Consider the following 72,089-nt stretch of genomic DNA (forward strand, 5'->3'; position numbering starts at 1 on the left):
GTGATACAGATTACATGTGTGATATATATTGCCTGTCAATTTAAAAATTATACCATTCCATAAATTTGAGGGCATTTAAAAAAAATGTAAATAGTCTATGGTAAACATATCTAGATCTAAACATGATGTGCATATGTGTATGGTTTTTTTTTTTTTACTTTACAGCAAAGAAATAGTTTACTTTAAAAATATACACTTACCTAAACTTGATTCAGCCTTAAACTTACAGATGTAGCCAGGTGACAGGTCATTTATGATCTTGTCAAAAATCCACACTGTAATTGCATTAAAATGAAAAAAAAAAAAAGATTTGCAGTTCAGTAACAGACAGATGTCTGCACTCCAGTTACACTGGTAAAAAAAAACAAAAAAAAAACGAAAACATGGGCATATAATATTCTGAGAGTCCGGATTACTGAGAGAACCTTCAGCTTTATTTACACCCACTGCTGCCCGACTCATTTCTGCTGCTAAAAGAGTGCTGTAAACACAGAGCTTTAATCCAAAGACTGATCAGTGCACGGAGTAATTTGGCCACCTGTATCATCTGCCAGAGCCCTCGTATAAACTCCCATCAGACCTTGTTTAAGCCCATGCTTCATTTTTAGCCCCATGCAAAAGTAAAGCAGTGGGTTCACACAGCTGTTAAAGAAGGCAATGCTCTGTGCTACAGTAAACCAGATTTTCAGCAGTGCATTATCACCATTGATCATTCTCACAAGTTGGAGGCAGTGATAAGGTGCCCAGCACAGGAAGAAAGCAATGACCAAACATGCTAGTATACGCAGAGACCGGGACTTTGCCACCAAACGGGTACGTCTGATGCCCACACCAGCCAGGATGTAACAGATGAGAATGACCATGAAGGGAAATATGAAGCCACACAAGAAACGGATGGAATAGAGAGCAGCTTTGGTGCTGTTGTGAGCCTCTTCCATCTTTTTTGGGTTCATAGAACATTTAGTCAGGTTGTTGTCGTCTATGTAAGTTTGTCGATGGATGAAGTAGGGAATGCTGAAGAGGATCGCTGCAATCCAGACACAGACTGCTATCACCCTCGCTGTCCACAGGGTGCGTCGACGCTTTGTGAGGACAGGCTGCCAGATGCAGAGCACTCGATCCAGACTGATCACAGCCAGCAGGAACACAGAGCAGAACATGTTGGTGTATTTGAAGAAGCCATAGAACTTGCAGAAGAAGAGGCCAAAAGGCCAGTGGTCTGACAGGAACAGCCGAGTGAGGGCGAAGATTCGTGTGAAGCAGAAGATCAGGTCTGCTATCGCCAAATTCACCAGCCACACATTGGTGATCGTCAGCTGTTGACGTAGAAGAAAATAAAAGATGGAAAAAAGAAGAGAGTAAAAAACTAGAAAATAGTAAGTAACCTGACTGGGATCATGTTATCTATGGAGATTTCTTTATGTCAAAAGCTGTGCATTAAAAAAACATATAACCACAAGCAGATAACATCACTTCAAAGGTTTAGGTATTATTATCACATATGAAGTTAAATTTCTTGTGTGTCAGTTCAAAAACCTGCATGTATAGAACTCAACCACAAGGAAGCCATTGCACACCGGAGTGTCTGCTTTGCGAAAGCTACAGATTAATGCTCTCAGGTAATGCTAGTTTTATAAGATAGGACAGCCAGACTAAGCCTGGAGGCTTCCTGTGAAGCAAATGAGGATTCAGAGTCACCTGATCAAACGCTAACTGTATGCTTATATAAGCAATCTTGAAAATCGAGATTTTTCAAGGTCTTATTCAAGATCTTGTATTCAAGAAGAAGGATTTTAAAGTAGGTTCTGGATTTAACAGCGAGCCAATGAAGAGGAGTCTGTATGGGACAAATGTGCTCTCTCTTTCTAGTCCCTGTGGTTGCAAATGTCATCCTAAGTTAGTCAACCTGTTACTTTTTACTGTAAAAGGATGTATTTTGGTCCATTCTTAACCCCAAACAAGTATTTTTTATACCTAAACCTGAAAGATAAGGTTAGCCGCAGATCAGGAGGTGGTTTGATCCCTGGCTGCTCCAGTCTGCATGCCAAATCTCTTTAGCCAAGATATTAACCCCAAGTTGTTGTTTTCACTGAGCTTTTGTTAAAAAGACAAATGGCAAGCTCAGAAGGCATTTGAAACATATTATACTTTTGTTTTTTTTATATCCACCTTAAGTTTGAAGCCAGCCACCCAGATCACCATGGAGTTCCCTGTGATGCCGAGCACAATGGTGAGCATTAAGAGGACGATGGTGACATTGTGCACTATGGAATTGATGCCCACAGTAGTTGCCTGGTCATCCTCAGGTTTGAGAGTGTCGGTGAGCAGCGAGGCATTAGGAAACATTGTGTGCTGAGAAAGAAAGAACAGAAAAAGTGCAAAATGTTACTCAGCATGAATCTCCTGAGTAAACAGTGTAGAAAATCATTTAATGGCCTCACTACCTCAATCAAAAATACTGAAATTCCTTACCGTGTTCCCAAACTGTTTCGTTAAAGAGAAGGGGAATACAATTTGAGCTGGTAGTTAACATTAAAACATCCATGTACAACATTAAAAAGGTTTTGCTTTTCTGGATGTGGAGTGAAGCTGTGGAACAGACTGGGGGAAGAAATATTCAAGCATATTTCAGTTTTAAAAAGTGGTTCAAAAATAATGATTTGCAAAGTACAAGGAAAAGGGCTTTGACTGGATGTTCTCATCAACTACACACCAAGTTTGTGTACACGTGTACGCATGTGCATATGTATACATATGTAAATATTAAATATGTGTAGAGCTCATGGTGGGTTACTGCGGTTATAAAACCAAATACATGTAACACAAGAAGAAAAAGTGCTGATTAGCAGTCAGTAAATAGGGGAAAGGGGGTGGGAGCTTATGCTAAAGCCTATGATTCTTCCCACTTCTTTGTGTGTCACAGTCCTGGGTCTTTGACCTGCTGATTTTGTATCCGGACTCTTTGGATTGTGGTTTATTCAGAGATTTAGTTTGCATTCCTGGTTTTAGGTCTTATTTTTGTGTTTCTGCTTTGTGTACCCCCAATCGCAGTGTCAAGCCCGTGTTTCTTAGTCTTTGTCTCCATGGTTATTGTACTTTGTCTGTTGTTTTGACAGCCTTTCATCCTGTGTTCAGCGTGTTTAGTTTTGCTTTGCCTGCTCTTAGTCCGTATTTGTTCCAGCTGCGTTCCCTCCTGTTTCCCATCCTTTTGTTATCCTGTGTGTATTTAAGTCCTCTGCTCATCCTGTCATCCCTTATTTGTTGTGTGTGGGGTTTTTTTGTACACCTTGTTTCCTCAACACAGCCGTGCATGACATTTTGAATATTTAACGGCATTTATTATCATTTTGTTTTTGCTATATTATTTTAACATGTTTAAATAAAGAAACATAATTATGTATATAATATAAGGTTTTGTCTGTGAAGGTTCTCAGTCATCCAGGTCATCGCAGTCTAAGGAGCTTGGAAAAAAAGCGTCTAGACTTCTTTAAGTTTCTTGAAGACGTTTCACCTCTCATCCGAGAAGCTTCTTCAGTTCTAGGGTCAAATGGTGGAGAGTCCCAGATTTAAGCTCTGTGGGAGTAACCCACCTAGAGGGACAAAGGACCCCCTAATCATCCTCTACCTATATCACATGAGCCAAGGTGTGAAAAAGGGTGGTGGGAGTCAAAGAGGAGGTACTGGTCCGTATGTGTGGGCTTACGGTAAACTTCAATGGTGAAGCTTCCATTGTCTTCAATGCGCACGCCGCAATCCAGGAAAAGCAAACAGTTATCCTTTGTGTCTTCTCTGGTGAACTTGATGGTTTTTATCCACAGCGTTGATGTGAGCAGTGAAGGATTCCACTTCTTGTCTTTTGATTTTGACCCAAGTGTCGTCTACATATCTGTACCAGTGGCTGGGTACTCTCCCTTTAAGGAGCCAAGAGCTTTTCTTTCCACTTCCTCCATGTAAAGGTTGGCTACAATAGGTGACACCAAGTGAAGAGAGAGACTACATCAAAGGTTTCATCTGAATCCAGGGTAAGTTTCTGGACCTTGTCGGTGAAGTCGGTGGAGTTCTTGATGTGATGTGGGGTGTTCCTCACAAGTGGTGCAAGGATGGTAGCAAGGTGTTTCGAAATGTTGTAAGTGGCTGAGTTTATGCTGCTAACAATGGGTATGACTGTCCTCAGGTTTGTGTTCTTCTCTCTACGACACCAACTGTCTGCCATCTATAATCCAGTTTTGAGATCCCTTCCCAGACGCCGTAAGGCCATCTGACCTCAGGAAATCACATATGGGGTGGGGCTAGGTTTCACAATGAGCTCACCCAAAACCTTGGCTGATTGTGACCTACACCCATTTTCACACCTTGACTCATGTGATATAGGTAGAGCATCATTAGGGGTCCTTTGTCCCTCTCGGTGGGTTACTCCCACAGAGCTTAAATCTGGGACTCTCCACATTTGACCCTTAGAACTGAAGAAGCTTCTCGGATGACAGGTGAAACATGTTCAAGCAACTTAAAGAAGTCCAGATGCTTTTCTTTTCCAAGCTCCTTACACAATATAAGGTTTTATGTATCAAGATTTCATCAGAATAATCCAGCCATCAGTGGGTCCTAAAAGTAGCTCAATACAACCGGAGATGAACTACAAAACATATTGCATGTATGATGCAGCTGAATGAGTGTGTGGAGGGGGGAAAAATAGAAAGAGGGTAAGTAGCACTTCATAGGAAAAGAGCTGTTAAGTGTGTTTTCTATTGGGAAACAAAGCTGCTGCAGTTAAAGGCAAAACAAACAACGAACGATTTGACCATACAGTTTACAAGATGAGAAAACATGTGGTTTTCTGTCCCTACCAACCACTCAAATTAAAGTTTACATCCATATCTGATCAGGTGTCACTATTATAGATTAAACTGAAGACTCTAAAGAAATGGGACAAAAATTTGTTTCACCATATCAGTGTCTGTGAATGTATTATATGTTTTTTAATAAACCTGTTATGTTCAGTAACTTTAGCAAGCAGAATTATGGTTTTAATGCAAATTAGCAAAAAAGATGTGATAATAAAGAAAGAAGAGAAAAGATTTTGGCTGGAATAACACATTCCAAAAAATCTTTTGGCAACTTAAAGACAGAAAAAAAAACCCCCCACAAAAGAAACACACAACTTTGAGAGTGCCTCTCTGTTCACATAGAAGTCTGACTGCTGACTAAACTAGAGTGCATCAAACCTCTAACGGCCTCTCCTGTGGCTTATATTAGTGACTGAGCTAATGTTTCTTCCCAGAAAATCTTCTGAGTCCTAATGCATGATCAGACATATGTTATTTTTCCAGTTTTTTTTTAAAGTGTGTTCTGTTAATCTATAGTTTAAATTTTCACATCTTTTTCTTTTTTAATTGTAAAATTCTCTTCTGTTGTGTGTACGCTGTCTAGACTCCATTGAAGACATTTCTGAATACATTTCTCTAGAAACAAGCTCTAAATTATTTTTTTCCGTTGTTTTATATTATTTTATTGATATTTCTGATTTTATTGTGAAGCACTTTGTGATTTTTATATATAAAAAAGTGATATATAAATAAATTGTACTTACTTATGTGTTGTTAATAAAATGTGTGCCAGACTTCAGTCAAAGAGTAAAAACACAATGTCTCCCCTGGTCAGGTTAGGCTCCTGGTTGAGCACCATTTGATGACATAACATAGAGTGAAAAAATATTTTAAGCAGGAGAAATAGGCAGAAAAAAACATACTGTTAATAAACACTACAGTAACTGTAACAAATGTTTGTCTTAATGGAGGAATATAAATTGAGAAATTTGACCAAGATAAAGTTTTTTTTACCTGAAATGCTGAACTGATGTTAGAGCCAAGGGGAGTTGCTTCAGTCTCAGTGGTCAAAGGCAGAATTGAAGATGCATCCGCTCATGTTCATCTGTGCCGTGGTTACGTCAAGTTCGGCTATTATCTACTGTCTGTCACATTCGAGTACTCTATACACATGCACATCACTTCCTCTATTTCTTCCAATCATGTGTTTGGCTTTATCTTCCTTTAAAGACATGAACACATAAAAGACCTTTCTTTCTGCATGCATACTGGTTTTGTTTTCTTTTATTTTTTCCTGAACACAACTACATTCACATAACCTCCTTGGTTATCAAACACACAGCTGTTCAAGCATAGATACTGCCAGAGGTTGCAGAATTAAGATCCAAATGCATAAATAAATTATTAAAACATAAGCCCCTTTTTCACACAAACAAAAGAAAACAGAATCCAGAACATAGAAAAGCACACTAGAAGGGGAAAACAGGATGCAGGACAACAGCAAAAACAGGGTGTAAATCCTCACACTGATGCGAAGTGGTGACGAGTGTGTCCCATCACCCTCTGATGAGACACATTACCTTATTATTACTGTATTTATTTATTTTTCTTCCAGTGATGTGTTTGCAACATTATTGAGTTTTGATTTTCCTTTTAGCCTCATGATTTTCCAAGAACTGAATTTCACATTTCTCTGTTTCAGTTCCTATCTATTTATTTGTATGGTGTATTTGTATGGTGACTTTCAGTTTTTTTGGCTTAGCTGCCTCGGTTGTACTACTGTTGGGGTGGTTATAGCTCTGGAGTAAATAGGTCATCGACCAATCAAGTGCTAGTAAGCCTAGTTAGTATTCTTATTTGTTTTGCTGTTGTCCTTCCATGTTGCCCTCTCAACTGTTGTTTTCTTTTTCTTTTTACTTTTTTTTTTTTTAAAGATGTAATAACTGACACCATTTGTGGTTTTAGAATTTGGGAAATGATTTTTGGTATCAAAAACTGCTGCGCACATCTGATCAGTTGTTTGTCATTTACATGTCTTTATCATTGCTGTTTCAGAGAAATGGCTCTTTTTTTTTTTTTTATCAAGGAACCATCTTTTCAATGCTCTGCAGTTAAGGGGGAAAACAGAAAGTAGGCTGCTCATCTCAAAAACCGTCTGCAGAAATTCTTCAGAAAAGCAAACAGCTTTTAATGCAACACCACCAGTTAAAACATTTTTCAAATTGTATTTTTAAGTGTGTGGAACTGGAGCCAGATTCTTATTTTGTTAACTAGTAAATATGTGCCAAAGCATTTCATCCATTTTGAGAAAAAAGTAAATTAACCGTACAGAATCCAAAATTTAATTTCCTCACATATAAAGTTTTACATAACCAGGCCCCATCTTATCTTATAGATCTCAAAGCATCATAGTATCTAACATTTCATTTCTTTCGGACAGCAGGCTTACTAGTGTTTGTTCGAGATAAGTGATTCATTAAATATGCTGCAACAAGCATTGGCTTCTGGGGGACATCCCATGACGCAGTGAGTATTTCTTCAGTAATAATTCATTATTAAGTGTGCCTCCTCTTGTCTGTCCTTTGTCCTATATCCTTCTGCTTGCTATTTCCTTATTCCTAATGGTTGATGGCAGACTGCCCATCCATGACCCTTCTTCTGCAGGAGGTTTATCCCTGTTAAAAACAAGTTTTTATTTTTTGCCTTCCCTCCATCACCAAGGGCTTGTTGAAAGGAGGTAGTGTAAGGTAAAGTCAAGTGCTTTGATGCAGCTGGTGTTGTGAATTGCCACTGTGTAATTAAATTGAAATAAATCGATTTAAACAAGTGGGACACATCTGGGTGTTTTAGCAGCAAGTGTAATAATATGCCACAGGATGTGTTAGCACACCACCGCGGCTCTTTGAATGGTAGTTCACCACAAACGGTTTCAGATCTGTCCTGCTCAGAAAGCCACAAATTGCTGTCAGAGCTACATTATTCCGACCCCTCATGTGTCACAGCATTGTTTTGAAATTTGCAAAACCTAAAAAAGTTGTTTGAATGCCAGTCAAGTTTCCAGTATAGTTTCCAGCCACCTCCCTACGTAAACCCTGCAACCTTGTGTCACCACTGGCACCAGTCTGAGATATTCAGATCAATGTTTGTTTGCTGTTTCCTGATCTAAGGTTTTGAAAATAAAATGGTTAAACGTTTTATTACTATTATTTTTTAACAGAAGTTGTAGGATATGCCTGTTGATTCTCAGAGATGAAAATTACATAATTATTTTTATAATAATTAACTGTTTCCAGGAGTAACATGAAAGCCTTGGTTGAAGACATGCTAATGGAGGAGTTATGTCATAAATTAGAAAGTGATCTTACCACTGGAAGCAAATACTGGAAAAGGTCCCAGCGATTGAGCACAAAGACTGTCTCACTGCTGTTTAGAGAAGCAAAGCTTTTGCGGTCAAGAAATGAACATGGCTCTGTAATGAATGCACAGCCCACATCAGCCTGAGCCGAAACCACATTATTGTGGCTCCAACCAAATGACCTGCAGCTTTCACTCATGTAGTCATGTATCATAGGTGCTGAACACTTTGAAGGAAGTGAGTAGAGCGCCATAGATTAGTGCCACCAATTCAGTATGCAAGTGTGAAATAAGATCAAAAGGCTATTTTGCTAAAATCTAGAGTTAAATTGATGCCCAGAAAGTGTTCTTCCAGAATGATTTTAGTTTTCAAGTTTAGTTTGACCTTTTGTTTACAAGATGCCATCAGTCTAACATTTTATTCTTTTTTCTTTCTTTTAGTCTTTTTTTGTTTTGTTTTCTTTTTTTTCTATACTTAACATATATTAACATAATTTTTGGAGCATGCCAGTCAAGTTCACAACATAAACCAGATATAATTACATGTAAATACAGTTTGGTCCATAAATATCTGGACAGAGACTTTTTAATAATTTTGGTTCTGTACGTTACTACAATGAATTGTAAATGTTTCAGGGGCTCTAAAGTATTTGGACTAATTAAATAACTGAAACTATGTACAATACTTGGTTAAAAACCCTTTTCCAGCAATGAAAGGCTAAAGTCTTAAACTCATGGACATCACCAGACGCTGGGTTTCCTCCTTTTTAATGCCCTGCTAGGCCTTCATATCAGCAGGTTTCAGTTGCTGTTTGTTTGTGGGCCTTGCTGTCTGAAGTTTAGTCTTCAACAAGTGAAATCTATGATCAGTTGGGTTAAGATCAGGTGACTGACTTGGCCATTCAAGAGTATTCCACTTCTTTGTTTTAATAAACTCCTGGGTTGCTTTGATTGGATATTTTGGGTCATTGTCCATCTGTATTATGAAATGCAGCCCAATCGATTTGACTGCATTTAGCATTAGCTGCATTAGCTCAATTAGAACAGACAATATGTCTCTGAACATCGCAGAATTCATTTGGGTGCTTCTGTCCTGTGTCACAATAAACACTAGTGTCCCAGTGCCAATGGCAGCCATGCACAGCCAACCCTTCACACTGCCTCCATCGTGTTTTACAGATGATGTGGTATGCTTTGGATCATGAGCTCTTCCACTCCTCATCCATTTGAAAGGCACCCTCTTTCAGGTGCAGTGGATAAATGCCAATGGCATTGTTAAAACACAGCTAGATCTAGCAGTGATGTGTGACACCACTGATTTTCATTCCAGTCTAATATCAAGTAAAATTCAGGCTGATATCGACGATACTGATCTGAAACAAATACTTTCTACAAAACCTTAGTGTGTTTGCAAAATCCAAAGCAAAAGTAGGTTACTTCAAATGATACATTCATAATGAATACTAGACATCAGACTACTTGTTCTTATTGTTTCATTATGAAGAATTATCATACAAGAATGCAGTCAGTCAAAACAAATGTGACTGATAATAATAATAAAGCTGGGAAACATTTTCTATTTACATATTATTATCTATCTATTTTATATATAAAATATTCTTAAGTTGTATTTTTATTTTTGAAAGCCTAACCTTCACTGCAGATATACTGTATAATTTAATGAAAGCTATTCTATATAATCCACTTTAAATGCTCTACAACATTACCTGACTAAATATTGACCAACTGAATTGATGTGAGGCGGTAGTGCCTGCAGCACCAAAGGACTCTACGAGTGACACTTCTTTCCTCAGCAGCACCTATCCCTCTCAGTTTATCCCTCTCTTCAGTTTGCCTCGTTATCTCATCATCATGTTCTGTGTTATGATTTACTTTTGTTTGTGTTTGACAAGGTTTGTGGTCTTGCCACATGTGTCATAAACTGTGTCTTGGCCGTCTGTGATCAGCCATTATTGTCAGTGAGTGAGTGAGTGAGCACACATGAACCGTGATGACTCTTCACTGTCATATTTTGCATATTACTATGACAGGTGGAAGAAGAAGTGGTTTCCACCACTCATTTAAATGATCCCAATTATATACTTTCCACTGTGTTCCTGTTAATAATAAACTACAAATGTAATCATGGTGTACCATGATTGTGCAAATGGTGCCACAACGCAATAAAATAAATTGGTTCAATTCAGTTTATTTCTGTTGTGCCGAATCACATCTGTCGCCTTGCTACTGTGCATGGCATTTGGAGTGAGTATGACTGTCACAGTATTTTGAGTCATGGATTGCATCATGGATTGTTTTCTTGTTCTCTTGTTGTGGTTGTGATGATTATTATTTGAGTTTCATGTTTCTGTTAACCATGTTTAGGAATTGTGGTTTCATATATAGTTCAGTTCCATGTGTCATTTTCTGTCGTTCTGTGTTGAGTCCGTGTCTCTGAGTTGTGATTCATGTTTCCTGTTTTATTGTGAAAGTCTTTTTCTTATGTTAGTGTGTGCAGCTTTGTTCCCCATGTCTCGTTAGCCCTGATCTCTCCCAGCTGTGTCTCCCTCCTGTTGCAGATTCCCCCGTTACTACCCTGTGTATATAAGCCCTGTGTTTTCCCTAGTGATGGGCAGATGAAGCCCCATGAAGCACTGAAGCTTTTCATCCAATTGGTTCAACCCAACGCGAAGCTTCATGAAGCTTCATTTGCTCTAGCAGGACACCTACTGGACGTAAAAATAATAGCTGGCATGAATTTGAAGAGTGTGGCATTTTGCACACAGCCTGTAAATGTCAACAACAAAAGGAGTGTGTAAAACATGTATATTGTAGTGATGGCAGTATACTGTGTATATTTATAGTGGCAGTATGGGAAATGATTATTTGGAAATGCTTGAAATGGAAATGATCATTTACTGTGAGGTGAGGTGTGGTTGGGGTGTGGACAGTAGTTGTGCTTTTGTAACGTTGAGGTATGGACAGCTACACACTGAGGCTTTGAGCCTCAGTCCTGCCTGTTCACATTTTATTCTGTAAAAACTAAATTTTCACTGCTTTTACGTCCTTTTTAGTGGGGAGAACATAGCTAGGATTTAATGATTTAACAAATCTTTTGAATCCTTTGTCCTCCACAATGCTAAATGGCTGGGAGTCCTCAATCACCATGCTGACCAGGTCTTCATCTATTTGAGATTGTTCTCCTGAGGAAAGACAATAAAGATAAAGCACAAATATAAATATCACACACGTAACTTATAACAGTTGTATAATATTGTTATATCATTTAGTAACATTACTGCATCCTATATTATCATTGCATTTGATGGCTCACCTGGTCTTGCTCCACAATCGGTGTCCCCCTTATTCTCATGCAAAGCTCTGTAGTGCCTAAGCATGGATGAGGTGTTGTTGTTGTTATATCCCAGCTCCCTGGCACATAGCAAACACTTCACCTTGTACAAAAGTCAAGACAGCTCAACATAAATTGTATTGCACCATCAGTATCATGAAAATACATCTTCTGTAGAAATTTACATACCTTGTTGGGAGGAATAAAATCAAAATGTTCCCACACAGGGGAGGACATCCTCCTCTTCTTAGCTGGCTCCATTCTCTCCTGACTTTCTCTCCTCACTCTCATAAACCTCCAAACGGTCTCCAAACTCACTAACTGCAACTCTCCATCAAACACCCACATTTTTGAATGAAGTCTGAGGGCTTTATATCGCTGTCATATCTCGCGGCAAAGTTCGAACCACTTCATGAACCAGTCACGTGGTACAGCCGGGCAGTGAGGCTTCGGACGTCATCATTTTCAGGTCCTCCCATAAATGAAGCAAGCCTCGATACGCGCTTCGCGGAAACGCCCCCTCCATTACTCGACACACGCTCCGAAGCCTCGATACAGAACGTCCCATCACTAGTTTTCCCATGCTTGGTGTTGCGTCGTACCATCAGATCATGCATGTGTGTTTTTGTGGCAGTTTTCCATGTTCAGTACCATTGCTCAGTTTCTTCTTTTGTTTTATGCCAGCAATAAAGCTGAGGTTTGATTTACAGTTCAGTGTCTGAGTCCTGCGCTTGGATCCTAGTGATGGGCAGATGAAGCTTCATGAAACATTGAAGCTTTTCATCCAATTGGTTCACCCCAGCGCAAAGCGTCTTGAAGCTTCATTTGCTCTAGTAGGACATCTACAGGACGTAAAAATATTAGTTGGCAAGAATTTGAAGTGTGGCCTCTTGCACACTGCCTGTAAATGTCAACAACAAAAGGAGTGTGTAAAACATGTATATTGTAGTGATGGCAGTATACTGTGTATATTTATGCTGGCAGTATGGAAAATGATTATTTGGAAATGCTTAAAATGGAAATGATCATTTACTGTGAGGTGAGGTGTGGTTGGGGTGTGGACAGTGGTTGTGCTTTTGTAACGTTGAGGTATGGACAGCTACACAGTCCTGCCTGTTCACATTTTATTCTGTAAAAACTAAATTTCCACTGCTTTTATGACCTTTTTAGTGGGGAGAACATAGCTAGGATTTAATGATTTAACAAATCTTTTAAATCCTTTGTCCTCCACAATGCTAAATGGCTGGGAGTCCTCGATCACCATGCTAACCAGGTCTTCATCTATTTGAGATTGTTCTCCTGAGGAAAGACAATAAAGACAAAGCACAAATATAAATATCACACACGTAACCTATTACAGTTGTATAATATTGTTATATCATTTAGTAACATTACTGCATGCTGTATTATCATGGCATTTGATGGCTCACCTGGTCTTGCTCCACAATCGGTGTTCCCCTTATTCTCATGCAAAGCTCTGTAGTGCCTAAGCATGGATGAGGTGTTGTTGTTATATCCCAGCTCCCTGGCACATAGCAAACACTTCACCTTGTACAAAAGTAAAGGCACTTAACATAAATTGTATTGCACCATCAGTATTATGAAAATACATCTTCTGTAGAAATTTACATACCTTGTTGGGAGGAATAAGATCAAAACACAGGGGAGGACATCCTCCTCTTCTTAGCTGGCTCCATTCTCTCCTGACTTTCTCTCCTCACTCTCATAAACCTCCAAACTGTCTCCAAACTCACTAACTGCAACTCTCCATCAAACACCCACATTTTGAATGAAGTCTGAGGGCTTTATATCGCTGTCATATCTCGCGGCAAAGTTCGAACCACTTCATGAACCAGTCACGTGGTACAGCCGGGCAGCGAGGCTTCGGACGTCATCATTTTCAGGTCCTCCCATAAATGAAGCAAGCCTCGATACGCGCATGGCGGAAACGCCCCCTCCATTACTCGACACAAGCTTCGAAGCCTCGATACAGAACGTCACATCACTATTGGATCCTCCTCGCCGCCTGCTCGCACACAGAGCCCTGACAATGACACTGATTTGATTTTTAACTTACTTTAAATGTTATTTTTAGCTTTAAAATTGGATCTGGATATTTCCTGTATTTATAACACTTCATGACTCGAACATAATAGAAAAATAATATTAGTTAAAGGTGCTGATGTTCACCCAACTCCAGGTACTTTCAAAACAACACCCAACGAGCAAACAACATTAACTCATTCACAAAAAATGTAAAATATGTTAAAGGATTTGTTACGAGTCGAAGTAGAGCATTTTCCTCCTCCCTCCTTCACATTTGAACCAATTTATGTGGCAGCCTTCACGCCAAATAATAGTATTGGCATCAATATGAAAATTTTGGTTTGGCTATTGTTACCAAGTCAGAGGTACTCCAAACACATTTAACATTTTACTTTTAGTTACACATAAAATCTTTGACTGTTTTTATGTGTAAACTACAGAAACTGTAATCCACTACTTCATATATAGGTGGTAGTATGTGCACATGCATTATATCTAAGAAGGGGACACCAGCCACTGTGACATATGGCTTCAAAGTCTTTAAAGTCTGATTCAGTGAAAGTAGCAGACAAGAAATATCCAAAATGAGGACAGTGTCTGTAATAATGTTCTTCTAAATAAAAGCTTCCTCTTCTCCTGAAAGCTTCTTCTGAACAGTGGTTTCGCAGAAATAATCAGATCACATCCTCTTTGCTTTTTTCCCCCATTTCATTTCACATATTATAGCTTTCTGTTTGAAGGCAAGATACTTGTCAATACGTAGTTTCGTTTTGATTTAGCCAGCTTGTTTAGGGCTGAGCCACACCACAATGAGGCCAGTGGGAATCTAGAGCTTAGCTCCATTTCAATTTTTCAAGACAGAAAGTCAAGTTGCTCATTTAGAGATTTATTTGAAGCAAAATAAAAAGTGCCACTTTTGTTCAGTTTGAGTAGTTATTTGTTCTTTAAGAAATGTAACTGACAAAGGGCCAAATAAAAGTTTTTACATTGTACTGCCCTCCAGAATTCATAAATGGCAGTTCAACACAGTAGAAGAGTCTGATAACCCCCAGCTTCTCTTCATGATGCCAAAAGCCAAAGAACCAGGTCATGTGATGAAGTATGTCTTAATCTTACATCATTGTAATTTATGTCTTAACCTACATATCCCCAGACAAGAACACTGATGTTGTTCATCTCCACAAAGGTATAAAATATAGTTTATAAGCTGAATGTTAGTGTTATTGTCTGTGCATGTTAGCTTCAGTATGGTTATGGTTGTGGAAATTCAGTGGCAAATCTGTAAAAGGAAGCAAACTCTGGTGCACTATGTCAAAGAGAAATATCTCCGTCCATATAATACAACTTGAACACGTTTACTTCCTGTGTGATTTACACTGAATGTCAGAAGGATTTCAATTAGTAGTTGAGCTTTTTATTGTAAACATAAAACACAAAAGCAATTTTATTTTTTCAGTTTTTAATGAACACTGTTTCTTAAAGCACAGACATATTGCAGACCTTCGCACAATGACACTTCAAAATTAAACTTTATCAATATAATCCCATAGACAGTGCTATTTACAAAGTCATATGTTATATTTCAGTTATTTACAAAAACCCACGTGCACATCATTGCAGCTACTCCGTTTAGCTTTAATCATATTTTTATGGCAGAAATGTTATTAAACAAAAGGAACAGCAGGTTTCAGATAAACGGTTTTATTGTAAACAGAGTTAGTGATGTGTAAGCAGCTGAGTAAATACTCTGGTGCTGTGTTTTATAAGCTGGTTGCTATGGATTGATATTAACTAGATTCCATGTTCATAATATTTGACTGCCATAAAAGTCTCAGCCCACTCTCCCTCTTAAGTAGCAGTAAGATACACACAGGATGGATGAAATACTTTTGACGCATTTCTCATGGTAACAAAAAAAAGACGAAAAACAAAAACCACACGATGCAGCTTGGTACACTGCACAGTTTCCATTCATCTAACTTTCAGAATGACCTCTATACACAAGACAGAGTCATGACTAAAGCTATTACTGGCTTTTCTTTTAGTAGTCTCACTTCCCTCTGCTTCATCACAGTTCCACTTTTCTTCTGTGACTTCAATTACATGTTCAAAAACACAACTCAGAAATGTGACATCCAGGGCTCTACTAACACACTCACATCTATGGGCAATATAGAGTCACCAGTTAACCTAACACCACTATCTGCATGTCTGTGGACTGTGGGAGGAATGCAGAGTACCCAGAGAGAACCCACACAAACACAGGAAAAACAAGCAAGCTCCACACTGGCCTGTGAGTGAGGCCACAGTGCTAACCACTATATCACGTGCTGCCCACTTTGAACAACATAAAATGTAAAACAGCTTTGCAATATATCTACAACACAATAGCTTTTTCTTAAAAATAAATATTTTCAAAAATGACTTGCTCACATTTTGGAATTTTTCAAATGCACCACCAGGAAATAAAATCTGGTTTGAGAAGGAAAATGTGAAAGAGTGTCCCAGTACTTGAATTACAACATTAGTTGTTTAAATATTTTTTGCCCACTATGCCGAAATCAAGTACAAAGTGACCATCTTTATTTTTTTAAGTACACTTTTCATCTGGAGTCAGACTATTTTCTCTTTGTTGAACAAACAAAACAAACATGAAAAATAAAACTGTGCAGTAACTGTACAAGCAGGCTGTCCGAGACGTCTGTATATCATTGAGCATTGTCTGACAGGCTTCTGTGTCAGTGTGTGACCCTAGCTATTCAAGCTTGTTAGCATTAGCTGATTATTAGTATGCTGCCCTCTTGTCTAATCTAAACATATTTTTTCTTTGTTTTCTTGAATTATTTTATCCACATAAACTTACCTGTTTAAATCTGGTTCTTTAGTCCCTAGGTTGGTGTGGATAATAATAATGCCACAATCGTGTAGTACTTTGATATCATGGAGGGGTGTCAGTTTGATAATTTATCTAATATACTCATTTTGTCCTTATCCTCTCTTGTGATACATCAACCCAGCTAATCCAGGTTAAGGTGGACACGAACACTTCTCACAGCTCTTTTTTTTTTTTTTTTTTTTTTGAGCCACTGTGGATCAATCCAATCATAGGTGAAGACTTTCTATTTATTTCATTACCAGTGTACGTATCATATAATGATGATATTGTGATAGGTTTGAAACATGTCCTGCAAGGTGGCTGTAGCTCAGGTGGCAGAGCAGGTGGCAGAGCAGGTCAGCCACTAATCAGAAGGTCGGTGGTTCGATCCCAGGCTCCCTCCTGGCTGCATGTCAAATATCCTTGGGCAAGATACTAACCCCATGTTTGCCTACTGGTGGTGGTCAGAGGGCCCGGTGGCGCCTGTGTCCGGCAGCCTCGCCTCTGTCAGTGCGCCCCAGGGCAGCTGTGGCTACAATGTAGCTTGCCATCGCCAGTGTGTGAATGTGTGTGTGAATGGGTGAATGACTGAATGTAGTGTAAAGCGCTTTGGGGTCCTATGGACTAGAAAAGCGCTATACAAATGCAGGCCATTTACCAAGCTTCAGGATCAATAGAGGGAAAACTTAAACTTTAGCCACACCCATTGCTGTCAGACCTGATCCCTCCGCTATGAGAGTGCTGTGCTTTGACACTGAGGTTTCATCCAAAGAGCGATCGTTGGAGTGAGTTGTCTGTCCATCAACATCGTCTGCCAGAGCTCTTTTGTAAACACCCATCAGACTCTGCCTGAATCGCCCCCTCACATCTAGCCCCATGCAGAAGTACAACAATGGGTTCACACAGCTGTTAAAGTAGGCAACACCCTTTGCTACAGGGTACCAGATTTTCACCACTGCATTTTTATTGTCCACCATCTTCACCAGTAAGAGGCAATGGTAAGGTGCCCAACACAGGAAGAAGGCAATGACCAAACTTGCGAGTATACGCAGGGGGCGGGATTTCCCTGAGAGGCGGGTGCGTCTGATTCCTACAGCGGCCAAGATATAACAGACCAGAATCACCATGAAGGGAAATATGAAGCCACACAGGAAGCGGATGGAGTAGAGAGCAGCTTTGGTGCTGTTGTACCCCTCTGCCTTCTCCTTCGGATCCACAGAGCACTTACTTAGGTTCTTCTTGCCCAGGTAGACTTGGCGATGGATGAAGTAGGGAATGCTGAAGAGGATCGCTGCGATCCAGACGCAGACCGCCACCATCCTCGCTACCCACATGGTGCGTCGACGCTTTGTGAAGATGGGCTGCCAGATGCAGAGCACTCGATCCAGACTGATCACAGCCAGCAGGAAGACGGAGCAGAACATGTTGGCATATTTGAAGAAGCCATTGAACTTGCAGACGAAGAGACCAAAAGGCCAGTGCTCAAAGAAGAGCTTCTTAGTGAGAGAGAAAACTCGTGTAAAGCAGAAGATCAGGTCTGCTATCGCCAGATTCACCAACCACACGTTGGTGACCTTTGGCTGTGGATGAAGAAGAAAATAAAACAACAATGATAACAGGAACATAAAGAAAATCAAAGATTTTGATGGCACTGAATTGCCATTATCATTTGTACATCACTAGTACGCGCCCTCATCTGCTGTTTTTACCTGGAAACAGTTTGACCTTAAACCTGGTAACCACCCATTACTAGTGCTGTCCTGCAGGGTAAAGTAAGTACCTTGAGAAAAGTGTTAACCATGTCCTATTGGGTCAGGTAGAGGGGATCGATATGTTTGCAACAATAACAACTGACTACTCAGTGGACTGACCACATTCAAAACTGTTAGTTAAACATATATTTATATATAAATTTAGCCACACTATCCACTTTTACAAGCAACAAATCCCCAGTCAGGCATAATGTGTTGTGAGTAATTCCTCATTTCTTCTTCTTACAGATTCACGGATTCCTTTAGGATTCGCCTCCTTGGTGGGTTTCCTCTTTTCCTCATCTTTTCCCCCTTTGCCTCCAAACTGCTCAGCCCCAGCTGTTTCTCTGATGTACTAATTTTTAATCTTGTTCATTCTGATCACTCCCAATAAAAATCCTGGCATCTTCAGCTCTTCACTCAGCCTCCTGTCTTTTCGTTAATGTCACTGTATTCAAACCATTAATCATAGCATGTCTCACTAAACCTTCTCTTGTAAATCTCCTCTTTCACTCTTGCTACTTGCTTCTTCTCTGTTTTTTCTTGTCAGTTTGGATAGTTGAACACAGGTAGTGAAGGCAGATGAGTTCAAATATCTCGACTCCCTGCATGTCCATCAGTTTCACACACATGTATTTGATCTTGATTTTACTGACTTTCATTCCACATCTGTCCAGAGCATACCTCCACCTCTCCAGGCTCACTTGCTCTCACTATGATCACAATGTTATTTGCAAACATCACAGTCCACAGAGACTCTTGCCTGGTTTCATCTTTCAGCCTGTCCAGCACTACTTCAAACAAAAAGGGCCCAGATTCCTGATGCCTTCAACCCATCTGTAACTCTTATCACACATCCTACCACCATCTCACTGTCCTCATGTCGTCATGTCCTGCACCACCCTCACATACTTCTCTACCATTCCTGACTTCCTCATACAGTATCACAGTTCCTCTCATGGAACCTATCATATGCTTTGTCTAAATCCACAAAGACACAGAACAACTACTTCTGACTGTCTCTGTACTTCTCCATCGACACTCTCAAGACAAGACAAGACGTGACATTATTATTGCTCTTTCTCTTCACAGAGCCAAGTTTCTGCTCACTGATCATTACTTCTCTTGTTAACCCTTTGCCAAACTCTTATTTCTTTAGCTATGACACACTTGGACATAAGCTTTTTAGGACTTAAGTTGATTTCCTTATACGCGAGTTTTGCCTATTTTGAAGGTTAAATTAAAAAAGGATTGCGTGAGATAAAATGTTGACTAGAATTGCATTTTTAATTTGTATCACTTTTCATGAATAATCCCACATTTTAAATCATCTTACAAAGTTTTAGCATTAGCAAAAACAGCTAGTGTTTATATGAGTGTGAATCTTATGTTATGTAACAAAGAAAAGAGCCCCTATACTCAAGTGAATTATCCCGGTTACAGCTCCCTGCAAAAGTTACAAGCAGGGGACAAATTGTTGTTGTTGTTTTCTTTTATTTTAAGTTGCTTTGGGTTTCCTGTGTTGGTGCTGTGACACTGACAAAGTCACATATCTGTGCTGTCTTCTATCCCAATATGTTATTACCCAAATGTTACTGACGCTTATCAATCAATCAATAAATCCCGCCTTTATTTGTCACATGCAATGTTACACATACATGTTACCTGCAGTGAAAACCTGCAGTCTTATAGGGAGTTGTAAAATATTAAACTGTAAATATTAAGTTATTTCAAATATATGACACACTCCATATCTACCTTAAGTTTGAATCCAGCCACCCAGATCACCACAGAGTTCCCTGTGATGCCGAGTACAACAGTCAGTGTGTACAGGATGATGCTGACATTGTCCATGATGGCATCAATGTCCACCGCCTGGTCATCCTTAGAAGACTTGAGTGTGTGGGTGGGCAGAGAAGTATTTGGAAACATTGTGTGGCTGGAAAAGAGAAAACAGAAAAGGGCCAAAATGTCAGGCATGTTACTTATTGTGTAATTCAACCGAGAGACGGGAAGAAAACACAAGAGTCTATATTAAAAACAAATATAGATTAACAGACTCCACCTATAAACCAACTTTTTTCTGATTGACGGAGCCTATCTGTATAAAGTTAGGCATGAGATCACCATATGACCTCGCTGACATCCTAAAGACTAAAGAGCAGGAAAAATGTTTAGAGCAGGTCCATGGTTTCACATGGCTCTGCAGATCCCCGAGTTTTAGTTTGTTTTTTAGTTTTGGAGCCCTGTTTTATACATCATATTCATACCTATAGGAAATATAGAATAACCAATTAACCTAACCCCAAGCTGGAGTACCTGTGAGTACCCACACAGACACAAAGAGAACATGCAATGATGCAGATGGTGGATTTAAACCCAGGACATTTTTGCTGTGAGGCAACAGTGCTAATCATGAGCTCACCGTGCTGCTTATGTGTGTATATGTATATCTATATATATTTTTTCCTTCCACTCTTTTTCAGCTCTGTCTTTATACGTTATAATCCTGTTCTCCTATAGATGGTTTTAAATGTTTAATATTCCTTTTTCTGTTTTACTGTCTTCTTTTTTTTAGTATTGCCTGTTTGCTTGTCTGTTCACTTCCTGTTTTACTTTGGTTGTTGGTTTTGTTTTTTCTCTTGTTTTCAGTTTATTTCTGTGACTGTCTGTCTCGTTTTCACTCCTGTCTTTTTTAGTCCGTATTCCAGGAAGCAGACTGAACAATCTGAGTTTAATCAGCAACTCTGAGTTTTCAGTTCCACTGCAAGGAAACTGTCCGATAGTCTGAAGATTTAACTCTGAGCTGAGAATAAATCTGTGATGTAATCATTGTTCCCACACTTACTATTTTTATTAACCATGAAGTTGTCAGTGGAACAAACCCACATTTTACTGGGATATCAGGATCAATTTCTGCAGAATAATTCACCTCGCTCTGAACTTTGACAGCGGCAGGAGCAGCAGGAAGGAAGGAATCAGAGATAAACTCAAAGAGAAACTATCCAGTTAAGTTCACAGAGTCTGTAACGCCGTAACTGACTCAGCGTTGAAGTAAACTCTCTTTCTGGAACACACTAAGGCTCTGCTCTGGTTGGCTCCTGAGTTTTTCCAAAGTATTAGTTTAGCTCCTGTGTGTTTTATGGATGCCTGTGTTTCCCTTTAACTAAATAAAGGTTTTTGGCTTTTTGGCTGTGTGCTTGTCTCGCTTTACAGTCCTCTCAACACTGCTTATCGAGACACAGGTTACTTGTGTATATACAGAGACAACTGTATTTGAAGTCATATTAAAGTTGAGCTTGCATGATTATAACGGTATAAGACAGAAAATAATGAAAAGCAGAATAAGAACCACTTTATGTAGATAAATGTATACATTCATTAGTCTCATAGGTATACGATTAAGTTATACGATGCATGATGCACAAGTTAAACAAACACCTATCAAAGATCAGATATGGACATATATCACACTTTTTAATATCCAGCATTCATCAGAAACTGTTATATTACACAGGTGTGGGTATTTTAAACACTGGAAAACAGCCAGTCAGTTTCTTTTGTCCCATAGTCCCATAACATACGGGCAGATTATCTGCACAGTCGTGTTTACACTTCTCCATTATTCACATGTAGGTGAACTGTTTCAGAAGCATGTCTTATTTCCTTCCTGAAAGTTCTAGGTCAACTAATATTTTAGAGACTTCTCTATATGTGCACTAATGCAGTGCAGTGTTGCTAACTATGTTGCTTACATGCTAAAAATATTTCAGGCACTTCAAACACTTTCCACAGACCTCCCGTGCAAGTGGAAAAAAATCCCCTGACCTGCTCAGAAAACTGCCGAAATGGTACCAAGTGGCTTGTGGGGTGTGTGAAGAGTCTTTATATACTTTGAGATCTCCAGACACCTTACTGCATAATGTTTTGTCATTTAAACATTAGAAATGTGTCATTGTTAATATTATCTTTAACAGCGGTTATAGGATGTTGTTCCTGGCACAATTTTCAGAAGAGTTACAGATTTACATTTTTAAACACACTCAATGCACATGTTTAGCTGTCACTCTAGGACAAAGGTCTGATCATGAGAGTTTAAAGGGTGAAGTCTAAAATCAAAATTATTATGATTCTAATGAGGAGACCGAGTTTCTTTCAGAATAAATGCATGGAACCCTCAAAGACCCGAGTCAGTTTAGATAAGTTTGATTTAGCTCAGCTATAGTGAAAGTGCCAACAAAACAATCAACAACTGTGGTGGCCTCAGCACAAAGCTATGAAGTGCAGCACAAGATTAACAAAACCTTACTTGATAAAATGTGTTTCCAGAGGTCATAAATGAAAAAGTGATCTTACCACTGCAAGCAAATACTGTTGAGCTTTAAAGAAAAAGAGCCCAGCTGTCGAGCACAAACATGGTTTCTGCTGTTTAGAGAAGCAAAGCTGCTGCAAGGGGAAATGAACATGGCACTGCAGTGAGTGCACAGCCTACTTCAACCACAGATAAAAAAACAAAACAGTAAAAACCCTGCATTGTGTCTGAATGTCTCTGTAAACCAGATAAACGGCATTTTACATCCATGCCTAGACTTATTTATCATTCAGCCGGTAATGAAATCTTCGTAGGAAGAAGTTAAGGTTTCAAAAAATAATTACACTAATTCAGTTTCTGACAAAGTGTGAAAAAAAGCTCAGATTTGCTCCTTCTGTTTTTAAGTTGCAGGACTAAATGATAACCAGAAGTGTTCTTCCATAACCATTGTCTTTGTCTACAAATCACTTCAACATTTTATCCTTTTGGACATTTTCATGAAAAATTTAAAGTAATTAAATGGCTCTTGTTTCAGAATCTTGTTTTGTGGGCTCAGAGTGGCTCTAAGGCTGTTTACACTGAAATTCAACTGTACATTTGTGGTAGATTTGAAGAAATTCCCCTAATGCAGCAATATCAAAAGTGTGGGCTGTGGCCTGACAGGGCCATGATGATAAGAGTGAGTGGACTGCAAGTGATGAAGTCCTCTCAGTGAACCCGTCTCACTGACGACGCTACGTCCAGATGAACAAAATCAACTTTCTGAGACTAAACTAAAAAACTTAAAAAAGAAAAAAAGAATTAATGAAGCTAAATTATTAGATTAAAATGTGACAGGACTGTGTAAGACTTGTTTTTGAATTGGCTGGGCTGTCTGAAATATGGGTTACTGTGGGTTAAAAAAAAGTTGGTCTGCAGGACAAACCAAAAAGTGCAATGGCTCAGTTGTTCACATAGCAGCCAAGATGGCCGAGATCAGAGGAGGCGTCATCTGACCTTTTTAAACCCAAGAGACAATGTGACTGAGGAAGTGTGTCATCAGTCTGTGAAGGACAGCAGATACAAATGCTTAACAAACCACAGATTTCTACCAGTGCTTTAAAGAATTCACACTCATATTTAATATATAGTGCAACCGTGTGCCAGCAAGTACGGTCAGAAAGAAAATAGCCTAAAAACAGTCAATAGCTTATAGCTGCGTTTTCCAAAAACTGCTGTGAGATTATGTTGCTACATGAGATACTGTTATAGTAATTAGTGTTTAGATTTTTTGTGTTTGTCAAACTTGTTGATTTCTTGGTTATTTTAACAGTGAGTTATATTTCTTTTCATGTCATTGATTCCAGTTTTAACTTTGTGGTTTTCTTGGGAATGACTGCGATTCTCTGGTTTGGTTCCCGTTTAACACGATCTGTTTATACAGGGACTTTAACTTCTGCATGTTTTTGTTTTCTGTCTTTACTCTGTCACTGGGCTTATCTGTTGTCCTGTTATGCCTCCCCCCGTGTTAGTTCATTCTTGTTTACTATTTCAGTTTCATATTTTATATCTTCTTCCCTTTGCCCTTTGTCAAGACATTTGTGAATTACTATGTGTGTGTTTGGATTCATTTTTTGGTTTGTGGCCTTTTTCCTTTATGTTTTTTCTCATTCCTAGAAACAGCTTGAAACTGCCTGTTTCTCACATTAGGTCCTCTCTTCTCCATACCCTGACAGATAGACAGCTTATCTTAGTTTAAATAATGAGCAAAATCAAGTCAAGCAAAACATAGTTTTAGAATTCATCTGAGAATCTGAAAACAATCTGAGAAGTGTTTTTGTTACCATCCATCCAAAACATCTCCTGCACAGATGTTTTCTTTCAATTTACCTGTTTTACTGGTATTTTTCAGAGAATTGCCTTTTTGATCAGAAAACCATTTTGTTTATACATTTTCATTAGTAAAAGTGTTAAATTGAAAGTTGGCTACTAATCTGATAACATACTTGCAGCTGTTCAGCAGAAAAGTGCACGTGATCTTAATACAACACGATTGGTTACTTTTATGGCTGTAGAGCATGTAAACAGGCTTCTTATATTTCTTTTAAAATTAACATTCTTGCTAAAACCTTTTAAAGTTGAATGGCTGCAATGACCAGATTATAAAGAAAATTTAAAAAAAAAACGTCGGACTTTTTTTTTACGCACATAGGTGACACACAGTTGATGTGGTTTGCCAGCAGGAAAGTCAGCAGCCAACCACAGACTTCACAAAACACGAAAGAGATGAAAAGAAGCTCTGAATGTCATTTCCTTTACGTGTGAGGTGTTTTGCATCTGAGGCACGCAGACAAAGAGGCAGGCTGTAGAGTAAATAAACTGTAGAAAACATTTAAATAGAATTTAAATCATCAAATCTTTGTGTTTCTACAACTGCAAAAAGTAAGATCAAACACTGACAGGAAGTGTGAAAATCCTGTTTTGCCTTGTAGATTCGCTTTGCTGTAACAAAGTGTTTCCTTACGTTTGCTTTGCGTGACCATCCGACTGAGAGCTTGAGTTGGGGGGGTGTGGGGGGTGGTGAAGCATGGACACTGCTGCTTTTATGTAAAGTGAGGTGATAAAATGACATATTTAGAGTAAATCCTGCCTGTATGTACCAACACGTTTTTATTGATTTATAGCAGTTAAACTGATTTTATTTTCATTGTGCCAAAGATTAGAACATTAAATCCATTTTACCTGTTTCTCTCACCCAACGTGTTGTGGATGTGATTATGTTCAGTTTAGTTGAATTCAGATTTTATTTATGAAGCACTAAAATCACAATAACAGTCCCAAATCCAAACTGGGAGTTGGATCCACTGAAGAAGAGCCTGAAACCTGAAGGACCGACTTCCGATTCTAATGTTAAATATCCTCAGAACGATAAATAAACCAGCAGTCTTAAAGCAGCGTGCTCTGTCAGATGAACTGAAGGTTTTATGGAGTTTTTTAGGATATCCCGATAATAATAAATTATTGCATTCTAGAAATAATAGATGCATGAACTAGTCTATTAGCATCACTCTGAGACAGGATGTTTCTGATATGGGAGATGATAAGATAATGTGCAAATGCAGCAAAGAAGATACAAGACTTATCAGGACATCTCTGAAAGTGGTTAAAAACGTAGATAATGCTGCACATTCGGTTTACAGATGGTTATAAAATGATTGATGGGAGTTTTCAATTTCAGGCCTCTGATACTGTTCGTCTTCACTCAGAGAGTCACAGCTCATGTTAATGCTGATGTTTGTTTTTAAACTAATTTACACAAAAATCTCCCCGAGTTTGCAAATTTAACATATGAAAAACGTAATCACTTTTCTAACATTTAATGGATACAGACTGTTTGTGTGTAATGTCATGCTCATTGTTCTTGTTTTGATTCACTGTACATGGCACAATGTCTTTTGAACTAGAAGCTGATCTCCAGCTTGCATGTGAGTGCATGTGTAATACATTTAGGCTTTTAGGAGCTAATGAGCCTTCTATTTGCCTTTAGAGATGGCGAAGCCCTCATTTTGTTAGCACAGTCCCACAGCTGTGTGACAAAGTACCTATTAAAGCTTTTAACTTTGATCTACGGACAGAAACATTACTCTTTGTTTGGTCAGTTAGTCCACTCCTGCTGTACAGCATGGATTGCAGTGAAACTAAACACAGTCAGACTTTGTCCTCATGACAAAACTACAGAATTTGGTACCTTTTCTCTACTGCCAACAGCTTTAAATACAATAAGAAGAAGGAACGGGGAGCTTTAATGCAAATGCATCACTACCAAAAAGTAAAAATATAATTTTTTCTGTAATACTGAAAATCACACAAGTATCACAATAATGTAGTAAAAATAATTACAGTAATCACATTACAGCCACAAGTCAAACTTTTTTTTTTTTTGCCTGCAATGAATTCTTTAATTATCCTCAAGACAGAATCGCTGTTACAATCAGCTGCTTTCCATTTGCATGCAGTGAGGCAGAAAATGAGAGAGCAGCCTTCAGTTTATGAGGAGTGGAAATGTGAACATTACTTTTATTTTATTTTATTTAAAACTGCTGCTTTGAACAAGACAGTAGCTGTTGGCAATCCCCTGCAAAGAAAGCAGAAGGCTAACAGGTAAGAACCAGAGTTATGCTAAAGGTGAGTATGCTGACCACATGCATTCATCGGGTAACTAAAGCAGCAATTAACTGTCAGGCTTTGAGCTTGTGCTCATACTTATTTCCAACCCACTGAATGAAGCTCCCCTAGTGCTGGCTTTCAGCTTCGCTGTTGGCTTTGTGTTCTTTTGTGGTCATACTTACACACACACACACACACACACACACACACAAATATGCTTGTGCATTCATTATGACAGGGATTTGTTCCAGTTTGTGGGACTGTAGCCTTGAGGTATCTTGTTACCTGATAATTATTCACTTTCACGGGTGCTACAGAAGTAACTGATAGATCAAATGTGTAGAATCAATTTATTTCAAATATATGTTAATTACAAGGAAGTGAAATTGTATGCCATCTTTTATTTGATGATCACACAACAATGTGATCATCAATGTGATGATCATGTATGTAAATGCATACAATAATGCATTTACAGTACTGAATTATTTTGACATTATCACAGAAACAGACAACAGATTTTTTTGAGCAGCTTATATCTTTAACAAAAAGAGGGGAACTTTCTGCCCTGTGTCTCTGTGTTTAAATTTAACATATAGGGAACCTGAATGTGTGGTTTGTAGAGGTCACAATTACACATATGTAATATGTGGACATAATCTTAGATGTCTTTTGTGGTAGCCTTTTCTAATAGTATCCTGTATGTAAAAAAAAAAACAGTCATGGTGAAATTTCATAAAAGGTACTGTCCATGCACAAAAACATTGTGTAATAACTAGAAATCAAGCTGCTGTTTCTGCATGTTATGTTTGAAACACCAGTATTTACCATAATTCTTGCACGGCTTATAAAATTGGCATATTATCTAAAGCAAGCCTCCACAACAGCCCCAATTTGTCATTTGACCTCTTGGGGAAACTAATTGCTCACACCTGATTTACAGCCTCCTCTAATCTGGGTCACTAACTGTGTTTGTGGTGTTGGTAGTTCTGAAGTATTTGTAATGCGTGTTCTGTTTTTCCAGGTGCTCTATCACCCTCCCACAGTCTAAAGACATATACATTAGATCAACTGATAATTAGAAATTGATTGTCAGTGTGAATGTTTATGTATTTGTGTTGTCCCTGTGATAGAGTGCTGAGTACCCAACCTTTCCCTCATTGTCAGCTGAGGTAGGTTACCTCCCCAACCCTGCACTGAATTAGTGGTTAATAAAATGAATGGATGTGTTGATAAATGTTCAAAAGTGTTCTGCCTACTGAACCTGTAGCATCTAATGCATCAAATCTTTAATCATTTTCTTTATGAGTGTAGTCTTTAGATTATCATAACATATTTCCCCTTTTTAGTCTAGTATCAATCACAACCACCACCCGATTGTAAGTTCAATCAAATATATACAGCTCAAACTCTTAAGGAATTATATAAGGAAACCCTACCTGGTTTTTTCTTTTTAAAAATTTGGATGATGTAAGAAAACAAAGTGTGTAAAAACTCCACAATACATGTAAAACTTTTGGTCATAAGTGGGAAATATCAAGTAACAATGTCATCTGACAAGTCCAGACAAAGTTCAGAGTCCTTACCTGCAGTTACTGGACTGATCTCTCAGAGCTGAGGTGAGCTTCAGTCGTTGTGGTCAGAGGCAGAAGTGAAGATGTGTGCTCTGTTATCTGTGTCGCAGTTACTTCAAGTGGTTCTCTTTGTATCATGTCTATCACACGCAGACTTCCTCTCTGTGTTACTGTCATGTGTCTAGCTTTGTCTTCCTTTCCTCATATAGCTGCTTCTCTTTTTCCACACAAACCCACCCTCACATCGCCTCTCTGTTTGTCAAACACACACACAGATCCAAAAGCACAGACACTGAATGACCAACAAATTAATCAGACTTTAGAGCGATTGCTTTCTTCTTCAGCATCGCATTTATTCAAATGGAGTCGCTGACTGCGTAGTTACAGCAGAGGGATTCTCGCATTGTCATGCATGTTGGAGCCGTCTCACCTTTTTTAATTTTTTATTTTTTTTGCTGATTTCCATTAAACGTATGCCCAGATTTTAGAGTAGCAATTTATTAAACTGAACCGCAGCCTCCATGTCGTCATGAGGTTACAGCTGTTTCCAGGAAACAGGGGGCTATTTGGCCTTGAATAGTCATCCCGTAATAGAACGTCACGACAGAAACTGAGGAGACCACAGATGTGGCTGATGCAACTCACTCCTTTGAAGAAATAATAAAAACACACACAAAAAAAGAAAGTAAAAGAATTTGTATCAAAATGAAAATGTAACCAAGCTTAAGTAACATGACTGATATACATAAAAAGCTGTGGAACACTGAGTATGGGGAAAGTGCCACATATTACAATAGACAGTGAACTTAAACCTCAACCTTTATTGACAAGAAGTATAAAGAGAAAAATGCATGATCCTGCAGTTGTCCAGCAGACAGAGAATGCCAGAATGGATCCTCTGATTGTGTGCAAACAATGTTGATTTAGCACAGGCGAAATTAATGAAACAGGTCAGCAGTAAAACAAAGAACTTCAGTGACTTACAGGTTATTAAAAGATAGTGGACAATGAGGCAAGTAAACATTAAAACCCGAAAGCCACACGAGGGACTACGCTTTGAAAAAAAGGAAGGAGAAAACAGAAAACACTCAGCAGAGTGTATATAGTCTATATAGTCTCTGAAACACAATAACATTTAGGAGAATGATTTCATTCATATGCCTGATCACAATAACAGTTTAAGTACACATTTAAGGTTTATATTGTATTTCACTACATCTTACAGGACTGTATTCATCTCAGAGCTGTGTCTATTTTTTTATGCCAATTTTGGACAATTTCACATATAAAAAACAACAACAACAACAAAAGAAGAATGATCCATTAATTTAGACTATTATTTAGATTACAATTAATAATACGCTCACCGGCCACTTCATTAGGTACACCTGTTCGACCGTTTGTTGACCAATAAGTGCATTTAGGTGCGTGTACATGATAAAGCCATCCTGGAGAAGAAAGGTGATTTAAGTGATTTTGATTGTTTCATGGCTGATTTTCCCACACATCCATCTCCACAGTTTCCAAAGGATGTTCTGAAGAAAATCACTCAAATAACAGTTTGGAGGTAACATGTCAAACCTAGTGTACAGCTGGATTAGAGCAGAAGACATCATGTGCCGCTGCAGTCAGCTAACAGTAGGAAACTGATGCATTTTACACAGACTCACATAACTGGATGTCGGAACAGTGAAAAAACAACACCTGCTCTCAATTTCTGCTGTGACGTTTGAATGGTAAGGCCACAATGTGGCATAAAAACATGATAGCATGGCTCCATTGTTGCCTCCATGGTGATGGTAGTGGTGACGTTAGAAATATTGTCTTGGCACACTTGGGCCCCTTAGTCCTAACTGAGAATTATTTAAATTGCACAGCCTACCTGAGTGCTGTCAGTCCCTTTATGACAACAGTGTAACCATCTTCTGACTGCTTCCAGCAGGATAATGTGCCACAGCGCTCAGATCATCTCAGACCAGTTTCGTGAACATGACACTAGATCTCAATCCAACAGAGTACCTTTGGGATGAGATTTCCATCATGGAAACATCCACCAGCTCAACTATAATAAAATGCCCCATGTATTGCACAACATTCATTTTTCTCAGGGCAGAGAGTGGTACTCATTTATCCACATTTTTTTAAACTATTCATCTTTTTTGATCAGTTAAATTTGTTAAATTTGCTAAATTTGTCAAATTTACATTTGTTTTGGTGGTTACATATTTTTGTGTGTGAACTCTTTCTTGCCGCTTCACACAAACTTTAAAAAAAAGATAAAAAACAAAATTTTTGCAACTTCTTTTGAACTTTCTTTAAAAGCCCATAAAAGGAAACAGTCAAAGGACAGGTGTTGAGTAAAAACTTCTGGCTTGAAGGTTCCTAAAATACCAGTGAAGCAGTGCATTAAGAGAGCAAGTGTGACTTTCTGTGTGAATAAAACATAAGTACAAGTTTTCACAAAGTTGAGGCAGGGATAGTGCTCAGCCTTGTGTGCACAGCGAGAGCAAAGTTGGTGAAGACCTAAAGAGATGCTAAAGAAACAAAGCTAAATATACTTTTGTTGTAAGAAACAAGGAGAAATGTTGTGTCAATAGTCCACAAGCAGTAAAGCTTAAGGTATACAAAACACTCGTAATCTCTAAAATAAGAAGGAAATGTAATTCATTTCTCTGAAAAATCCACTTTTTAATTAGAGACAGTAAACACTGCACTGTGATATTTTCAGTGTGACTTATTAATTTAATTTTTGTTTGGATTTAGAATTAAGCTTTTTGAAACAGCAAACTGTAACATTTATTCAGGTTTGGGTATTTCTCCTTCCCCCCATTCCACTGCTTTTGAGAAATATCTGTATATGCAATCACTTCCTGTTTTTTCCCCCTTGTCCTATGAGCCAATCAGGTCACGCTAGAGTTCATGACACCATCAAGTTGCAAAATGTCAGACAGGAATATGATCTTGTGAACAGAGGTTTTGAAGTAACATGTCGGATTTCCTTTAATTTCACAGTCAATTAGAAACCACTGTAGACTTTATGATTCAGCAGTTTGTGGAACTCGCTTTATAAGTAAAAACTATTATTAGTTTCTCAAACCACTGTGGACTTATTTAGGCGCAGGTTTGTGAGTATTTTTTACAGCTGTGTTTTCTCTGAGCACTGAAGGATCTGTCCTCAGGATTAATCTTCAGAGAAGTGAAGATGTGCAAACACACACCTGAATGCTCCACACCAGCAAACTGAAAAAAGCCTCATGCATTTATGGGGGTGCTCATACTTGCTGATGTTTAGGGACTCAAACGCCTTTGATTAGCAGCTCCTGACCTACCTAACTCCAATGAAAACAGTAAGGCTGTGTTCGGTTTTTACCCTGACTGTCCTGTAATCACATCACTGCATTTGTATGACCTATGAATTATACAGACATTAGAAATAGTAAAGTATATTTTAACTAAAACTGACCTGAAAAACATTAAATGACAGGGTATAAAAGTTATTTCTGAAAAACTTGAAATGCTCTGGAAAAACTTTTAAAAAGCAGAATATAATAACAAAATATTTAAAAACACAACTAAAATATGATTTTGGAAGAGAGTTGTACAAATGATTTATATCACATGCTAAACATTTATGAATTTATTTCTTTTTGAGCAACATACCAAAAACATTCAGAGCAGGGTTAAGTATTAAGAGTGAAGCTACTGTTGCAATTCTGATATGACAGCTCAGAGTGTCATATGCTGCTGCTAAGGGCTAAAGCCTTTTTAGAATTTGCTGGAGTGTTTGAGTTAGTGTGAATGATAAAATATGCATCTATTAAATTGCCTGGCAGCTTACATTAAAACAACACTTTGAACTATTTTCCCACCTGGTCACCTTTGTGTCTGTGAACACCTGTGTGGATCAACACTTGTATTCAAAAGGTTTCTCCATGTAATGGTCTGCTAGAGGGTGTGGGGAGCCATAGCCCCGTCCCCCAGGGCATGAAGCAGGCATAGAGGAGATCCAGCCCTCAGACATCCAGAGGCCCCAGAGTGCGAGAGCCCAAGGAGGACCATCGGAGGGGCATCCGTGCCGCCCTCCTGGGAAGAGCTGAGGAGAGCCCCAAACGAGCGGTCACCTAGCAGCCACGGAGCAGAAGCCAGAGGGGCTGCAGTGACGTGCCCGCGGGCTCTGCTAGCAGCCAGCCACGCCAGAGTGGACCGAGCCACAGAGGCCTGACGGCCCAGAGGCCCCACCCTCCGGAAAGGGCCCAACCGAGCCACAGGTGCCAGGCCCCGCCAAGTAGCCACCGGGAGTGAGCCGGTACATGCCTGAGTGCCCAGCCCCGGACACCAAGAACCACCAACGTCTGAGGGCATCAGCCACCGGCAGGGAGTGTGGGGAGATAGGCCTCCATACCCTGAGATGTTCCCTGAAGGGTAGAGTCTAAGACCTGACCTGACATATAGACAGAGACGAACAGGTACACACAGACACAAATGTGCATTCTGACCCCATATACACATATACAAATATTCGGTGAAAAAAAAAAGGAAGCTCTTTTTATAACATGTCTTTATTTTTGCTTGTTTTTTGGTTTTCAGCCTTACACAACTTCTCTGTCTCAAGTTTTTGAAATATTTTGATGATTTTTGTGACATCCAATTCAAAATGAGGTGACATTAAAAAATAATAAATGGAATTTTTCAGTCCATACACATATAATATCTGTATATACTTAGCTTATAACTGTAGAACACTCAGAACACACTAGGATTAGGTTTAATAATCAATTTGTGTTGTGTGTAAAGGTTTCCGTTTGTGTGTGTGTTTCTGAATTGTTGTTGTGCATGTGTCTGCCAGTGTGGTGTGGAAGTATTCTTCATGCAGCTTATCCTTGCATTCAGGCATGACTCCACGGTTTGTGCTGCCCTCTAGTGGTACATAGTGTTGTAGTTTTTGTGGGTCGTCATTTTTCACACGGCAGTTATTCAAACGCAGTTACTCACACGGATCTGATCAAAACGACCTGCTGAAGTTCAAACTGAGCATCAGAATGAGGAGTAAATGTGATTTGAGTGGCTTTGAATGTGACATAGTTGGTTGAAACTGCTGATCTACTGTGATTTTTCCACATCCATCTCTACAATTTACACAGGACGGTCTGAGAAAAACAAAAGTGAGCCTTCAGTGAGCAGCGTTCTCTTAGTGAAAATGCCTTACTGATGTCAGAGGTCAGAGGAGAAAGTCTGGGTCACCAAACTGACTCTAAGTGACAGGATGGCAACATCAAAGTCATTCAAATAACCACTCATTACAGCCAAGGTATGTAGAAGAGCATCTCTGAACACCCAACATGTCAAACTTAGTGTACAGATGGACTACAGCAGAAGATTACACCACATGCCAGCTAAGTGTAGGAAACTCAGGCTGAATGACAGATGTTTGGAAAAACAACACCTCCTTTCGATTTCTGCAGTGACATTTAGAAGGTAAAGTCACAATGTGGTGACTTAGTCCCAATTGAGAATTTCACAGCCTACCCCTAGGGTGCGATTCCTGTAATGGATGTTCAACTAAACTGCAGCAACTGTGTGATGCTGTCATGTCAATATATACCAGAAACTCTGAATAATGTTTCTAGCAGTTTTAGGATACCCATCCTACAACTAGTGTTGGGAATAAATATTTTTTCAGTGCCTCAATAATGCTATGCTTTTTTATTAATAAGTGTTATAACGTTATATAGCGTAGTATTAAGCTGACTCAGCCCTGAAAAATAAAGGCATGAGACCATGTGTCCTTGGGGAGTGGAAAGCTACAGACTCTCACACTCACTTGCCTGGGAAAAGTGTAGATAAGAGGGGACTATCTCAAGTGGAAAGTTCCTGAGACACTGTTGTTTAGACTAGAATGAGACAGCTTCTGTAATAAAAATGTCAGGGAAACATCACCATTTTGAGATTCGCGGCAGTGTGTCATGCAGGACGCATCTCCCTTCTAGAAGTAATGTGAAAGAGAAATAGTTAAATGGTCTACTGAGCAGTGTTTTGTCTTCCATCGGATGCCTCTGAGGAATCAAAAGAACTCGGTGAAGTGTTGATATTAACACTAGCAAGGTGCAACTAATGAAGTGGCCAGTGAGTCTGGTCATTTATTTGCTATGTAATTCCAAATCTTAACAATCAAAAGAATTATGGCATTACAAACTATAAACTCCATATTTTATTTCTGTAGCAAACTCGAAATCCTTTCAATAATTTAGGAGCTATATGGATGTTCTCCTCCCTGCTGACACAAGGGGGCAGCATCGAGCCATCTGCAGCATCCCAGAGACCGACTGTCCTGTATGAGACTGTTTTCAGCTTTAACGTGAACCATGCGCAGGTAAGAGGAGTTTACCTGTCCCGAAGAAAGAAAGGTGCTGACATCAGCATTTAAATAACTAATGATAATAAACAGCACATTTAAAAATACACTGTTCAAAGAAAAAATTAACTAAAGGGAACACAAAAATAAGACATTCCAGATCTGAATGAATTAAATATTCTTATTCTTTACAAAGTTGAATGTGCTGTCAACAAAAAAAATACAAAAATTATCAATAAAAATAAAATTTAGCAACCTGGGGAGGTCTGGATTTGGAGTCACACTCAAAATGAAAGTGAAAAAAAACCCCACTCCAGCTTTGATGTAATGTCCTTACTGTAAAACAAGTCAAAATGAGGCACAGTTGTGGGTGTGGCCTCCACGTGCCTCTATGACCTCCCTACACCACCTCGGCATGCTTCTGATGAGGTGGCGGATGATCTCCTGAGGGATCTCCCCCCAGACCTGGACTAAAGCATCCGCCAATTCCTGGACATTCTGTGGTGCAACATGTTGGATGGAGTGAGACATGATGTCCCAGATGTGCTCAGGATTCAGGTCTGGGGAACACTGAGCCAGTCCACAGCATCAGTGCCTTTGTCTTGCAGGAACTGCTGACTCACTCCAGCCACATGAGGTCTTGCATAAGGGCCAACCGCACCAGCATATGGTCTCACAAGGGGTCTGAGGATCTCATCTCGGTACCTAATAGCAGTTAGGCTACCTCTGGCGAGCACATGGAGGGCTGTGCGCCCCCCCCGAAAGAAACCCACCCCACACCACTGACCCACCACCAAACTGGTTATGCTAGAGGGTGTTGCAGGCAGCAGAGCGTTCTCCACGGCGTCTCCAGACTCTGTTACGTCTGTCACATGTGCTCAGTGTGAACCTGTTTTCATCTGTGAGGAGCACAGGGCACCAGTGGAAAAGTTGCCAATCTTGGTGTTCTCTGGCAAATGCCAAACTTCCTGCACGATGTTGGGCTGTAAGCACAAACCCCACCTGTGGACGTCAGGCCCTCATGGTACCTACATGGAGTCTGTTTCTGACTGTTTAAGCAGACACATGCACATTTGTGGCCTGCTGGAGGTCATTTTGCAGGGCTCTGACAGTGCTCCTCCTGTTCCTCCTTGCACAAAGGCAGAGGTAGTGGTCCTGCGGCTGGTTTGTTGCCCTCCTACGGCCTCCTCCACGTCTCCTGATGCACTGGCCTGTCTCCTGATAGCGCCTCCATGCTCTGGACACTACACTGACAGACACAGCAAACCTTGCCACGGCTCGCATTGATGTGACACCCTGGATGAACAGCACTACCTCAGCCACTTGTGTGGGTTATAGACTGCGTCTCGTGCTACCACTAAAGTGAAATCACCGCCAGCACTCAAAAGTGACCAAAACATTAGCTAGAAATCATAGGTACTGAGAAGTGGTCCGTGGTCAGCACCTGCAGAATCACTCCTTTATTGGGGATGTCTTGCTAATTCCCTATAATTTCCACCTGTTGTCTATTCCATTTGCACAACAGCATGTGAAATTGATTGTACAACAGTGTTGCTTCCTAAGTGGGCAGTCTGATTTCACAGAAGTGTGACTGACTTGGAGCTACATTGTGTTGTTTAAGCATTCCCTTTATTGTTTTGAGCAGTGTGGATTAAAAAAACCTGTCTTCTGCTGACAAATCTGTTTATGCTGCACCTACCCAGATGATGCTTATTAGGAATTAACAGTGTAAACAAAAACATTATATACAATACATTGCTTTGTATGTAAGAACCCAACAGAGTCATATAAATCTGTGGTACAGTGGCTAAGAATCTATCCAAGCCTGTAATGCTACTTTTAAGTTTTTCCTGTATTTATTCACCTTCTACATTTGTTTATTTGGCAGCGAGCTATGACTAACTTTTAAGATTTAAGTACTACTGCCATGAACTATATATGACAGATCTCTATATCTACAAGATCTGTCAACAAAAACAGTCTTCATAACCTTTACTCCGTAACTGGGAATTCATCACTGTCGACAATTTAGCCATTAAAGTAACCCTTTTGTTCATTCATAAATGTGCTGACACAGTTTCTTCCTTTTCATCTTTTTCTTCCTTTTTCTTACCACTTGAATAATGAGCACATACACAGATTTATTGTCCATAACACTGGGGAACGTGTTAGACACAATAAAATACAGTTTGGGAAAACAAGCGACTTGTTTCAACACGGGACTTTTTGGCCGCGTCGGAAGCATTTCTTTAATTAGTCAGCATCTCAGTGCTGTGATGAAACCACAGTGGGCATGGCTGCGGGCAAGCACAGGGTGCCATTGTTATTGTGGTGCAAGCAGGTGTGTGTGTGTGATTTCCAGCGTCAGCAGTTACAGACATGAAGGAAAACTTCTCATTACGTTTTGATCTGCAACTTTACAATAAAATGGTAAATGGCCTGTATTTGTATAGCACTTTACTTAGTCCCTAAGGACCACAAAGTGCTTTACGCTACATTCAGATTTTACTGCACTGCTACACTTATGCAATTATGTCCATCCATCCTCTTCCCCTTATCTTTTTCAGGGTTGCAATGGGGGAGCTGGAGCCTAGCCCAGCTACAGTGAGGCAAAAAAGTATTTAGTCAGCCACCGATTGTGCAAGTTCCCCCACCTAAAATGATGACAGAGGTCAGTAATTTGCACCAGAGGTACACTTCAACTGTGAGAGACAGAATGTGAAAAAAAAATCCATGAATCCACATGGTAGGATTTGTAAAGAATTTATTCGTAAATCAGGGTGGAAAATAAGTATTTGGTCAATAACAAAAATACAACTCAATACTTTGTAACATAACCTTTGTTGGCAATAACAGAGGTCAAACGTTTACTATAGGTCTTTACCAGGTTTGCACACACAGTAGCTGGTATTTTGGCCCATTACTCCATGCAGATCTTCTCGAGAGCAGTGATGTTTTGGGGCTGTCGCCGAGCAACACGGACTTTCAACTCCCGCCACAGATTTTCTATGGGGTTGAGGTCTGGAGACTGGCTAGGCCACTCCAGGACTTTCAAATGCTTCTTACGGAGCCACTCCTTTGTTGCCCGGGCGGTGTGTTTTGGATCATTGTCATGTTGGAAGACCCAGCCTCGTTTCATCTTCAAAGTTCTCACTGATGGAAGGAGGTTTTGGCTCAAAATCTCACGATACATGGCCCCATTCATTCTGTCCTTAACACGGATCAGTCGTCCTGTCCCCTTGGCAGAAAAACAGCCCCATAGCATGATGTTTCCACCCCCATGCTTCACAGTAGGTATGGTGTTCTTGGGATGCAACTCAGTATTCTTCTTCCTCCAAACACGACGAGTTGAGTTTATACCAAAAAGTTCTACTTTGGTTTCATCTGACCACATGACATTCTCCCAATCCTCTGCTGTATCATCCATGTGCTCTCTGGCAAACTTCAGACGGGCCTGGACATGCGCTGGCTTCAGCAGCGGAACACGTCTGGCACTGCGGGATTTGATTCCCTGCCGTTGTAGTGTGTTACTGATGGTGACCTTTGTTACTTTGGTCCCAGCTCTCTGCAGGTCATTCACCAGGTCCCCCCGTGTGGTTCTGGGATCTTTGCTCACCGTTCTCATGATCATTTTGACCCCACGGGATGAGATCTTGCGTGGAGCCCCAGATCGAGGGAGATTATCAGTGGTCTTGTATGTCTTCCATTTTCTGATGATTGCTCCCACAGTTGATTTCTTCACACCAAGCTGCTTGCCTATTGTAGATTCACTCTTCCCAGTCTGGTGCAGGTCTACAATACTTTTCCTGGTGTCCTTCGAAAGCTCTTTGGCGGAGTTTGGAGTCTGACTGTTTGAGGCTGTGGACAGGTGTCTTTTATACAGATGATGGGTTCAAACAGGTGCCATTCATACAGGTAACGAGTGGGGGACAGAAAAGCTTCTTACAGAAGACGTTACAGGTCTGTGAGAGCCAGAGATTTTCCTAGTTTGAGGTGACCAAATACTTATTTTCCACCCTAATTTACGAATAAATTCTTTACAAATCCTACCATGTGGATTCATGGATTTTTTTTTTCACATTCTGTCTCTCACAGTTGAAGTGTACCTCTGGTGCAAATTACTGACCTCTGTCATCATTTTAAGTGGGGGAACTTGCACAATCGGTGGCTGACTAAATACTTTTTTGCCCCACTGTACCACTGGGCGAGAGGCAGGATAAACCCTGGACAGATCATTAGTCTGTCACAGGGCTAACACATGGAGACAAACATTTTGCAGTGATAGAGTGATTTCTGCTTTAGTTACATCTGAAAGTAACTCAAATCTGTCTCCCAGAAGACAAAGTTTGGGAGATTTTGGAAAGTATTTTAAAGACTTTAACCCAAGCATGTCTCTGGACTGTGGGAAGAACTTCCAGCAGCCACTTTCCAAAAAGGAAAAAATATAGAACATTCCCACAATGAGTATTTTTTTTGTGTAAATGTTTTTAAAGACTCTGGCGGTACAACTTGTTTTACAATTATGAAGCCCTCCAGGGATTTTTTTTTTACACTTTTATCTTTTTTACAAGTTTTGGGAGATTCAGAGGAAATTGTTTAAAGCCAGAGAGAGCTGTGTGAAAGAATGTCACCCAGATTCAAGACGACACATTTGAAAAAACAACATCTGGGGTTATAGAGCTGAGGATAGAGACCTCATAGTGCATGCACTGCTATACATATGTGAAGAGGACAGTGCTTAAAAAGTGCTTAAACTGCTTCATTTCTCTACAGCATGGAGATACTGGCATTTTATTGCTGTTCTCCTCCAGATGTTCTAGTTCTAGTTCTCTTTCTGCAGGCCTCAATCTGAAATGCTGCTTTTATGATAATAACCCCTTAAGACCTGCACCTGGTACAGAGACAACAGAGAAAGATGTGTTTCACATCCATCCATCTTCTGCTTTATCCATCTCAGCGGGTGCTGAAGCCTCCCCCAGCTGCTATGGACTGAGACAGGTCACCAGTCTCTCTCAGGGTAACACAACCATCCCTGCTCACTTTTACAACGACAGCCAAGAATCACTAATTAACTTGTCATTTTTTCTGCCCACCTGTGATTCTCTCTGTTCTCTACATTCTTCTTACGTGTCAGCTCGAAACAAGCCTGTATCACCTTTGGGAAAACATATCCGGAAACCTACCTGCCATCAGCTTTGTCTTCCCCAGCCAGAGACCACCTCACATTGAACCCTAAAGAAAAGAAAATCCCTGAACTTGGTCTTTCTTAAAGCATCAATTCTAGTTCAGATCATACAATTAATAAGTTCTCATATTTCTTAACCAAAACCCTAAAGAGTGAAGGAAAAAAAAATGCTGCCGACCAACTGTGCTTCCCCTCAGCCTGTACCTATACCTGCTGTATAAATTTCAAAATCTTACGTCGCCGTGTTCTGAAAGTTATGGCATGCACAAGATTTTCAGAAAACTTAACCTCTTCATGTAAAGGTCACTGAAATTCGACATTTCTGGTAGAAGCACCAGCTGTATCAATTTAAAGCTCCGGTGTTGCCTCACTCTCAAGGGACCCAGCAGGGTGAAGACATTACCCCGTCAGCCTTTTATGACTGAGGGGTTAAAAAAATTGGTATACAATTCAAGAAGAATGTTGGCTTATATCTGTGTGAAGCTCAAAGCCTGAGAGGATTAATGAAGTTCACCGTGTGTCTCTAGGTTTGCACTTTTGTGAGCTCCATCATGGTAGTGCTCGGGCTACAGTCATCTCTGCTTTGAAATTGCACAATTGGATTTCGTGGCTGATGAGTCACAGACAGTCACTGAATCAGTGAACTTCATGAACACTAATAATTGACAAAAACATGACTGATGATTCACCAGTTAGTGATGTCGGGAGTCTCCTGTATCTGAGACAGACAGACAAAAAACCTACAGTAAATTACACAAACCAGCAGTAAGACCTGTGTTTTAAGACTCTTTGATTTTTGACAATGAAACGAGTTGATGAGTTGAGGTGAAATACACCCCAATATCACCTCACTGCACCCAAATATAATTTCAGGGTTCAGTTGTAACAAGTCCCTGCATCTGTGTAATTTAGACTGATAGCGGCAGGAAAAGTAGGCACATGTGTGATGGACACGTTCAAAGCAGCACAGTTTGACCCAAAATCAAAGCTGAGATTTGCATTTTGCAGTGCGTGTCAGTACCTGCAGAGCGTCTCTGCATAGCAGCGATTGCGTGCCGTTGCTACATGTCTATATCGAGCAGGATACGAGTCTGTGGATTTTTGAAACAAGAAGCTAGATTCATGTATGATAACATGACCAGACTGTTGGTGGAGTCAACATCTTGCCAAAAAGAAATGTAGATGCTACAGTTTCAGGAAAACTCATTCATGTGCTACATACTGAGCTTAGTAATATTAGACAAGAATACAAAATTAGAAAAAGCAAAAGATTTTTTTACAGTCCATCTGAGTTTTAATTTATTCTTGTTTTACTGCCCTACTGTTGGTGGGGTGGACATATTGGACAAAGGATGTAGACTATGGAGCTGCCAGGTAGGTGGAGGTTCATGGACGTAGTGAAGGAGGACATGCAGAGGGTTGATGTTACAGAAGAGATTCTTGGGAGAGGATGAGATGGAGGACGATGATGTGGCCTAATGGGAGCAGCTGAAAGAAAACGTTGGTCAAGGTTTTGAGTTCCTGCTTTAGGTTTATGGTTGTTCTAGTGATATGTTTCAGTTTATTACTAATCTCCACAGTTTGAGTTCCCTCTGTCTTATCTAAGTGTCAGTGACTTCCATCACTTCTGTGATGCTGCTTAGTGTTACCCTTCGAGTCATGAGTTCTGCTGTCTTGTCTTTAGGTTATTTCCTGTCTTACTTTGAAGGTTATCTGTCTTTCATTTCTCATTTTACTTTCTGTTTTTCGCTTCTTTATGATTCTCACTGTTACAGCCCCATCGTCTTCATGTTCCTGGTTTTCTGTATATTGCATCGTGTTGTTTAAAGTGTCTCTTTAATGTCTCATAATTATCCCATGTAAAGTATCTCGGACTACACTCTAGTATTTAACTTATTTATGTGATATGAGTATGTTTTATTGTAAAATATTAAGAACTTCTCTGCAGGTTTCACACTTTTCAAAACCACCCACTGAGCCCTCTGGTGGAAAGGTTGAAAGTAACATCATTTAAGTAGTTCTGGTTGTAGAAGCTCATCCGGTTCCCAATCCATCACAGTTCACTGGTCGCTCTGATCTGTGAAAGACAGAAAGAAAGTGATATGTTCTTGTCTTTGGATGGCTTTATTTCACAAACTAATCAAGTCACAGAAGCTCGTAAACAGTCATAACCAGAATGATTGAATCTCGTTCACCATCAAATGAAAGTTTGGTTTAGTTTTACTAGGAACTACGACCATTGGAGTTGAATAAACTTGGCTGTCTGCTCCTTGCTATCTAAAATATAACAGGACACTGGAGTAAATTTTTTAACCACCTCACACTTCTGTTTAATCAGTTTTCTGTTCAACGTTTATTCAGCTGTGTGAAAATCCCGGAGGAACCCTGTAACATGGTAGACTAATGTGCCTGTATTAATTCAACTCCATATTATTGTGTGAAGTTGCACTGAGTTGTGAGTGGTTGTGTGTGCCACATTTTTGGTGAATTAATGGCTGTAATGGGGTTGGACTAATTAGAGGCAGGTGTAACTGATTGCACTGATACACTGGTCTACTTATAGCCCACACAACAAACACTGCTGTGTGATTTTGTCTCTCTGTGCAGGTTTGTAATGTGATGAAGCCTGATATGTTTGGGATGGATGGGTTGTGCGCTGTGAATTATATAGTGAAGGTGTAATTTTGTCTCTCTGTGCAGGCCAGGGCCTATTATATGCCACAGCCTAAAGGCAGCGGAGTTGCAGAGGCTGGAGTGACCACTGGCTATCTATTTTAAGGGTGGTTAGTCTCAAAGGACAACTGCTAACCCTGTTGAAGTCGATGTGTGGAGTGCAACTGGCGTTGTGGCATAGCTGGTTCTGGCCTTGGGACTGTGTGCTTTTACTTGATCTGCAAATGGGACACTGGACTGTTTTATCTTTTGAGTACTGTATCAATAAATTATCTTTTAGAATTTTTATGACTGTCATTTTTTTGCCCACAGCTGAGACTGTTGGTCAGACCTAGAATCTTTTTGGGTGTGTTACAACCCAGGAATTAATAAAGTTTTATTTAATCTAATCTCAAAACTTTGATCTCAGCCAAACCAATTTACTCAGGAACAAATAAAACACTGAAAAAAGCCAAACAATAACATTTTTAAGTTATCCGAGCGACTTATATATCATGTTTAACCTGAGTAGTGAAAGACCGCGGGGGCCTGAAAACAATGAAGCCGGGAGTCTGCTGTTCTCGCAGACTCAAATGACCATTGAACCCCCCGGCTTGCTATCGAGCAGGTGGGTAACAGACATCTCCGACAACGTCGGAGCACTTTTGCAAATATGTGATGTCTTGATAAACCAAGCAGATATTTGAAGTTCACACAGCTACATTCTTGCCTGAAAATATCTTAAAAGTTTATTTTGTGACCCAGAAAGTGTAATAAGAGTAATTTTAAAACTTAGTAGCGGCCGCCATTGTTGGAAACTGGAATTGGCTGGGCCACGCTATGAATTCTGGGATTTGGTGGGCCACGAAGGATACACCTGACCCCTGCTTCAAATCTGAGGAAAAGGAGGACGCATTTGTCGGCCGGATTTGGGGGAGTCTACGAATTGGGACAGCCTTCAGCGCATCGCTGTGACGTAATCTGTCTACAAGTGTGGCCTCAGGAGGAGGCAGCCTATGTTTTGGGACACAGCTTCTATAGATTTGACTGCATGCTGAGGCAGCAATTCAGCCATTTGATTCATGTTACAGCAGCTCATGAGTGAATGAACATGGTGCAATAGAAGTACATTTTTCCAAGCACTTAGATTTACTTAAACCTACTTGTCTTTCTAATGACCTACAAATGGTATTTAGGTGTGCTGAAGCAGGGACACATGGAAAAGTCCTCGAGGACTGGAGTTTGGTAATCACTAATGTCTAACCAATCCTCTAGGTGGAGCAGTGAGTGTGTCTTGCTAATTGGTTCTTCAACCAGATGAGATAAAATGTGATGATGTAAATAAAACTGAATTTATGTCAAAGTGAGCAGTTAAGAAAATTGAAGTCTAGTAAGTTAAGATAAGGAAAAGTACAAAAGAAATTGAAGGACAGCTACCTGTGGTGTCGTGGTCCTGGGTCATTTGACCCAGTTTTCTGTGTTCTTGCATTTTCATGTCATATAGTTTATTGTTAAATTCCTTTAGTTAGTCTTGAGTTTATTCCTATAATGCCTAGGCTGTTCTGTTTTTATGCCTTTCCTCCACTTCTGTGTCATGTACCTCGTTTCCTGTTTTATTGTGAAGGTCTCGTGTTTCCACGTTCAGGATGTCTAGTTGTGCTTCACCTGTGGTGTCATGTTAATTCATGTCAGCTGTGTTCCCCATGTGTTCTCACTTTCCTCGTTATCCTTCTGTGTAATTATGTCAGCGTCTCCCTCGGTCCTGTGTCGTGATCTCCCTCCTGGCTGTGTAATTCTCCCTGTGTTTCCCTACATGTTCAGATTCATAGATTTCCTTATATAGTTTTGCATCGCTTTTTTGTTCAGCAAATGAAGCTGTGTTCTTGGAGTTTAAGTCATGCCTGTGACAATACATTTGGGTCCTATCCTGCCAGCGCTACACAGCCGTTTATGACATATGGTTGTAAATTAAAATTAAGTAAAACCACAAAGTGAGGTGAGCTGAAGTAAAAGGAGGTGAGATTAGATGTGGTAATGCTACAAAGTAAAAAACAGAACAATATTTTGACTGAAATACATTAGACGGAATGAAAACTATCATTTTAATTATCAGTATTCAGAAAAAGAAATGAAACTTCTTAAACTGGTGAAGGTTTTAAAAAGTGGCTGAAGAGCAGAAGAAATTTACTCTCTTGCTTAAATTGATAAAATTTCATGTGAAAAATTAATGAGTAAATGAAATAAAGGAAATTGTTGACTTAAGTAAGAATTGATAGGAAAGTGGATACACAAAAAGTACTTGATTGCAAAAGAAGTTTGGCAGATGCTTCAGACAAAAAAAACGTTAACGTCACAAATTGGAGAAAAATAACAAACTGTGATGTTTATCTCTTTTATTTACCGACTTATAAAACCCCTGACGTCTGTTCTTCTGTCATGCTTTAATTCTCTCATCCAGCCAGGAGCCACTTCTTATTGTGGTTCTTGATTAAAAATCATACCGTACTTTATGAAGATTAACTTTAATTGCTGTACATGCTGACTTTTTGAAAACCTGCCTGCTGCTTTTTTCCAAACAACTCATCTGCCCTGCTTTGCTGACTAATCCTTCCTCATATTTTTTCGATAACATTCTTTCACTGTTTGTTTTACTCCTTCCAAATCTTTCCATGAGGTTTAAGGATTTTTTTTTAAATGTTCCCCTTGGCATGCAACTAAAGAAAAGACAGTCTAAAAATACCCCTCTGTGTAATCTGAAGAGAAGTTTTGACATCTTTGACACGTCAAAGTCTGGTTTTGCTGTGGTTCTTTACGTCTCTGAGTGAAGCAGGAAGTCGGGATGAGTAATGTGTAAATGGATGAGACGTAAATGAAATTATTAAGAACTCACTATCTTGTGTGCATAATGTTTGGAAAGGCAAATACACTCAGAATGTGTTCGGTGCAAGATAAATTATATATTTCCTAAGAAAGAAGGCTTTTTTGGTAAATATTGCATGCAGGAAACATGATAAGAAAAAATGGCATGGAAAGAGATAAAGTTGGAGGTGGTGAGTGGTTGAATGTGAAAGAACTTAAGTGTTGCTCACTAAAGATTCATAGAATATTAGAAGGTAACAGAATGATCTGCCACATTCATTGCTGTAAGAACTGTCATCACTGCAGTAGTACATCCTCCACATATTTCAACACAGCGAGCATTTACTTTCCATTTACTTCCTTATTTTGAGCTACCACAAGGTAGTGAAATTAAGTTGTCATATCTAATACTAGTCTCACATCCTGAAATATTTCAACTCTACTAAAGCAGCCGTAATATCTAAACCTCGTGTTTTAGAGTTCACCTAAGGACCTTTTTGTCGGGAAAATGAATTTGATGCATGTCAGCAGCCACTTATGTTTTAAATGCATGAAACGAGGAAGGATGTCAGTGACATTTTGTGGCCAGTCAGTCTTGAATTTATAGGCCTTGTTTACTATGCAGACTGAGCTGGGGTGGGGAGGCGGGGGCTTCTAGCCTAATCTGGGGACCTGCAGTGTGGCCTCTGACTGTGACCAGCTCCAGGTGTGGTGTTCCTGTTCAGACATGCTGGAACATGTTCAAACATATCTGAGCAGTTTGGACATCTGAGGCGGGAGTTGTTTGTTCTTCATTTCTGAACTTCTGGCATCTGACAGGAAATAAATACTCTGACCGGCCAGCAGCGGTTGGAATCTGTCAAAAAGTAGTAGAAGTAAGCAAAGTTATAAAATCCAGAAAGAGATGTGAGAACTATACTTAATCACTCTGGTGTCATAGTAGCTACTGTTGAAATTCTTAAACTTGTTTATTTTTATTCACTTTTCTTACAAAAGTATTTACTGCCAAAGGTAGTAAATAATAAAGTAAAAATACTTTGTAGCAGTTCTTAGTAGTACCATTAACACTTTGAAACCTGAACCATGAAATAACTACCAGAAATCTTTCATTTTTCGATAATGGAGTGTTTTAATCTGCATGTATGAGTTTTCATTTGTATCACGTTTGCTGAATAAGCCATATATTTGCAATTTAGTCACTAAAAATTTGTCATGCAATTTATATCATTTTTGAGTTTTAAAAAAGAAAGTCACGCTCATAATGTAAAGTCTCAAACTCACAAAAATACATGTATCAAATACGATACACTTGGCTTTAAAGGCTTAAATGAATTATGAAGAATGGAATATGGAAACTTAATTGGTTTGTCTGTTAGCATACCTTCATGTTGAGTCCGTGCAAGCGAGTAAAAGTGACGTAAGGAGCAAACACACATGCACTGCAACCTTGAAATTGTCTAGACATCACCCCACAAAGGTGCACATTAGAACATAAATCAGTGATGGAGACAGCTCAGACATTAAGTGGTCATTAGCCTGCCAGCTCCTTAACACAGGGGCCTCCAGTAATCCTCCAAAAAGGATTAACTATATGCGCTATATACACTAAAGTCCAAGCGAGGCCTGAAAAATAAAATAAATGAATAAATAAATAAAGTCCAAATAGCTATAACTGCACTGCCATCATCACACCATATCTTTGAAAGCAGTGCAGTCATTTCACACTACTAAGTATAACCATACTTTACCCGCAGCACCCTTTGAAAGGGAAATGCTGCAAACAAAAAACAATTAGAAAAATACAAGAAGTTATCCTACACACACACACACACACACACACACACACACACACACACACACACACACACACACACACACACACACACACACACACACACACACACACAGACGTTTTCATCTTATAGCCGTACAGGGTTGAGTGGACGAATTAAAACAAAGGACAGCAGGATTCAATCAGATCCTTGCAAAACACAAACACAACTCTCAAATCAGAAACTAAACATTTACAACAGGAACTCACAAAAAGGATCAGATGCAGTAAACATAACTGAAAACAGTTGTTAATCTAAAACTGCAGCACTGATAAGTTTCCCACACATAGTAGATCTTGGTCTCAGCAACTCCCACCCTCATAAAACAAGTGTTCACACTGAAATGTTCAGAGACAATTATTAAAATAAAATAAAAACAGTTTACTTCTGAAACAGAAGACAGTTCAAGGGGACTTTAAAGCACTCAACAGTGATTCTACTTAAGGGCAGCAGCCTGGCTGCTTACATGTTAACATTCGGGGTCTGGCTGCTGGGCTGGGGTCAGCATTCACTCGGCTTTAAAATCACTCTGGTTCTTGGGTAGCCTTGTGTCAACATGTCTGTGCAGATGTTTTACAAAGATCCAAACTTGTGTTAGCAGCATAACGTAGGTGTGTCTGTGACCTCGATGCAGTTCGTGCTTTACGGTTGCACTCGTGTCTTTTCATGCAATAACAATGTAATGTAATCCCCATATGTCCACTCCTCAAAATCTGTCAATAGCTCCATCATTTTGCTCTTCTTTATCTTTAATTCTATATTCTATTCTTGTTTAGTTCAGTAATATATTGTATTAATGCATTACTGACAAATACTTGACTCAATGTGTGGATATAGCATAAATTGTATATAAAGATGGATAGAGCCACTATGACATCACCTCTTGTTTTCTGGAGTTATTACCTCTTGTATGGTGTTCAGGTTTGATTTATCATTAAGTAACTTTACCCCCCAACACACACACACACATTTACATTACACATGTAGTGTTCAAGTCCAAGGGGAATAGAAGAAGAGAGAAGATTTCAAGGATTGTTACGAAACTGAGGCTTTTTGGACACTGGATATACAGTGGGGCAAAAAAGTATTTAGTCAGCCACCGATTGTGCAAGTTCCCCCACTTAAAATGATGACAGAGGTCAGTAATTTGCACCAGAGGTACACTTCAACTGTGAGAGACAGAATGTGAAAAAAAAATCCATGAATCCACATGGTAGGATTTGTAAAGAATTTATTCGTAAATTAGGGTGGAAAATAAGTATTTAGTCACCTCAAACATGGAAAATCTCTGGCTCTCACAGACCTGTAACGTCTTCTGTAAGAAGCTTTTCTGTCCCCCACTCGTTACCTGTATGAATGGCACCTGTTTGAACTCATCATCTGTATAAAAGACACCTGTCCACAGCCTCAAACAGTCAGACTCCAAACTCCGCCAAAGAGCTTTCGAAGGACACCAGGAAAAGTATTGTAGACCTGCACCAGACTGGGAAGAGTGAATCTACAATAGGCAAGCAGCTTGGTGTGGAAAAAATCAACTGTGGGAGCAATCATCAGAAAATGGAAGACATACAAGACCACTGATAATCTCCCTCGATCTGGGGCTCCACGCAAGATCTCATCCCGTGGGGTCAAAATGATCATGAGAACGGTGAGCAAAGATCCCAGAACCACACGGGGGGACCTGGTGAATGACCTGCAGAGAGCTGGGACCAAAGTAACAAAGGTCACCATCAGTAACACACTACAACGGCAGGGAATCAAATCCCGCAGTGCCAGACGTGTTCCGCTACTGAAGCCAGTGCATGTCCAGGCCCGTCTGAAGTTTGCCAGAGAGCACATGGATGATACAGCAGAGGATTGGGAGAATGTCATGTGGTCAGATGAAACCAAAGTAGAACTTTTTGGTATAAACTCAACTCGTCGTGTTTGGAGGAAGAAGAATACTGAGTTGCATCCCAAGAACACCATACCTACTGTGAAGCATGGGGGTGGAAACATCATGCTATGGGGCTGTTTTTCTGCCAAGGGGACAGGACGACTGATCCGTGTTAAGGACAGAATGAATGGGGCCATGTATCGTGAGATTTTGAGCCAAAACCTCCTTCCATCAGTGAGAACTTTGAAGATGAAACGAGGCTGGGTCTTCCAACATGACAATGATCCAAAACACACCGCCCGGGCAACAAAGGAGTGGCTCCGTAAGAAGCATTTGAAAGTCCTGGAGTGGCCTAGCCAGTCTCCAGACCTCAACCCCATAGAAAATCTGTGGCGGGAGTTGAAAGTCCGTGTTGCTCGGCGACAGCCCCAAAACATCACTGCTCTCGAGAAGATCTGCATGGAGGAATGGGCCAAAATACCAGCTACTGTGTGTGCAAACCTGGTAAAGACCTATAGTAAACGTTTGACCTCTGTTATTGCCAACAAAGGTTATGTTACAAAGTATTGAGTTGTATTTTTGTTATTGACCAAATACTTATTTTCCACCCTGATTTACGAATAAATTCTTTACAAATCCTACCATGTGGATTCATGGATTTTTTTTTTCACATTCTGTCTCTCACAGTTGAAGTGTACCTCTGGTGCAAATTACTGACCTCTGTCATCATTTTAGGTGGGGGAACTTGCACAATCGGTGGCTGACTAAATACTTTTTTTGGCCCACTGTAGCTGGGCTAGGCTCCAGCTCCCCCATTGCAACCCTGAAAAAGATAAGGGGAAGAGGATGGATGGACATAATTGCATAAGTGTAGCAGTGCAGTAAAATCTGAATGTAGCGTAAAGCACTTTGTGGTCCTTAGGGACTAAGTAAAGTGCTATACAAATACTTTTTTTCCCCACTGTAGTAACGGGAAGGCAAGGAGACAGTGAGGGAGAATGACACACAGGCAAGGGTCTGCAAAACCAGACCCTGTGGGGAGGTCTCTAACCTGCAGTTTATGGGCCACCCGCTCAGCCAGGTGAGCTATTGCATCACCCTTAATGTAGAGTCTGTCAGTGAGGCAAAGGTGAGTCAGCTCCTAAACAAGCACATCAGCGCTCAGAAGAAGACATGGATGTGAAGATATGATGTTCCACACAAGAATATCCACCCATTGTGCTGGGCCTGGCTTCACCATGTTGAATGCCATGCAGGTGCCTCATTCCTTACAATAACACAATGTCAGGGCGTTTTGTTTAATAACAATTAGACAGGCTAGAGGTTGAATTACGAGATATTAAATAAGAAGCGTAAGTTTATAGTTTTGATTGCTTTTCTATTATGGGACTGTCGTAGAGTTTTAAAATATAGTCTGGTTTCATTTTATATCTGTTTTTTTTTCTTGTTTTTTCAAGATTGACCACAGCACCTAAAGAAGCTGTTACATCTAAAACATTACAGAGAGCTACGCTAAGTGTAGTGTTCGAACAAGGTCAGTTGACTGAAATGTAACAGAGGCACCATTCAAGCACTTTAACAGATTCATTGTAATATTAGAAAAATGTAGGATAACGAAAAATTCAAGACAAGAAAATAAAAGTACATAAACAATAAAAACAAAGTGAATTGAAAATAGTTGTTACATGCTTATTTAAACATGTTAGTGTGTTTTACACATTTCTTCCTTTTTTTGAGATGTAGCCACCACTCATTTTTGTTTTGTCCACAGCAACATCTGTAAATACACAAGTCAAACACCACCAAATAAAAAAATAAAGGAAAACAAATACTGAAACATTAATGTGAATTTTAGAAATATCTAAAGAGTCACTCTTGAGTTTTCTAGTTCTAGCAAGACTGATCTGCAGGCAGGAAAAGGACCTAAAGGCGTGGAGACCAAAACGTGTACTCAGAATACACTGCTTTATTGCAGGCGTGGAGGTGGTACAAATAGAAATAAACTAAACTGGGATAACATAAGAATCTAAACTCACAGGGAGAGTCACACAGCTATGAGGGAGGATGCGACAAAGGACAGAGGGAGACGCTGACCTAAATACACAGAAGATAACAAGGAAGTGAGAACACAAAGAACACAGCTGACATGAATAACCACAACGGGACACGGGAAACAAGGGAGAGGGAGCAAGGGAACACGAGGGAGGGAGAGGAGACATGCTGGGCTGGGCCCATCCGTTATGTTTCATAATGGAATAAAACACAAGGAGGGGAAATGAGGCACAAGAACTCACACAACTGTACAAACACAGACACACAAAGGGAGAAGACACTGGGAAATCTAAATAGTTAGAGAATCTCAATAAGGTAACTAAAGACTATTAATAAACCAGGACATAACCCATTATACAAAAATACCACAAAAATACAAGAAAACATAAAATGCTGGGTGAAAAGGGTCCAAAACCATGACAAGGGGTCTTTAAACCTTAAACCTTTTCTGATGTTCTGCTAAAAAAAAAAAAGTAATATTAAAATTCTTCTCTCATATCCTGAAGATGTCTATTCCCATTATTATTATTCCTATCATTATTACAATGAAAAGCTTCAGATGTATCATCTGAGTCCAAGCCTCTTCTTCTCATCATGCTCAGTGAATATAATAACTGTATCTTTGAGCACAAACTTATTCAGTGACATGGCCCACTGATAAATGCACCCAGGTCTTTCTTCAAATGACTGACTTAACATTAGCAACTGTTAGCTCAACGGGGACATGTCAGTCACATTCTGTACTGACAGAAGATGGAGCTAAACATGTTTTAAAACTTCAGCACTTATTTCTTTAATCCAGCCTCACAGACACTGCTACATCTTGGGCTGTGCGATATAACCAAAATCTCATATCCTGATTTAAGACATTTCTCATCCTGATAACCATAAATATCCCAAAATAGTGCTTTTTCTGTAAATTCTGTGAATCTCTGGCATTATCTTATTTTTCACTTTTAATCCTAGGTGCCATCAAAGACTGGCAACTCAGGATAAGGACCCAAAAGCACAAGTTGAGTCGTGTTTTTGGCTAAGTTTATAGTCGTTACTGAGGTAGGAAGTTTGGTACACAGGAAATAAGGCAGGAAGTCCAAAAGCAATCAGATCAGATGGAGTAGGCTGAGGCAAACTAGGAAACTGTATGAGTTTTAGACTCAGCACCATATATATATATATATATATATATATATATATATATATATATATATATATATATAGCTTAGAATAAAGTAAACTTCTGTAAGTAATTTTTTCCTGAATATCTATGGCTGAATTCATTTAAAAGCCCAAAAAATGTAGCAGGTCTACACACCCACAAACACTGGCTAAGTTACAAAAACATGAACACCACACAAGGGTTAATTAGTTCTTTCTTTGGGAAGTGACCATATTTGGATGTGCTAGTTCACTGCTCAGCTATTGGGCGCCGACAGGCTGGATGAAAAGCTGCGTCAGAAACTGGATGGACGCTTTTCAAAGAGAGATACCTCAAATAGTGCAACACAATGGTAAAATACTAGAATTTGACTCGGCACAAATTTGCATGGTCTGTACCATACAGCAGGCTGTATTATTAATCAGACAATACTATTAAAATACTTCAAAAAGTAACAACAGTGCAATCTAAGTATCTGTCAGTCAAAGTTGCAACATCCCTAAATTTAAGCTTTTGCCAAATCTGCACAGGGGAGATACAAACAGTTAAAAATATGAAAGAAAATACAGCAACATCTGCACATTTGGGAAGCATGGGGTTAAATCAACAGATGCAATGATCTGAATGCTGAAACCCTAAAGGTGAAAAGGTCAAGAATAAGCTCGCGTTAACATAACAGTCATGTTTACACACCACATACAAGATTTAGCTACTGAATTGCTTCAAAGGGCTTTCTGTGACACACCAAATAGTGACGTCATAGTGGCCTCATTAGTTTCCTCTGAAATGAAGAGAAAAAGCTGAGACCCACAGACCTTTTGATCTGCACAGTGACACAAGTTGGGGGAATTTACTAGTGTGCAGAATGCTTAATTAGTTGTGAGTGATGTCAGCCAGTCAGCATAAATATTTCAAATTGTCCACTGAGACACCTGCCGGATGCACTGATTCATTTTTACTGTTCCTGTCCTATTTGAAACAATGATGCTGAAATATGCAAAAATGCACCGTAAACTATTTCTAGCTTGCAAACTTCCACTTCTGGTTGGCCTGGATATTGTAGAGAATCTAAGAGAGGAAAAAAGCAAACATTTGAAGGCCTGTACTACAGCTTTTTGAGCTAAATTTAAGTCTTCATAGTGGTTCAACTCATGCAGTTAAGTGAAAGTGAAAAAGACAAAGGCTGAGAGAAAAAGAGGAGAGACATATGCACACTTGGAAAGACATTTAAGTAAAATTTTAAAAAGTTAAGTGCAAGTTCTCCCACTTAAAAAGATGAGAGACGCGAGAGATGAGAGAAATAAAAGAATTTATTTGCAAATTATGGTGGAAAATAAGTATTGTGACACAAGCAAGATTTCTGGCTCTCACAGACGTGTAACTTCTTCTGTAAGAGGCTCCTCTGTCCTCCACTCGTTATCAGTATAAAAGACACCTGTCCACAACCTTAAACAGTCACACTCCAAACGCCACTATGGCCAAGAGTCAAGACCAAAGAGCTGTCAAAGGACACCAGAAACACAATTATAGACCTGCACCAGGCTGGGAAGACTGCGTCTGCAGTAAGTAAGCAGCTTGCTGTGAAGAAATCAACTGTGGGAGCAATTATTAGAAAATGGAAGACATTCAAGAGCACTGATAATTTCCCTCGATCTGGGGCTCCACGGAAGATGATCACAAGAACGGTGAGCAAAAATCCCAGAACCTCACGGGGGGACCTAGTGAATGACCTGCAGAGCTGGGACCAAAGTAACAAAGGCTACCATCAGTAACACACTACGCCACCAGGGACTGATATACTTCAGCGAGAGACGTACCCCCCCTTCAAGCTTGGACATGTCCAGGCCTGTCTGAAGTTTGCTAGAGAACATTTCAAGGTCCTGGAGTGGCCTAGCCAGGAGTGAAAGTCCGTGTTGCACAGCGACAGCTTCAAAACACACTAGAGGAGATCTGGATGGAGGAATGGACCAAAATACCAGCAGCAGTGTGTGTAAAACCTTGCAAAGACTTACAGAAAACATTTAGATTAGATAAGATAAAACTTTATTAATCCCTCGGGTGGGTTCCTCTGGGAAATTCGATTTCCAAAAAAGCACAGCACCGACAGAAGTTACAGAGTTACAGAATATTATATATATATATATATATATATACACACACACACACACACACACACACACACATACGTGTTTTCGTGATATATCAGTACGTATGACAAAAATGTGACAAATGGGAACGTGCCTTTCCGAAGGTCCTAGAGGCATGGGGATCTCAAAAAATTTGACCCATGCTTCCAGGAACACACCCATCTGTTGAGATTTTGGCTAGGGCTAAATTTTGGTCAAACCTGAATTTAATGCTACTTGTGAGGACACTGTCAGGTTTATGTGACTTATGAGTACCATAAGGTCACACACAGATATTTCATGTTTAGGTGAATTGTGAAGCCCATGGAAACACATAATTTTCAAGTATACATGACTTATAAGGACCAGGTAACGGTAGGTTCTGCATTTTTAGCTTGGCTCCTTTTGAGATTACAATATAATAGACATGGATGCACAATAGTAATGCTCATCAGTTGGGTAACTTCTGACAGAAATATCAGACATTTATGTGTTAATAAAACAGTAAATCTGAGCTGTGTAAAGACTTTTTAAAAAAAAAAAGACATGGGTCAAATGTGGTCAGTCTACTTTTTAAGTCTTGATATTGTAATGCATTAATTCATTTTGTAGTGAATGTTCATGTGAATAAAAACGTGGAACATTATCTGCCTTTTTTATCATTTAATTGCAAAAAGCACCCAGCATAAACCACAGATTTATGAGTAAGAACAATGCAATACAGAAAACTGCAATACTGACATAACTGTGGAAGTAACAAAGTATCTCTCTTGCTTGTTTCTTTTTTTCTTGCATCTTTCTTTTAATGCTATGATCCTGTTGTGGCTGTAGTACCTTATGACAACCCAGTCTCTGCCTTTCAGAGCTGCCGGCTCTGCTTGGAGGCAGCAGTCACATTCCTTTTTACCTGGTACTTTGCAGCTTTTTATGAAGTGAAACATGCCGCTCAGCAACCTTCACTTCATCATTTGTCCACTTGCTTCTCACCGTCCCAGCTGTCATAAATGGAAACAAAAGAAAATATCTTAATGTGAATGCAAGAAAAGATAGAAAATATTCTAGTTTATAATGTGAATACAAAATGTTCTTAAACCTTGCTTTCTACTGGAGCACTTTAAAGGAGCAATAAGCACAATTCATCATACTTAGGTTGAAGGAATTAAAAATGACTATGTGAAGAACTAGAGGTGTAATTACATCTGGAGTACAGCATGAAGTCACAATCCCTCTCTCTGTGTTGATCTCCAGCCATAGACTTTGGTTTGGTTCACAGGCAGTGCAAAACAGCACACCTAGCAGTGAAAAGATATTGCTTATTGCTCCTTTAAGGATGCTTGGAATGAACCATTTGAAGTGCTGTGTTCTGCTGGGAATCAAATAAGATGAAATGATTTATGATAAAAGCTCTGAATAGTGTCATGTCTGAAAACAAACTTGTTCTTTGATCACAAGTATATTAACCTAAAACATTTTGTATTTTGGTGCCTTTACCCCTTCTTGGTGAAGTGTTGCTAATGTTTTTGTTGTCCAGGGTGATTGAGGCAGAGGTGCCCTTCATGTTGTCCAGGGCAGCTGAGTAAAGCGTGTGGCTTGGAACCCCCGGAATACTTGGTCCTTGAGCCTTTGAAAAGTAACAGTGAAATATGAGAATCAATGCATGCAATAGGTCTGTTTGCTTTTTTCTCTGCATTGTAGGCAAAGTCAGCGTTGGGCAGTGTGTAATTCTACATTAAGGGGCTAAGGGGCGATCGTGGCTCAAGAGTTGTAATCAGAAGGTTGCCGGTTCGAGCCCCAGCTCCGACAGTCTCGGTCGTTGTGTCCTTGGGAAAGACACTTCACCTGTTGCCTACTGGTGGTGGTCAGAGGGCCCGGTGGCGCCAGTGTCCGGCAGCCTCGCCTCTGTCAGTGCGCCCCAGGGTGGCTGTGGCTACAATGTAGCTGCCATCACCAGTGTGTGAATGTCTGTGTGAATGGGTGGATGACTGGATGTGTAAAGCGCTTTGGGGTCCTTAGGGACTAGTAAAGCGCTATATAAATATAGGATATTTACCATTTGATATGAATATTTTACATGTGAACATAATCTACTAATAATACTCATCACAGTGTGATTGTTTGAAATCGGATAGAGTGTTATTATCTTCATGACAAACATCCCTGCTGTTCAGTTTCAATGTAACACAAACTAGAGTTGTTGGTTCTACCAATTGAGAAAGGCTAAAAACAAAAAAACAAATTCATGTCCTTCACAGCTTAAAACAATCTGAGGACAATGTAACACAGAAATATCAAATTTAGTAGGAATAAAGATCAAGCTGATGCTTTAAAGGGAAAGTTAGGACTAACAAATGATATGCCAATTTCTTTCTCCTAAGATGTTCACAAACAAGTAATGCTAATGTTGAATATGGGAAACTTTCAATCAAACTGATTATTTTAATATAATCAAAGGGCACTTAATTTATGCACTAGGCCCAACTGACACATATACTTGATGCCAAATACAAAAAAATAATGTGTAACCTGTTGGAAGAATGAAGTGGGTGTGTCACTCACCAATTGGTCTGAAGGAGGTTGAGGCAGGACCTCGGCACCTGGTGTCTGCAACAAAAGACAACAATATAACGTCAGAAACATTCTCTAGTATAAATCCCGACTATTTAATTAACTACAGATCATATTTGTATCAGTGAATATTATTACAGAAGGATCTGACTTCCTTATACCAGATTCTATAGAAACTTAACACTGTACGGTTCTGCTACCCAACGATATGAGGACAGTGTAACACACACTAGAGTTGTTGGTCCTACCACATGAGGAAGGCAACTGAAACACACTCCTGTCCTTCACAGCTTAAAACAACATGAGGACAGTGTAACACACACACTACAATCACTGGTCCTACCATATGAGGACTTCTACTTAAACACACTCCTGTCCTTCACAGCTTAAAACAATATGAGGACATGACGACTGAACACATGTAGAGTTCACATTCCTGACCTCTAACTTCTCCTGCTGTTGTCAATAAAAGCTCTAAACCCAACACTGATGTACAGCCATCTATTTCCCCAGAAATTAAATCATGTAAACTGATCAGCGGGAGCTTATTTTGACAAAAACATGTGTAAAACGACAAAAATATCAAATTTTGTCAGAATAAAGATCAAGCTGATGCTTTAAGGGAAAGTTTGGACTAACAAATGGTATAGACAATTACTTTATCCTAATGCTAATGTTGGTTTTGGTTAACTTCGACTAAAACTGATTGTTTTAGTACAATTAAAGTGCATTTCATTTATGCACTAGGCCCAACTGACACATATACTTGATGCCAAATACAAAAAAATAATGTGTAACCTGTTGGAAGAATGAAGTGGGTGTGTCACTCACCAATTGGTCTGAAGGAGGTTGAGGTAGGACCTCGGCACCTGGTGTCTGCAACAAAAGACAACAATATAACGTCAGAAACATTCTCTAGTATAAATCCCGACTATTTAATTAACTACAGATCATATTTGTATCAGTGAATATTATTACAGAAGGATCTGACTTCCTTATACCAGATTCTATAGAAACTTAACACTGTACGGTTCTGCTACCCAACGATATGAGGACAGTGTAACACACACTAGAGTTGTTGGTCCTACCACATGAGGAAGGCAACTGAAACACACTCCTGTCCTTCACAGCTTAAAACAATATGAGGACAGTGTAACACACACACTACAATCACTGGTCCTACCATATGAGGACTTCTACTTAAACACACTCCTGTCCTTCACAGCTTAAAACAATATGAGGACATGACGACTGAACACATGTAGAGTTCACATTCCTGACCTCTAACTTCTCCTGCTGTTGTCAATAAAAGCTCTAAACCCAACACTGATGTACAGCCATCTATTTCCCCAGAAATTAAATCATGTAAACTGATCAGCGGGAGCTTATTTTGACAAAAACATGTGTAAAACGACAAAAATATCAAATTTTGTCAGAATAAAGATCAAGCTGATGCTTTAAGGGAAAGTTTGGACTAACAAATGGTATAGACAATTACTTTATCCTAATGCTAATGTTGGTTTTGGTTAACTTCGACTAAAACTGATTGTTTTAGTACAATTAAAGTGCATTTCATTTATGCACTAGGCCCAACTGACACATATACTTGATGCCAAATACAAAAAAATAATGTGTAACCTGTTGGAAGAATGAAGTGGGTGTGTCACTCACCAATTGGTCTGAAGGAGGTTGAGGCAGGACCTCGGCACCTGGTGTCTGCAACAAAAGACAACAATATAACGTCAGAAACATTCTCTAGTATAAATCCCGACTATTTAATTAACTACAGATCATATTTGTATCAGTGAATATTATTACAGAAGGATCTGACTTCCTTATACCAGATTCTATAGAAACTTAACACTGTACGGTTCTGCTACCCAACGATATGAGGACAGTGTAACACACACTAGAGTTGTTGGTCCTACCACATGAGGAAGGCAACTGAAACACACTCCTGTCCTTCACAGCTTAAAACAATATGAGGACAGTGTAACACACACTACAATCACTGGTCCTACCATATGAGGACTTCTACTTAAACACACTCCTGTCCTTCACAGCTTAAAACAATATGAGGACAGTGTAACACACACACTACAATCACTGGTCCTACCATATGAGGACTTCTACTTAAACACACTCCTGTCCTTCACAGCTTAAAACAATATGAGGACATGACGACTGAACACATGTAGAGTTCACATTCCTGACTTCTAACTTCTCCTGCTGTTGTCAATAAAAGCTCTAAACCCAACACTGATGTACAGCCATCTATTTCCCCAGAAATTAAATCATGTAAACTGATCAGCGGGAGCTTATTTTGACAAAAACATGTGTAAAACGACAAAAATATCAAATTTTGTCAGAATAAAGATCAAGATGATGCTTTAAGGGAAAGTTTGGACTAACAAATGGTATAGACAATTACTTTATCCTAATGCTAATGTTGGTTTTGGTTAACTTCGACTAAAACTGATTGTTTTAGTACAATTAAAGTGCATTTCATTTATGCACTAGGCCCAACTGACACATATACTTGATGCCAAATACAAAAAAATAATGTGTAACCTGTTGGAAGAATGAAGTGGGTGTGTCACTCACCAATTGGTCTGAAGGAGGTTGAGGTAGGACCTCGGCACCTGGTGTCTGCAACAAAAGACAACAATATAACGTCAGAAACATTCTCTAGTATAAATCCCGACTATTTAATTAACTACAGATCATATTTGTATCAGTGAATATTATTACAGAAGGATCTGACTTCCTTATACCAGATTCTATAGAAACTTAACACTGTACGGTTCTGCTACCCAACGATATGAGGACAGTGTAACACACACTAGAGTTGTTGGTCTTACCACATGAGGAAGGCAACTGAAACACACTCCTGTCCTTCACAGCTTAAAACAATATGAGGACAGTGTAACACACACACTACAATCACTGGTCCTACCATATGAGGACTTCTACTTAAACACACTCCTGTCCTTCACAGCTTAAAACAATATGAGGACATGACGACTGAACACATGTAGAGTTCACATTCCTGACCTCTAACTTCTCCTGCTGTTGTCAATAAAAGCTCTAAACCCAACACTGATGTACAGCCATCTATTTCCCCAGAAATTAAATCATGTAAACTGATCAGCGGGAGCTTATTTTGACAAAAACATGTGTAAAACGACAAAAATATCAAATTTTGTCAGAATAAAGATCAAGCTGATGCTTTAAGGGAAAGTTTGGACTAACAAATGGTATAGACAATTACTTTATCCTAATGCTAATGTTGGTTTTGGTTAACTTCGACTAAAACTGATTGTTTTAGTACAATTAAAGTGCATTTCATTTATGCACTAGGCCCAACTGACACATATACTTGATGCCAAATACAAAAAAATAATGTGTAACCTGTTGGAAGAATGAAGTGGGTGTGTCACTCACCAATTGGTCTGAAGGAGGTTGAGGCAGGACCTCGGCACCTGGTGTCTGCAACAAAAGACAACAATATAACGTCAGAAACATTCTCTAGTATAAATCCCGACTATTTAATTAACTACAGATCATATTTGTATCAGTGAATATTATTACAGAAGGATCTGACTTCCTTATACCAGATTCTATAGAAACTTAACACTGTACGGTTCTGCTACCCAACGATATGAGGACAGTGTAACACACACTAGAGTTGTTGGTCCTACCACATGAGGAAGGCAACTGAAACACACTCCTGTCCTTCACAGCTTAAAACAATATGAGGACAGTGTAACACACACACTACAATCACTGGTCCTACCATATGAGGACTTCTACTTAAACACACTCCTGTCCTTCACAGCTTAAAACAATATGAGGACAGTGTAACACACACACTACAATCACTGGTCCTACCATATGAGGACTTCTACTTAAACACACTCCTGTCCTTCACAGCTTAAAACAATATGAGGACATGACGACTGAACACATGTAGAGTTCACATTCCTGACTTCTAACTTCTCCTGCTGTTGTCAATAAAAGCTCTAAACCCAACACTGATGTACAGCCATCTATTTCCCCAGAAATTAAATCATGTAAACTGATCAGCGGGAGCTTATTTTGACAAAAACATGTGTAAAACGACAAAAATATCAAATTTTGTCAGAATAAAGATCAAGCTGATGCTTTAAGGGAAAGTTTGGACTAACAAATGGTATAGACAATTACTTTATCCTAATGCTAATGTTGGTTTTGGTTAACTTCGACTAAAACTGATTGTTTTAGTACAATTAAAGTGCATTTCATTTATGCACTAGGCCCAACTGACACATATACTTGATGCCAAATACAAAAAAATAATGTGTAACCTGTTGGAAGAATGAAGTGGGTGTGTCACTCACCAATTGGTCTGAAGGAGGTTGAGGCAGGACCTCGGCACCTGGTGTCTGCAACAAAAGACAACAATATAACGTCAGAAACATTCTCTAGTATAAATCCCGACTATTTAACCCTCGTTTTACCCTAGCGAAAAAAGGGACCCGCTTGGGTAACTTTGGATTTTTGATTCTCAATATATCAGTCATTTTAAAGACTAGTTGCATGAAACTTGGCCAGGATGTGTGTTTTAGGATTATTTTTGAAATTCAATGATCCCCTCTATGGTGTGGTGTATAGTAAAGAAGATTCACATATGTACTACCTCCTTTTACCCTTGTATCCGTTTGGGCCCCATTGACTCCCATTATAATCACATATTTTCGATATACTGTAATCCTGACATGCGATAATGCCTTTCTCGTGAATACCTAATGGATCTAAGCCTCAGCCTTCAAAATAAAGGAAAAATAGGTTTTGGATCAAATGAGCACAATATTAGGTACAGCACCACCATAGACATTTTCAGTGCTTTTGAATGGAGGACATGGTTATCTTACTATGCAAAATACATGACAATAAAACAGCTGACCACCATAAAATAGTCTTGATGTAGTGGAACTGATATAAGAGAGTGGTGTGAATGTGATTGAGAATATATATATATACTGTGTGTGTCGGTCACAAACAAAACGGCCCGTAGAGCCGCCTCCTTGAAGTGAACAACGGGAGCCTGCTCCGTTTTTTTTCTCCTTTCTCTGAACCTCTGTCAATGTTATTTTGCTTCACTTTGCACATGAGCCTTGTTTTTGCCCTCAGCAGAGAGGGGAGGGGTGCAAAAGTAGCCACGTGTTTGCAGAGCAGAGGGGGAGGGGTGCAAAAACAGCCACCTGTTTGCTGAGCAGAGGGGGGGAGGGGCAGTCGTTACTCTCCCAGTGGCATCTCAACAGAGCCGGAGGGAGAGAGAGAGATCGTTTTGGATTCAAGTGCACACTTGAAGTCTGTGAGAATAGTTTGCAGCCTTGTCTTACTAGTCATTTCTGCACAGACGCCACTAAATGCACAGACTCGCGCACACACAACACGAAGCGCACGGTCAATTTAGGGGAGCTTGGAAGCTGTGCTCATCGTGCAAACAGCGCGTTATTATCGTAACGGCTGCAAAAGTTAGGATATGTCCTGTCTGCAACATCCATCTTCACCTGTTGGAAGAATGAAGTGGGTGTGTCACTCACCAATTGGTCTGAAGGAGGTTGAGACAGGACCTCAGCACTTGGTGTCTGCAACAAAAGACAACAATATAACGTCAGAAACATTCTCTAGTATAAATCCCGACTATTTAATTAACTACAGATCATATTTGTATCAGTGAATATTATTACAGAAGGATCTGACTTCCTTATACCAGATTCTATAGAAACTTAACACTGTACGGTTCTGCTACCCAACGATATGAGGACAGTGTAACACACACTAGAGTTGTTGGTCCTACCACATGAGGAAGGCAACTGAAACACACTCCTGTCCTTCACAGCTTAAAACAATATGAGGACAGTGTAACACACACACTACAATCACTGGTCCTACCATATGAGGACTTCTACTTAAACACACTCCTGTCCTTCACAGCTTAAAACAATATGAGGACATGACGACTGAACACATGTAGAGTTCACATTCCTGACCTCTAACTTCTCCTGCTGTTGTCAATAAAAGCTCTAAACCCAACACTGATGTACAGCCATCTATTTCCCCAGAAATTAAATCATGTAAACTGATCAGCGGGAGCTTATTTTGACAAAAACATGTGTAAAACGACAAAAATATCAAATTTTGTCAGAATAAAGATCAAGCTGATGCTTTAAGGGAAAGTTTGGACTAACAAATGGTATAGACAATTACTTTATCCTAATGCTAATGTTGGTTTTGGTTAACTTCGACTAAAACTGATTGTTTTAGTACAATTAAAGTGCATTTCATTTATGCACTAGGCCCAACTGACACATATACTTGATGCCAAATACAAAAAAATAATGTGTAACCTGTTGGAAGAATGAAGTGGGTGTGTCACTCACCAACTGGTCTGAAGGAGGTTGAGGCAGGACCTCGGCACTTGGTGTCTGCAACAAAAGACAACAATATAACGTCAGAAACATTCTCTAGTATAAATCCCGACTATTTAATTAACTACAGATCATATTTGTATCAGTGAATATTATTACAGAAGGATCTGACTTCCTTATACCAGATTCTATAGAAACTTAACACTGTACGGTTCTGCTACCCAACGATATGAGGACAGTGTAACACACACTAGAGTTGTTGGTCCTACCACATGAGGAAGGCAACTGAAACACACTCCTGTCCTTCACAGCTTAAAACAATATGAGGACAGTGTAACACACACACTACAATCACTGGTCCTACCATATGAGGACTTCTACTTAAACACACTCCTGTCCTTCACAGCTTAAAACAATATGAGGACATGACGACTGAACACATGTAGAGTTCACATTCCTGACCTCTAACTTCTCCTGCTGTTGTCAATAAAAGCTCTAAACCCAACACTGATGTACAGCCATCTATTTCCCCAGAAATTAAATCATGTAAACTGATCAGCGGGAGCTTATTTTGACAAAAACATGTGTAAAACGACAAAAATATCAAATTTTGTCAGAATAAAGATCAAGCTGATGCTTTAAGGGAAAGTTTGGACTAACAAATGGTATAGACAATTACTTTATCCTAATGCTAATGTTGGTTTTGGTTAACTTCGACTAAAACTGATTGTTTTAGTACAATTAAAGTGCATTTCATTTATGCACTAGGCCCAACTGACACATATACTTGATGCCAAATACAAAAAAATAATGTGTAACCTGTTGGAAGAATGAAGTGGGTGTGTCACTCACCAACTGGTCTGAAGGAGGTTGAGGCAGGACCTCGGCACTTGGTGTCTGCAACAAAAGACAACAATATAACGTCAGAAACATTCTCTAGTATAAATCCCGACTATTTAACCCTCGTTTTACCCTAGCGAAAAAAGGGACCCGCTTGGGTAACTTTGGATTTTTGATTCTCAATATATCAGTCATTTTAAAGACTAGTTGCATGAAACTTGGCCAGGATGTGTGTTTTAGGATTATTTTTGAAATTCAATGATCCCCTCTATGGTGTGGTGTATAGTAAAGAAGATTCACATATGTACTACCTCCTTTTACCCTTGTATCCGTTTGGGCCCCATTGACTCCCATTATAATCACATATTTTCGATATACTGTAATCCTGACATGCGATAATGCCTTTCTCGTGAATACCTAATGGATCTAAGCCTCAGCCTTCAAAATAAAGGAAAAATAGGTTTTGGATCAAATGAGCACAATATTAGGTACAGCACCACCATAGACATTTTCAGTGCTTTTGAATGGAGGACATGGTTATCTTACTATGCAAAATACATGACAATAAAACAGCTGACCACCATAAAATAGTCTTGATGTAGTGGAACTGATATAAGAGAGTGGTGTGAATGTGATTGAGAATATATATATATACTGTGTGTGTCGGTCACAAACAAAACGGCCCGTAGAGCCGCCTCCTTGAAGTGAACAACGGGAGCCTGCTCCGTTTTTTTCTCCTTTCTCTGAACCTCTGTCAATGTTATTTTGCTTCACTTTGCACATGAGCCTTGTTTTTGCCCTCAGCAGAGAGGGGAGGGGTGCAAAAGCAGCCACGTGTTTGTTGAGCAGAGGGGGGAGGGGTGCAAAAGCAGCCACGTGTTTGCAGAGCAGAGGGGGAGGGGTGCAAAAACAGCCACGTGTTTGCAGAGCAGAGGGGGAGGGGTGCAAAAGCAGCCACGTGTTTGTTGAGCAGAGGGGGGAGGGGTGCAAAAGTAGCCACGTGTTTGCAGAGCAGAGGGGGAGGGGTGCAAAAACAGCCACCTGTTTGCTGAGCAGAGGGGGGGAGGGGCAGTCGTTACTCTCCCAGTGGCATCTCAACAGAGCCGGAGGGAGAGAGAGAGATCGTTTTGGATTCAAGTGCACACTTGAAGTCTGTGAGAATAGTTTGCAGCCTTGTCTTACTAGTCATTTCTGCACAGACGCCACTAAATGCACAGACTCGCGCACACACAACACGAAGCGCACGGTCAATTTAGGGGAGCTTGGAAGCTGTGCTCATCGTGCAAACAGCGCGTTATTATCGTAACGGCTGCAAAAGTTAGGATATGTCCTGTCTGCAACATCCATCTTCACCTGTTGGAAGAATGAAGTGGGTGTGTCACTCACCAATTGGTCTGAAGGAGGTTGAGACAGGACCTCGGCACCTGGTGTCTGCAACAAAAGACAACAATATAACGTCAGAAACATTCTCTAGTATAAATCCCGACTATTTAATTAACTACAGATCATATTTGTATCAGTGAATATTATTACAGAAGGATCTGACTTCCTTATACCAGATTCTATAGAAACTTAACACTGTACGGTTCTGCTACCCAACGATATGAGGACAGTGTAACACACACTAGAGTTGTTGGTCCTACCACATGAGGAAGGCAACTGAAACACACTCCTGTCCTTCACAGCTTAAAACAATATGAGGACATGACGACTGAACACATGTAGAGTTCACATTCCTGACCTCTAACTTCTCCTGCTGTTGTCAATAAAAGCTCTAAACCCAACACTGATGTACAGCCATCTATTTCCCCAGAAATTAAATCATGTAAACTGATCAGCGGGAGCTTATTTTGACAAAAACATGTGTAAAACGACAAAAATATCAAATTTTGTCAGAATAAAGATCAAGCTGATGCTTTAAGGGAAAGTTTGGACTAACAAATGGTATAGACAATTACTTTATCCTAATGCTAATGTTGGTTTTGGTTAACTTCGACTAAAACTGATTGTTTTAGTACAATTAAAGTGCATTTCATTTATGCACTAGGCCCAACTGACACATATACTTGATGCCAAATACAAAAAAATAATGTGTAACCTGTTGGAAGAATGAAGTGGGTGTGTCACTCACCAACTGGTCTGAAGGAGGTTGAGGCAGGACCTCGGCACCTGGTGTCTGCAACAAAAGACAACAATATAACGTCAGAAACATTCTCTAGTATAAATCCCGACTATTTAACCCTCGTTTTACCCTAGCGAAAAAAGGGACCCGCTTGGGTAACTTTGGATTTTTGATTCTCAATATATCAGTCATTTTAAAGACTAGTTGCATGAAACTTGGCCAGGATGTGTGTTTTAGGATTATTTTTGAAATTCAATGATCCCCTCTATGGTGTGGTGTATAGTAAAGAAGATTCACATATGTACTACCTCCTTTTACCCTTGTATCCGTTTGGGCCCCATTGACTCCCATTATAATCACATATTTTCGATATACTGTAATCCTGACATGCGATAATGCCTTTCTCGTGAATACCTAATGGATCTAAGCCTCAGCCTTCAAAATAAAGGAAAAATAGGTTTTGGATCAAATGAGCACAATATTAGGTACAGCACCACCATAGACATTTTCAGTGCTTTTGAATGGAGGACATGGTTATCTTACTATGCAAAATACATGACAATAAAACAGCTGACCACCATAAAATAGTCTTGATGTAGTGGAACTGATATAAGAGAGTGGTGTGAATGTGATTGAGAATATATATATATACTGTGTGTGTCGGTCACAAACAAAACGGCCCGTAGAGCCGCCTCCTTGAAGTGAACAACGGGAGCCTGCTCCGTTTTTTTCTCCTTTCTCTGAACCTCTGTCAATGTTATTTTGCTTCACTTTGCACATGAGCCTTGTTTTTGCCCTCAGCAGAGAGGGGAGGGGTGCAAAAGCAGCCACGTGTTTGTTGAGCAGAGGGGGGAGGGGTGCAAAAGCAGCCACGTGTTTGCAGAGCAGAGGGGGAGGGGTGCAAAAACAGCCACGTGTTTGCAGAGCAGAGGGGGAGGGGTGCAAAAGCAGCCACGTGTTTGTTGAGCAGAGGGGGGAGGGGTGCAAAAGTAGCCACGTGTTTGCAGAGCAGAGGGGGAGGGGTGCAAAAACAGCCACCTGTTTGCTGAGCAGAGGGGGGAGGGGCAGTCGTTACTCTCCCAGTGGCATCTCAACAGAGCCGGAGGGAGAGAGAGAGATCGTTTTGGATTCAAGTGCACACTTGAAGTCTGTGAGAATAGTTTGCAGCCTTGTCTTACTAGTCATTTCTGCACAGACGCCACTAAATGCACAGACTCGCGCACACACAACACGAAGCGCACGGTCAATTTAGGGGAGCTTGGAAGCTGTGCTCATCGTGCAAACAGCGCGTTATTATCGTAACGGCTGCAAAAGTTAGGATATGTCCTGTCTGCAACATCCATCTTCACCTGTTGGAAGAATGAAGTGGGTGTGTCACTCACCAATTGGTCTGAAGGAGGTTGAGACAGGACCTCGGCACCTGGTGTCTGCAACAAAAGACAACAATATAACGTCAGAAACATTCTCTAGTATAAATCCCGACTATTTAATTAACTACAGATCATATTTGTATCAGTGAATATTATTACAGAAGGATCTGACTTCCTTATACCAGATTCTATAGAAACTTAACACTGTACGGTTCTGCTACCCAACGATATGAGGACAGTGTAACACACACTAGAGTTGTTGGTCCTACCACATGAGGAAGGCAACTGAAACACACTCCTGTCCTTCACAGCTTAAAACAATATGAGGACATGACGACTGAACACATGTAGAGTTCACATTCCTGACCTCTAACTTCTCCTGCTGTTGTCAATAAAAGCTCTAAACCCAACACTGATGTACAGCCATCTATTTCCCCAGAAATTAAATCATGTAAACTGATCAGCGGGAGCTTATTTTGACAAAAACATGTGTAAAACGACAAAAATATCAAATTTTGTCAGAATAAAGATCAAGCTGATGCTTTAAGGGAAAGTTTGGACTAACAAATGGTATAGACAATTACTTTATCCTAATGCTAATGTTGGTTTTGGTTAACTTCGACTAAAACTGATTGTTTTAGTACAATTAAAGTGCATTTCATTTATGCACTAGGCCCAACTGACACATATACTTGATGCCAAATACAAAAAAATAATGTGTAACCTGTTGGAAGAATGAAGTGGGTGTGTCACTCACCAACTGGTCTGAAGGAGGTTGAGGCAGGACCTCGGCACCTGGTGTCTGCAACAAAAGACAACAATATAACGTCAGAAACATTCTCTAGTATAAATCCCGACTATTTAACCCTCGTTTTACCCTAGCGAAAAAAGGGACCCGCTTGGGTAACTTTGGATTTTTGATTCTCAATATATCAGTCATTTTAAAGACTAGTTGCATGAAACTTGGCCAGGATGTGTGTTTTAGGATTATTTTTGAAATTCAATGATCCCCTCTATGGTGTGGTGTATAGTAAAGAAGATTCACATATGTACTACCTCCTTTTACCCTTGTATCCGTTTGGGCCCCATTGACTCCCATTATAATCACATATTTTCGATATACTGTAATCCTGACATGCGATAATGCCTTTCTCGTGAATACCTAATGGATCTAAGCCTCAGCCTTCAAAATAAAGGAAAAATAGGTTTTGGATCAAATGAGCACAATATTAGGTACAGCACCACCATAGACATTTTCAGTGCTTTTGAATGGAGGACATGGTTATCTTACTATGCAAAATACATGACAATAAAACAGCTGACCACCATAAAATAGTCTTGATGTAGTGGAACTGATATAAGAGAGTGGTGTGAATGTGATTGAGAATATATATATATATATATATATATATATATATACTGTGTGTGTCGGTCACAAACAAAACGGCCCGTAGAGCCGCCTCCTTGAAGTGAACAACGGGAGCCTGCTCCGTTTTTTTCTCCTTTCTCTGAACCTCTGTCAATGTTATTTTGCTTCACTTTGCACATGAGCCTTGTTTTTGCCCTCAGCAGAGAGGGGAGGGGTGCAAAAGCAGCCACGTGTTTGTTGAGCAGAGGGGGGAGGGGTGCAAAAGTAGCCACGTGTTTGCAGAGCAGAGGGGGAGGGGTGCAAAAACAGCCACCTGTTTGCTGAGCAGAGGGGGGGAGGGGCAGTCGTTACTCTCCCAGTGGCATCTCAACAGAGCCGGAGGGAGAGAGAGAGATCGTTTTGGATTCAAGTGCACACTTGAAGTCTGTGAGAATAGTTTGCAGCCTTGTCTTACTAGTCATTTCTGCACAGACGCCACTAAATGCACAGACTCGCGCACACACAACACGAAGCGCACGGTCAATTTAGGGGAGCTTGGAAGCTGTGCTCATCGTGCAAACAGCGCGTTATTATCGTAACGGCTGCAAAAGTTAGGATATGTCCTGTCTGCAACATCCATCTTCACCTGTTGGAAGAATGAAGTGGGTGTGTCACTCACCAATTGGTCTGAAGGAGGTTGAGGCAGGACCTCGGCACCTGGTGTCTGCAACAAAAGACAACAATATAACGTCAGAAACATTCTCTAGTATAAATCCCGACTATTTAATTAACTACAGATCATATTTGTATCAGTGAATATTATTACAGAAGGATCTGACTTCCTTATACCAGATTCTATAGAAACTTAACACTGTACGGTTCTGCTACCCAACGATATGAGGACAGTGTAACACACACTAGAGTTGTTGGTCCTACCACATGAGGAAGGCAACTGAAACACACTCCTGTCCTTCACAGCTTAAAACAATATGAGGACAGTGTAACACACACACTACAATCACTGGTCCTACCATATGAGGACTTCTACTTAAACACACTCCTGTCCTTCACAGCTTAAAACAATATGAGGACATGACGACTGAACACATGTAGAGTTCACATTCCTGACTTCTAACTTCTCCTGCTGTTGTCAATAAAAGCTCTAAACCCAACACTGATGTACAGCCATCTATTTCCCCAGAAATTAAATCATGTAAACTGATCAGCGGGAGCTTATTTTGACAAAAACATGTGTAAAACGACAAAAATATCAAATTTTGTCAGAATAAAGATCAAGCTGATGCTTTAAGGGAAAGTTTGGACTAACAAATGGTATAGACAATTACTTTATCCTAATGCTAATGTTGGTTTTGGTTAACTTCGACTAAAACTGATTGTTTTAGTACAATTAAAGTGCATTTCATTTATGCACTAGGCCCAACTGACACATATACTTGATGCCAAATACAAAAAAATAATGTGTAACCTGTTGGAAGAATGAAGTGGGTGTGTCACTCACCAATTGGTCTGAAGGAGGTTGAGACAGGACCTCGGCACCTGGTGTCTGCAACAAAAGACAACAATATAACGTCAGAAACATTCTCTAGTATAAATCCCGACTATTTAATTAACTACAGATCATATTTGTATCAGTGAATATTATTACAGAAGGATCTGACTTCCTTATACCAGATTCTATAGAAACTTAACACTGTACGGTTCTGCTACCCAACGATATGAGGACAGTGTAACACACACTAGAGTTGTTGGTCCTACCACATGAGGAAGGCAACTGAAACACACTCCTGTCCTTCACAGCTTAAAACAATATGAGGACAGTGTAACACACACTACAATCACTGGTCCTACCATATGAGGACTTCTACTTTCCTGTTGGAGGTTGAGACACGACAGAGGGACAGCAGGGTAGTAGCTTGCACAAATGATTCTATTGACACAACAGGGAAGTGAGATTAATGAACTGAACGCAACAGACTCTTTCAAAATAAAACAGGAAACATGGCATGAAAATACAAACGTGGTAATATACAGCCCTAACATAAACTCCTTAAAACGATATTAATAACGTTAAGCCAAACTCAACTAACCCGCCATTAAACATAAGAAACTCAAAAACCTTAGAATAACATCAGAAACGCTGGGCCAGAGACCCAGACCGTGAGCAAATAACTATAATATTATTGATTTGTGCTGAATAAGAAAACATTAATATTATCATTTAAATCCCCCCAAGCATATCTTGTGTTGAAAAAAAAAAGTGTGTTGCAGTTAGCTACACTGAGCTTAGACTGACTGTCTCTGCAGTTGAAGATGCAGAGCACATGCAAGGCCGCAGGTCCCTTTAACTCCGGTGGGAATTTAAAAACAGTTAAATTTAACTTCTAATATCTATTGTTAAAGATAAATCTTAAGTAATTTTTTAGCATTTATCATCATTCACCACTTTCAATTTGTTCAAATCGGTTGTGTATTGTTTTAATTCCGTTTAACTAACCTTAATTAGCTTGTTAAACATACAACTTTACCTCGCGGAGCTTTCGTCGACGCATGGATATCAAAGGTAAATACATACCTCAAGATAAATCTCTCCTGAGTGCTGAAGGTCCCGGATGTGCCGTTCACGCAGAGCTCCGGCGAGTTTGTATCTTGCCGTGACCAGCAGCTCTTTGGTTGACGCTTTCGAACAATCAGATGCATCTTTACTCACTTTTTGACCAATCAGAGACGTCGTTCTATGCTCCACTGACGAAATGCTGCATCCTCTCACCAGCCACGGTCTCTCCTCGTCCATTTAACAACAAAAACACAGCAACACGTGCTGGATTTGAGGTAGGAACACTTGAGAACTGTCACAATGTTTTGCAAACTGCTGTTACAGTTAATTTCGTTCCGTTAATTTGTTTGGTTCCTATTCTGAAGTAACACTTAATACACATGGGGTTAGCTTGCTGGTCTAGTTTAAGTTAGCATGGGCATGCTGTTCACTGATAGAGTAAGGCTAAAATTGTCCTGATATTGTCAGTGTGTTATCATAAACATGCAGCACCCCTAGACCCCCAAGTTAAAATACAGATAATAGATAAG

At 39.8% G+C, this 72,089-nt stretch overlaps 3 protein-coding genes across 4 annotated transcripts in view; all 3 read right to left on the minus strand.

The window, feature by feature from the left end:
* Nucleotides 1-497: 497 nt before the first annotated feature.
* On the minus strand, nucleotides 498-28,404 carry LOC309699080 (uncharacterized protein; the record flags this gene model as incomplete). The annotated part of the gene is made up of 6 exons (XM_082521934.1): nucleotides 28,246-28,404; nucleotides 19,960-20,140; nucleotides 17,143-18,030; nucleotides 5,838-5,882; nucleotides 2,170-2,352; nucleotides 498-1,316 (listed from the first exon to the last, which is right to left on the minus strand). The coding sequence occupies exons 2-6, from the start codon at nucleotides 20,131-20,133 to the stop codon at nucleotides 498-500; spliced, it is 2,109 nt and encodes a 702-aa protein (XP_082378060.1). The 5' UTR covers nucleotides 20,134-20,140; nucleotides 28,246-28,404.
* On the minus strand, nucleotides 10,914-11,839 carry LOC309699251 (uncharacterized protein). Its single transcript, XM_082522204.1, has 3 exons — nucleotides 11,719-11,839; nucleotides 11,512-11,632; nucleotides 10,914-11,380 (listed from the first exon to the last, which is right to left on the minus strand). The coding sequence occupies exons 1-3, from the start codon at nucleotides 11,818-11,820 to the stop codon at nucleotides 11,220-11,222; spliced, it is 384 nt and encodes a 127-aa protein (XP_082378330.1). The 5' UTR covers nucleotides 11,821-11,839; the 3' UTR covers nucleotides 10,914-11,219.
* A 26,562-nt stretch (nucleotides 28,405-54,966) lies between the features above and the next one.
* Nucleotides 54,967-72,089, minus strand: part of LOC309698838 (uncharacterized protein) — a 22,960-nt gene continuing 5,837 nt past the window's right edge. The window contains exons 1-13 of one of the 2 annotated variants that reach the window (XM_082521556.1): nucleotides 71,578-72,089; nucleotides 70,854-70,932; nucleotides 70,504-70,548; nucleotides 69,664-69,708; nucleotides 64,157-64,201; nucleotides 63,317-63,361; nucleotides 59,493-59,537; nucleotides 58,560-58,604; nucleotides 57,720-57,764; nucleotides 56,880-56,924; nucleotides 55,815-55,944; nucleotides 55,521-55,615; nucleotides 54,967-55,318 (exon numbers count right to left, since the gene is read on the minus strand). The exon at nucleotides 71,578-72,089 is cut by the window's right edge and continues 5,837 nt beyond it. In XM_082521556.1, coding sequence (XP_082377682.1) covers nucleotides 55,307-55,318; nucleotides 55,521-55,615; nucleotides 55,815-55,944; nucleotides 56,880-56,924; nucleotides 57,720-57,764; nucleotides 58,560-58,604; nucleotides 59,493-59,537; nucleotides 63,317-63,361; nucleotides 64,157-64,201; nucleotides 69,664-69,708; nucleotides 70,504-70,548; nucleotides 70,854-70,932; nucleotides 71,578-71,702 — 801 coding nt within the window. In that variant the 5' untranslated portion in view covers nucleotides 71,703-72,089 and the 3' untranslated portion in view covers nucleotides 54,967-55,306. Of the gene's footprint in view, nucleotides 55,319-55,520; nucleotides 55,616-55,814; nucleotides 55,945-56,879; nucleotides 56,925-57,719; nucleotides 57,765-58,559; nucleotides 58,605-59,492; nucleotides 59,538-62,476; nucleotides 62,522-63,316; nucleotides 63,362-64,156; nucleotides 64,202-68,393; nucleotides 68,439-69,663; nucleotides 69,709-70,503; nucleotides 70,549-70,853; nucleotides 70,933-71,577 lie in introns of both variants that reach the window. The other variant, XM_082521557.1, reaches the window with a different exon arrangement.

Source organism: Aulonocara stuartgranti (genome assembly GCF_965226115.1).
Source record: "Aulonocara stuartgranti genome assembly, chromosome: 22".
NCBI lineage: Eukaryota > Metazoa > Chordata > Actinopteri > Cichliformes > Cichlidae > Aulonocara > Aulonocara stuartgranti.

Excerpts from the sequence above, each read along its gene's own strand:
- LOC309699251 (XM_082522204.1), bottom strand. The coding sequence starts at position 11,820 with ATGAGAGTGAGGAGAGAAAGTCAGGAGAGAATGGAGCCAGCTAAGAAG. Across the intron at positions 11,633-11,718 it reads ATTTTATTCCTCCCAACAAG|GTGAAGTGTTTGCTATGTGC; the intron begins GTATGTAAATTT and ends CTTTTGTACAAG. Across the intron at positions 11,381-11,511 it reads CGATTGTGGAGCAAGACCAG|GAGAACAATCTCAAATAGAT; the intron begins GTGAGCCATCAA and ends GTCTTTCCTCAG.